Consider the following 65,349-nt stretch of genomic DNA (forward strand, 5'->3'; position numbering starts at 1 on the left):
GTGTTTTTCTTTTAGAAAGGAAAGGGGCTTCCTCTCTGCCCAGTGCCCACCCATCCAATCACCTCCCCTCTTGCCCCTCCCTCAGGTCAGTTTCACCTATCCTAAGCATGATTGCACAGGAATAAATCCCACTGAACTCAAAAAGCATGCAAATGATCAAACCTGCCCTCCCCTCCTCCTCTCTCCGATCTCTTGCCCCTACCTTCCACCTTCCTTCACCCCTCCCTTCCCCTCCTCCCTCCCTTTCCAATCTCCTTCCCCCTCCTCCTTCCCCATGGTCAGTTTTACCTATCTTAAGCATGATTGCATGGGAGTAAATCCCATTGAACTCAATAAGCATGCAAATGATCAAACCTGCCCTCCCCTCCTCCTTCTTCCCATCACCTCCCTTTTGCCCCTTCTCTCTCCCTTCCTTCACCCCTCCCCTTCCAATTCCCTCCTTCATCCTCCCCCTTCATCAGCTCCCCCCTTCCTCCTTCCCTCTACTGTCCCCTCCTCCCCCATGGTCAGTTTTACCTATCAGAGCCATGATTGCATGGGAGTAAATCCCCCTGAACTCAATAAGCATGCAAATGATCGGACATGCCTTTCCCCTCCTTTCCCTCTCCTCTCCCTTCCTCCTCTCTTCTTCCTCACCTCCTCTCTTCCTCCTACCCTGCCCACTCCAGGTCTCCCTCCCCATGGTCAGTTTTACCTGTCCTAAGCATGATTGCATGGGAGTAAATCCCACTGAACTCAATAAACATGCAAATGATCAAACCTGCTCTCCCCCTGCTCCCCTCCCCATCCCCTGTGGTCAGCTTCACCTATCCTAAACATGATTTCAGGGGAGTAGATCCCACTGAACTCAGTAAGCATGCAAAGGATCAATCCATTCTCAGCAAACATGCACAGGATCTTATTTCTTACCTCCTGGATTGAAAAGCAGAGAAATTCACTAATAGGCAAAGAACCTTACAGTTTAAGAACATACCTATAGCCCACAGATATTTCTATCAAACTTTAAAAAGCAGAGAAATTGGGCAGCTGTAATGAATGCACATCAATGATATCTGGGTAACAAAAATGAGTATTCAGAATGTTCAGCCTTTATTTTTATTTTTTGAAAGTAGTTAATACTGTATGACTGAAATGCTCAGTCTCTCAAGGGCTTATTGAGGTGATGCTTAATTATTCTCTTTGCTCTTCTACTCCCCCTAGTGTAGCTCTCACAGAGCCTGCGACTGGAAGACAAAGAGGCATGCCTTCAGCTTATTCTGAACAGCCCAGAGCTGATTCCATCATGGTATCATCCCACATTCACTCAGAATCAAAGGTGCCAAATCAAAACCAAGACTCTTTTGATGTTCCCAAAGTCAACCAGTCAGGTGGGGTAGCAGTTAGTTTATGGCCATACGAGATGATGGGGGGAAGCCTCAGAATGCCACAGAATCGGAAAGTTCTACGACGTAGCAGTAGCATCACAGAATCTACAGGCGTGGAGATGTTTCTTGACGAGAAAAAAGTCACCATCAGTGTGTTATGTACAGACATTGCTGAAGCAGGTGGCTCAAAATCAGGAAAAAGAGAACTCCCTCTGAGCAAAACATTATCAAAAAGTTATTCCCAAAGCTCTGTGAATGTCAACAGTGTGGGCTATAAGATATCTCCCATCTTGAATGCTATCCAGGAGTCCAAGCAGTACAGAACATTGCCCTTACGAAAACTAGATGCCAGCAACTGGAAATGCCATGGTCCCTTTAGCTATTGTTTCTTAAAGAGAGGAAATGCTGAAGAGGATGATGATGAAGATGAACATAAAAACAGCACCCAGCTCTCGTGCCTCTATCGTCCTGAGATACAAGACAAGGTAGCAGAACCACCCACTCAGTCTCCTTCCATTGGAAGTGAGGAAAATGGGAAGGAAGGTGCGGAGGCCCCTGGAGATGAAGAAAACAGTCCAAACAGCAAGAGCAATCCTGGAGAGCAGGGTGGTCAAGCTGATACGAATCTCAGCGACATGTCCTTTGAGGCACGAATTGCAAGACTCATCGTAATGAAGGAGAAGAATTATGCAGTGCCTGATGGATTTCTTGCAGCACAAAAAGATGCCAATGAGCTCCTCTGTTTGGTCCGATCAAGTGTGGGGAAGAGGGAGGATCATTCAGAAACATATGACCTTAAACTTTCTCAGTACAAACAACTGTTGTCTGTAGAATCAAGACAGTTGGGAAGTGCCTGCAGGAAAATGGCCATGGCTGAAAAAAGCCCTGAAGAAATGCTTGTAGCTATGACTTCCAGCTTTCAAGTACTCTGTTGCTTAACAGAGGCCTGCATGCGTTTAGTTAAAATCATGAACTCTGAAACACAGCAGGAGGAAATTGTAGCTAAAATAGATGAGGTTGTAATAAACTACATTTGTCTTCTAAAAGCTGCAGAAGCAGCATCTGGCAAGACCTCCAAGGACTCTAGCATTAAACTCTTGGCTCGTAATTCAGCTACCATGGCCACTATCGTAAGCACACTAACACGTTCTCTTAAAATGCTTTTAAATAAATAAACAGAAGTCACATCATAATATACCTTTGCAAAGCCATACATTAAAAACAACTTTTATTTACTTGTACATGTATGAACTAATGTGTTATATATATATATATATATATATATATATATATATAAACCTGGTGCGCTCTCTCTGTGTATATTTTGTTATTTTATATAAAATAGTTAGAGATTTTTTAAAAATCTATGAAACTTCTGGCCAGTTCTATCTTCCTGTGTTTTTTTCTTTTTTTAAAAAGATGAAAGGTACAAGAGCATTTGGACATTTGACTTTTTCATAGTCAAATCTACAGGGGTTTGATCTTAATTTCTTAAGACTGCATTGCTAGCGGAATTACTTCCTTTTTCCCTCCAGGTTTATACTTGGAAATTAGACCATTAATGGTTCGAACTAAGAAATTGAATTATAATGTATATAACAATATTTAATGTTTGAATTATAATTTTTAAAGCATTGAAAATAGCAAAAATACATTTTAAACCCCAGAGACTATTATGACTTAATAGAGATTATATATACACATATGTGTGTGTGTGTGTGTGTATATATGCACACAATAAATTAATCTTTTGTTCATATTGCTTGCTTGATGCATCTGTTACATTATAGTTTATTTCTGTACCACTGTTTAGCCAAAAAGGGCAGCTCCCAAATTTTTAGGGCAAATACCAAATTCAAGCAAAAAAACAACTTTCAGAAGTTTAAGATGGCAAAATGTCAAAAGGGACCCCCCCCCCTGCACACACATGTGTGCATGCATCTACCCAACACCAGCTACCTTCCAGGCAACAACTCCTTTATAAAGATCCCTGTACAGAGGGCTGATGCACAACAGGTGGAAAAGCTCACTCCGCATACTCTCCTCTCTCTGTCTTTGGGCAACAATTCCTCCTGCGAAAACAAAGGGAAGTCTGGCTTTATACCCACAGCTACACATAGCTGCTCACTGGGTCTTTTTTTTTTTTTTTAATGCTGTGACTTGAAGCACTTGCCCAAAATTATGTTGTTTAGGAGGCTATGTTACAACAGTGGGCATGAAAGCTGGTATGGGAACACTGCTTCAGTTGAGTCAAGAGAATCCAAGACATCTAGCTCTTTGGAAACGGAAGCAAAAGCATTCTTGCCCCAAACAGCTCTGTGCATTACATGAAATAATTTCCTGGACAGTTTGAACAAAGTGACCTGGCTTCTTTAGAGGCTTTTGTGGCCTAGTTTTTTAACTCATTTTCTGCTATTTTATGCACTTTGTGATTTGTGCTCTCTGTTTTCCTGCTCTGCTCTTTTCCAAAATGGGGCAACACGTAGAGCTTTAACAGGAAGCCATATAATAGGCTTGTAATTTCAAATTAGGAGTAATCAGTGATTGCTACTGATAAAGCTTGAGAACATATCCGAGTATATCTAAACCTGTTAGGGAGAGCCTGTGGCCCTCCAGTTGTTGCAGGAATACAAATTCCATTAGCCTTGAACATTGTCCATGCTGGCTGAGCCTGATGGGAGTTGGGAGTCTAACAAAATCTGGAGAGGCACAGATTTCCCCACCCCGATCTAAACAATATGCAGAACAATATGACAAATGGTCACAAATGTTTCACCAGGTCATGATCAACAAACAGTGCTTCACAGTATTAATTGACTACAGAATTCCTGTGTTCTCCATTTACTTTACACATTTTATCTCAGCTTGATAACTCTGGACAATTTATAGCATTAACTAATATGCCTTCTTAGATGGCAAGTGGTCATTTTTCTTTGTATAAGGTGCTGGTACACTACTGTGTGGAGACACAAATGAGAATGGAGGATGAAAGCACATTGCTACAGAGAAACAGCTGCAGCTGATTCACTTGAACCTGGTGAACTTGTAACAGCCAGCAGAGATTGTGTCAACAAAGTTATTTGAGGAACAAGTGAGATATTTATTGAGAAGACTTAGTTGTTGTCTAAAGGCTGTCTGCACTCTTAGGGTATATGCCAGCTATTGCTTTCAAACATTTCTTAACAGCTGAAATCTGTTTTCACTATTTTCAGTTTCTCAGGCTAACATCTAAAATAGGACTGCTCGACTTTTAGCCACAGCCTTCCACATCAATCTTGCTTATGTTTTCCCTTTTAAGAATGTTCCAAAGACCCAGCCTACTGCATTTCATTGTGCTTTCATGACTAAAAGCCCTATGAAACCAGCAAGACCAGCCCCCTTTCTAGGGAATGCACAGGATCAAGGGTCCTTACTTTCTCCCCTTGCCCATTAGCTATTCAGAGTCCTTATATGTTAGATGTCATATTCATTTAAGGTAACACAGTTTCACAACAGCAGTCATCTGAACAGGCAGGCTGTTGGCTGCAGACCCTGCCCACATGTCTTTGGGTGTTGAGAGGTACCAGGAAAATTGTTGTTGTTGTTGTTGTTATTTAATTACATTTGTATACCGCCCCATAGCCGAAGCTCTCTGGACAGTTTACAACAATTAAAAACAAATATACAAATATACAAATTTTAAAATACTTTTTTAAAAAACCATTTAAAAACACATGCTAAAATGCCTGGGAGAAGAGGAAAGTCTTGACCTGGCACTGAAAAGATAACAGTGTTGGCGCCAGGCATACCTCGTCAGGGAGATCATTCCATAATTTGGGGGCCACCACTGAGAAAGCCCTCTCCCTTGTTGCCATCCTCCGAGCTTCCCTCAGAGTAGGCACCTGGAGGAGGGCCTTGGATGTTGAGCGTAGTGTATGGGTGGGTTCATGTCAGGAGAGGAGTTCCATCAGGTATTGTGGTCCCAAGCCATGTAAGTCTTTATAGGTTAAAACCAGCACTTTGAATCGAGCTCAGAAACATACAGGCAGCCAATGCAAGCAGGCCAGAATCGGTTTTATATGTTGGAACCGTCTGGTCCCTGTTACCAATCTGGCCACTGATTTTGCACATGCTGCAGTTTCCGAACCGTCTTCAAAGGCAGCCCCACGTAGAGTGCATTGCAGTAAACTAACTTGGAGGTTACCAGAGCACAGACAACTGAAGCCAGGTTATCCCTGTCCAGATAGGGGGTAGCTGGGCCACCAACCGAAGTTGGTAGAAGGTACTCCATGCCACCAAGGCTACCTGAGGCTCAAGTGACAGAGATGGTTCTAGGAGAACCCCTAAGCTATGAACCTGCTCCTTCAGGGGGAGTGCAACCCCATCCAGGACAGGTTGAACATCCACTATCTGGACAGAAGAACCACCCACTAGCAGCATCTCAGTCTTCTGTATTGAGCCTCACTCAGTTTATTCGCTCTCATCCAGTCCATTGACGCAGCCAGACACTGGTTCAGCACATTGACAGCCTCACCTGATGAAGATGAAAAGGAGAAATAGAGCTGCGTGTCATCAGCATACTGATGGCAGCACACTCCAAAGCTCTGGATGACCGCACCAAATGGTTTCATGTAGATGTTGAACAGCATGGGGGACAGAACTGACTCCTGCAGAACCCCATACTGGAGAGTCCAGGGTGCCAAGCAATGCTCCCCAAGCACCATCTTCTGGAACTGACCCGCCAAGCCGGAGCAGAACCACTGCCATGCAGTCCCTCCCACTCCCAACTCAGCCAGTCATCCCAGAAGGATACCTTAGTCAATGGTATCAAAAGCCCCTGAGAGATTGAGGAGAATCAACAGAGTCACACTCCTCCTGTCTCTCCCAACAGAGGTCATCATATAGGGCAACCAAGGCTGTTTGCGGGTGACCAAGGCTGTTTGCGTGCCAGAACCAGGCCTGAAACCCAACTGAAATGGATCCAGATAATCAGTCTCATCCAAGAGTGTCTGCAGCTGGCCTGCCACCACTCGTTCCAGGACCTTGCCCAGGAATGGAACATTTGCCACCGGCCTAAAATTATTAAGATTTTCTGGGTCCAGAGAGGGTCTCTTCAGGAGTGGTCTCACTACTGCCTCTTTCAGGCAGCCATGGACCACCCCCTCTCACAGAGAGGCATTAATCACTTCCCTGGCCCAGCCGGCTGTTCCGTCCCTGCTAGCTTTTATTAGCCAAGAAGGGCAAGGATCCAGCACAGAAGTGGTTGCACGAACCTGTCCAAGCACCTTGTCAATGTCCTCAAGCTACACCAACTGAAACTCATCCAAGAAATCGGGACAAGGCTGTACTCTGGATACCTTGCTTGATTCACCTGCTATAACACTGGAGTCTAAGTCCTGGCGGATGCTAAAGATTTTATCCTGGAAGTGCCTACCAAATTCATTACAGCGGGCCTCAGATGGATCTACCATGTCCTTGGGGCCAGTGTGTAATAGTCCCTGGACAATTCTGAAGAGCTCCACTGGGCGGCAGATTGAGGATTTGATAGTGGCAGCAAAAAAAATTAATTTTTTTGCTGCCCTCACTGCCCCTAAATACAGCTTACCATAGGAACTTACCAGTGTGTAACTGCATCCATCAGGAGTTCGTCTCCATCTGCACTCAAGCTGTCTCCTATATTGTTTCATTGCTCTCAGCTCTAGGGTATACCATGGAGCTGTACGAGCTCTACACAGGAGAGGGCACTCGGGAGCAATCGTGTCAATCACCTGGGTCATTTCTGTATTCCACAGTTCAACTAGGGTTTCGACAGGAGCACCAGCCCTATCAGCTGGAAAACTCCCCAGAGCCCTTTGGAAACCATCCGGCTCCATTCGTCTCTGGGGGAGGACCAACTTAATAGGCCCCCCACCCTTGCAGAGGGGAAAAGCCACTGTAAGTCTAAACTTCAGTAAGCAGTGATCTGTCCCTGACAGAGGGACTGATATAAGGCCCCCCACATTTAGATCACCATCTCATGTCCAGTTGCAAAAACCAAGTCTAGAGTATGCCCTGCTACATGTGTTGAGCCAATGGCATATTGAGACAGTCCCATGGTTGTCATGGAGACCATGAAATCCTGAGCCACCCCGGATAAGGTGGCCTCAGCATGGATGTTGACATCCCCACAGAACCAACAGTCGGGGGGATCTCAACAGTACAATCAAGACCACCTCTGTCACCTCAGCTAGGGAGTCTGTTGGGCAGCGGGGTGGGCGGTATACCAGCAGAATCCCCAGTCTGTCCCGCTGACCCAACACAAGGTGCAAACACTCCAGACTAGTAGTCACACGGACAGAGTGCTTGCAGAGAGAGACGGAGCTCCTATAGACCACAGCAACATCCCTCCTCAACCCTCAGGTCTACCCTGATGCTAAACCAGGTACCCTGGCAGACATAGCTGGGAGAGACTGACTCCTCCATGCTCACCCACCCAGGTCTCAGTTATACATGCCAGATCAGCTGCCTCATCCACAATTAAATCGTGAATGAGGGATACCTTATTGTGCACTGATCTGGCGTTATTGGAATAAATGGGAAACTGACAGCAGAATATCCTTATAATGTTCTTTTTATTCATGTCTTACACATTACCACTATTAAATACACTCTAACCAACCTCGGCTAACGTATGAGAATCAGAAATCAGAAATACATATCAGAAGCAGGTATATTGCAGTATACAATCAATATGTAAAGTATAGTAACCATAAATTTGAAAGTATAAAACCTTCAAGTTAAGATTCTATTAGGTTACACAAGACTGAGTTCAAACTCAAAGTCTTACTAAGACTGAGTTACAAAGTAGCTGGAAAAACATAAACATTACCATAATTTTTCTCACCATCAGATGGAATGAATGGGATACATGCTTCTTGCTTTGACCAGGCTTCTAGCACTGGTGGTAAAAACTGGATGTTAACCTTTTTATGTTGTCTTATCAAAAGGTGTGCTTCCTAGAGCCTGGCCACTCAATCTCGTCTTGCTGAATCCTTTCAATAAGGCACCTAAACAATTAACTACCCTTTAAGGAGTTCCTTCTTTACAAGCAGATGTGTTAGCTCTCTTCCCAGACTTGTAATCTGTATGCATCTCATTCAGACTGAGCAGACAGGCTGTAGGATCTGAAGGAGGTTTGTGGGGGTGGGGGACAGCTTTGTAAGAGAGAGCTTAACAGAAAAACAGGATGGGGAGTGTGACCCTGTTATTCTTACTTGATCTCTCAGCGGCTTTTGATACCATTGACCATGGTATCCTTCTGGGCCGACTTGCTGAGATGGATATTGGAGGCACTGTTTTACAGTGGTTCCGATCCTATCTTCAGGGTCGTTTTCAGAGAATAGCATTAGGTGATTGTCTTTTGGCCCCCTGGCAGTTGTGCTGTGAGGTACCACAGGGTACCATGTTGTCCCCCATGCTGTTTAACATCTATGTAAAGCTCTTGGGAGCGGTCATCAGGAGATTTGGGGTGAGGTGTCAGTAGCATGCTGACGATACCCAGCTCTATTTCTCTGTAACATCTGAATCGGGAGAGGCCATGCAAGCCCTGGACCACTGCCTGGACTCGGTGGTGGGCTGGATGAGAGCCAGTAAATTGAGTCTGAATCCTAGCAAGACAGAGATGCTATGGGTTGGTGGTTCCCAAGTTTGGATAATTGGTTAGTTCTCTGCTTTGGATGAGGGTCATACTCCCTCTGAAAGAGCAGGTCTATAGTCTGGGGGTGTTCCTGGATCCATCTTTGTCACTAGAGGCCCAGGTGACCTCAGTGGTTAGGAGTGCTTTCTACCAGCTTCAGCTGGTAAGACAGCTGCTGCCATTTCTGGACCGGGATAGCCTGATCACTGTTGTCCATGCACTGGTGACCTCCAGGCTGGATTACTATAATGTGCTCTATGTGGGGCTACCCTTGAGGTTCATCCGGAAGCTGCAGCTGGTGCAAAATGCGGTGGCGAGATTGCTCACTGGGGCAGGGTATCGCCAACATATCATCCCGCTGCTGAAAGAATTGCACTGGCTACCTATTAGCTACCAGACTAAGTTCAAGATTCTAGTTTTGGTGTACAAAGCCCTATACAGCTTGGGACTAGGATACCTGAAAGTCCATCTTATCCCTTATATACCCAGTTGATCACTGCACTCTGCAGGTGAGGGCCTCCTGCAGCTACCATCTTATCAGGAGGTCCGTTCCTCACAACATAGGAAGCAGACCTTTAGTGTAGTGGCACCTACCTTTTGGAATTCCCTTCCCTTAAATATTAGACAGGCACCATCTCTGTTACCTTTTCAGCGCCTACTGAAGACCTTCCTCTTTCAACAAGCCTTTTAAGTTGAGACCTTATCCCAGTCTGTGTCTTTGTTGGAATTGCTTTTTAATATGTTTTTAAACTTTTTCTTTCTTTTTTAAGATGTTTTTAAAGCTTTTTTAAAAATGTTTTTAAAGTTGTTTTATTTTAATATAATTTAAAGACTGTTTTTATTCTGTTTTAAAGTGTTTTTAGTGTTTTTGTTTGCCGTCCTGGGCTCCTACTGGGAGAAAGGGCAGGATATAAATCTGATAATAAAGAAATAAAATAAATAAAAGTGAGAAACAAATGAAAACAATGAAAAAGGGCTCGGCCCATAACACCTAGTACTATAAAATGCTTGAAAATAAAAGGGAGGAATTAGGATGCTTTCTGTTTTGTGAATGCTCATGTTTTTGAAATTCTCTGCAGCTAATAAGACCTATGAACATGTATTACAAGTTGGCAAGCAAAAACAATTCATAGTTAAGATGGGTGCTCTGTGTGTGTGTCTTTCAGTGTGTGTAGATGTAGGTCTTTATTGCAAGGATGTTGATTAAAGATAAACCATACCCATGGTTGATCAACTGGTATTTATGGGCCAGATCTAGTCTTCAAATAACTTGTATTAGGCCCCTAGAATCTACGAGAAGCCTCCCACAGAGCTGCAACCTTTTAACCTTATAACAAGCTGGTAAGGTAGTGATTGGTGCAATGTCCCCCAGTAACCTTTATGATTGAATCAGGTAATGGTCTAGTTAACAGCCATTACAGAGCTTGACAACCCATGAGGAAGGTGGGATATCCCACAACATACACTTTTTTTGGCTCCCTAAACATTATATGGAGAGTTGAATGGCCCCTGGTATGTCCACCTCTGATTTACCCTAACTCTTAGGCCTAATAATCTGCAATCTGTAGTTTGATATGGAACCAATCAGATACAAACACTGTAATACATTTTTGAATCAGTATTCAAGACCTATTAATGGCTATGGTCTATGACCAAACACAACTGTGTGTGTACATGTAACCCAATCAGAAAAATTATATTTGTGGCCATCAATGGTTTGTCAGGAAGCAGGAACTGTGAACGACAAAATCCCAGCCCCTCTTCCTTCCAAATAGCTGATTTGCACAGTTAACCATGTATTTCATAGTTCCAGCATCTGGATCAGCCTAGAAAACTTCACACAGCACTCATTTGAATGTGCAGTTCCATCTTCTGCTAAGGATAAATTTACACTGATTCCATGCAGATGACCTCTAGAGGGATCAGGATAACTGTGTGGAAGAGATTGTTGACTTCAGTTGTTTCAAAATATATCTTCTAAAGATGGCAAGCCAGGAATGCAAGAGTTTCACATGGATATGTTTCCTTGAAAAGCTGCAGATTACCAAATATGATGAAAGTGGGTGGAAGGTGAGATTAAAGTGCTAACTTTTAATGATGGGATTTGGGAGTCCAACAACATCTGAAGGTCCACAGGGTCCTTACCTTGTACTAGTCCAATGCAACTAGGGTGGTGCTAAAGGGTATTCTTAAGAGTCTTCTTTAGGAAGCAATCCTAGAGAGACTATCATAGCATCTAGGAAAAACCTGGAGAGGAACCTGGAAAACATCTCCAATCAGTGGTAACCCTTAGAAAAAGAGGTGGTCAACACCTGCTTCAGTAAATGGGCAAAGATCAATTAGAGCCCCCACTACTGCTGCTTCAGCCACTATCAGAGATGGACTGGGTGAACAACCACAGTAAAAGACCTACTTGCAGATGAAAGAACCCTTCTGCCTGGCCCAGTAGACCTTGTGCTCTATGGACCGATTGGGAAAAGCATGTTTTTGAGTGAGAATATTTTTGCTCTGTTCCCATGCTCTGTTCAAAGGTGCTTTCACAGGACAACCTCGTGGTAGATATTGCCCATATTTCGTATAAGAAAGTCTGATTCCATCTGTGGACAATATGGGTGTTCTGGTGTACATATGGAGGTCCGCAAGATCAGAATCTATCCCTTGGTGCATGGTTTCCTTGTGCAGTGAAAACACCCAGACAGAGTACTGCACAGCACTGAATTAATTAGCTTCTACTTACACAGATCACAGCATGTGCTTTGGAACCCACTAAATCAGGGAAACGGAACTTGACAGGCCCCAGGTTGTTGCTGACCTATTTTTATTTTATTAAATTTATATCCTGCCATTCCTCCTAAAGGACCCCCGGCCTACAGTTCCCATCATCCCTGGCTGTTGGCCATGCTAGCTAAGGCTGATGGGAGCTGGGAGTCCAACAACATCTGGAGGGCCACAGGTTAGCCACCCCTGCATTAAACCTTTTAGGATAGGAAATGAGTCCATAAACATGTAGATGCTTTCTTAGACATAAGCCCCATCAATTTAAAGGAAGTTACTCGATAAGATAGATATGTACACACTTATTCATAAACTTCAGCAATTCTATCTCATTGACAATTAAAATAGGGGGAGAGTTAATTCATAATTCAGGTGTGTTAATTCACTACTCAGAACTCATTAAACCCAAATCATTTAAATATCATGTTAGATCCTTATTCTGAAACAGATTCAAGCTGCAGATCTTCCATGAAGGATAACTGGTGGCAATCATAATAATAATTGCATTATACAGATTGGCAATTTTCACATGGTAATGTAAACAAGAACTTGTTTTTCTAATCTTGTATGACCCATTAACATAAACATAAAAGCTAGATTAACTACTTTTCATGGAAATATTTTCATTATATATTTCAGTTCACCTGTGAATAGGAGAGAGTTCTTTATGTGACTTCATGCTTGCACAGAAATTTGGATATTGATTGACATTTTTCTTAATGTTGGATTGGCATTATTTCAATACAGAAGAAAAATTAAATGAGAGATCTCTGTGGACTGTGCTGAAATGCTCTATTTGTGTGAATGTGTTTGTAGGTATGCATAGATTGTCTTTAAAATGAAATGCAAGTATTCCCAGGCTACAGGTTCATTCACATGGATTATACACAGTATCTTAAGCCTTGTTTCATTCTTAAAAAATGGTGACGCTCATGATTGCTTGGGTGCTGTATGCTAAATATCAGTTGCTGGAGACCAGCTCAGCACTATAGCCCTCATGTCTTGCTTGTGAGTTTCCCATGGGCATCTTGTTGGCCACTGTGGGAAACAGGATACTGGACTAGATAGGCCTTTGGTCTAATCTGGCAGGGCTGTTCTTAGGATTTTATGGCAGCTGTGTCCCGTCATCCCAGATGGAAAGGGTGTGTTGTGATTATTCACTGCTAAGTGAGAGGCATTGAAAATTAAGATGCCAATATTGTAATAGCTTTATACAAGTATATAGTCAGCTGCATTAGGGATATTATGTATAGTTTTTGTCATTCCATCTCCAAAACAGGATATTGTAGAGCTTGAAAGGATTAATGATTATTATCTTTATTTGCCGCATACTACAATTTTTTTTGTCTCAAAGCAACTTACCATTTTTAACAGATGCTGAAAAGGACAAGCAAAATAAGTAGGAGAGTTGAGCACATTCCCTATTAGGAAAGGCTAAAGTCAGGGGTGGCTAACCTTAGACTCTCCAGAGGTTTTTTATGGTCATGCTGGGAGTTTGCATCCAACAATATCTGGATGGCCACAGGTTAGACACCTCTGCTTTAGCTGAAGTGTTTGGGGCTTTTTAATTCAGGAAAAAAAACTGTCTGAGCTTCATAAAATTAAATTATGCATGGTGTGGAGGAAATGGATATGTTTTTCTCCTCTCATCATACTAGAACTTGGGATCATCCAATGAAATTGATCAGCTGATTCAGGACAGACCAAAAGAAAGTGCTACTTCACATAATGCTAAATTAATTTATGAAATTCCACAAGATAATAGTGATGGCACTAGTGGAGATGGTTCTAAACGTGGAATAGAGAATTCATGGATCATAGGGCTACCATGGAACCTCCAGATGCAGAGGCAGCATACTGAATACCAGTTGCTAGGGAGTAGCAATGGCAGAGGACTATTGCTTTCAAGCCCTCCTTGTAGGCTTCCCAGTCATTGACCACTGTGAGAAGTAGGATGCTCGACTAGATGGACCTTTGGTCTGATCCAGCAGGGTCCTATAATATGCTTAATAACTCTTACAAATCATGCAGGGAGAAGCTAAAAACATGTTCCAAAACTCAGATAAGTCTATCAGGGAAAGTAGATGGGACAACATAATGACTTAGTTCACACACAACACTAAATCATGGTTAATATTAACCACAGTTAATAACCTGTAGTTAAAACCGAGACATCTGAAAGAGGATCATTTAACCTTAGTGCATTGAATCACATAATATTTAATTGAAAGCAACTGAGCCTTGAGAAAAATGTGATGATTTTTTTTTGCCATTTTTCACTCATGGCTCAGTCACTTTTTGGTGGTGACAGCTCAACCAAAGTTAATAAAAAAGTTTGGATTCACACATAACGCTAACCTAAGTTTTATAAACAACCACAAACCTTGGTTAATGAGTGATCTCTAACCATAGTAAATAAGACATAATAAGCCATAAAATAAACCATGGTTTATCGTTTTGTGCAAACCAGAACATTCAATGGGAAGTGGTTAAAAGCTACAGGCCACTCTCCTCCCACATGTTTACAGGTGCCATGTGGAAGCAGCTATATCGTATCTCCTGATTGTCTTATTCCATTGTGAATCTATATCTGTTAGACATATTTTATTCTCGTCATGTTGACTCAACTGTTATGTCAAAAAGAGTACTATTTATTCATTCTGAAATGTTAATAAACACTCTACTATTTCAGCAGTTTCTTCCAGGCTTTAGGGGAAAGATTACAGAAACATTTCATAGCAATACTGTAGATTTAGCGCAGTCATTCAAAATAACGGTCTCAAAACTTGATCCTCATTTATGTCTCCTTTTTCAGTACACCAAGTACATGAGAACCCAGAATTTTAAAAGTTAAGAAGCTTGGATCCATAGGTGCCCTTCCTATCATGGAAGCAGCCCTTTTGTGAACACAGGGCCTTAAATGCTATGGAGGCTCTCACGAAGAGAAAGCTGGGGCGGAGTGGGATAGCATATTTCACTTCAAAATGTTTTCTGGCAATCAGTTTATTCAAAACCATCTTTCTCAAGGTTTCATTGCACATCAAGTTATTTATAATGTAGATTAGAAATTATTTTGTAATGCATGGAGAGAATGCATGTTGTAAGACTTAGGTTGTTGATGTAGCAAGCAACATTGCTTTGGCCTGTAAAGCCCTCAACATTCTTCACTCTGGGTATCTCAACGAGCATATGAACATCCCTGCTATTTAAAACCAGTGGAAGAGACTCATCTTTTTTCCCAATTGGTTTTCAAGTTCCATCATATTCAGAGATGAAATACATCTCCATAAGAAGCAAGACCTTCTCAGTTACTGCTCCAGAACTGCATAATTCCCTTTCACAGGCTGAGCATCTGGCTCTGCTCCTACTGATGTTCCACCAGCAGGTTAAGGTCATTTTGTTTCATTGTATTTTTTGGTTGTTTGTTATGTTTAGGATTTGCTGATGCTGCTTTCTGTTCATTGTAAGTTTTTAAAATTGATACAGATTGCTTTAATTGTATTTTTCATATTTTATGTTTTTGAATTTTATTTTATTGTGAACCACTTGGTGAAACGTGGTTTACAAAAATAAATAAATCTTACAATTTAGCTTTATCTGTGATAATACCAATAGGGGGTCAAAGACCAAGATGCTGGAAAATAGGAACTTTTATTATAGATAAAACCCAACGCGTTTCAGCCTATTATCTGCAGGCTTTCATCAGGGGATAATGGCTTATAAGATTATAAGACCAGCAAATCGCTTTCTGTACTGTGTCAAAGTCAAATGTCTCAATCAAAGATCTTTGAGCATGAGAAAGCCTCTAACACGGCACGCTAGATCTTTGCTTGTCATGAGCTTGTGTTTAAAGTGCATTAATAGATCAACCCAGATGTGAAGGCGATCTGGCTGCAACATCTGTCACCCACTGATCTCCAGGGTTGATTCAGCTGATCTGGCTGGCTAGGCAGGTCTCCCCTTCTGTTTGGTATTTTAAAAATATGTGTGAAATAGGAATAGTTTTGTGGTCCTATTTCCTAGCAGAGATATAAATGCAAGCAGCGGGATGACAATCAACCAGTCCACCCTTTCCCTCAGAGACAAATAGTAACAGACACAATCTTAAGTAAAAGATAAATAATGTTTACTCACGACCTTTCATATGTTCAGGAAACATAGGCTCTAGCTTAAATAGAAAAGTAGAAGTCTCAGTCCATGATAATGGTCATCATGGAGAGGAACATGTGCATGCTTCACTTTCCTCAGGATTAATGGAGAATATGCAAGAATCCCAGGCAAAGGAGGAGGAAGAGAAAGCCAGGTAACCCCACCCTTTAGGAAGTTACATCACTAGTAAACAGGTACATGGGATATTTCCCAAATATCCCTTAAAGGGAACATGCAAGTTTGCTTATTCTAACACCTTCCTCCCTCACTGCTCCATGAGTGTCCCTCCCGAAGCTCTGCGCTCGGTGGAAAAGGAAGACTATCCCAGATAGGAGTGTACCATTCTTCAGTCAAGGGTATATGATAGCTGCACTCCCCTGCTAGAACCTCCAAATAGGTCAACCCAATAATGTGGTCACTCAGATATAAGTCCCAATGAGTTCAGTGTCACTTATTTCTAGGATAAGCATGCTTCGGATAACAGCCATACAAGGAGTTCAAATTGTAGCATTTCTCCACAAATCCATTGGTTGGCAGTGCATGATTAACTGTGCAGATCAGCTTACAACAGGTAAGAAGGCAGCAAGGAGCTAGCTCATGCAACAATTTTGAGTGGCCATCATGTGCCCACTAGTTGTGGGAACTGGTTCTTATTTGTGTTGCTTCAGCTTGAAGGAGCCCTAAGAAAGTACTTAAGTATCTTTATCTGTGACCCTTAAAGCCTCTAAGAGTAGACTATGGGGGTCAAGAGCAACCAACTAAGAGAGGCACAGGAGGCAGCAACCTTACTGAGGGTCTAGTCAGTGGCTGAATGGGACACTTCCTGGAAACCCTACATGTGGTTCCTTGAATGGCATGATGAAAAACAGGCAGGATTAAAATATGATAAAATAGCTCCCCCTTGGATTATGAAGTTCTGTGTGGCAGAAGCTGTTACAGGCAGATGGGCCAGTAATCTCTCTGTTAGGAGTTTTGGGACTGGCAGGTGATATTGTGGGCTTTATTCAACTAACATGTCCCATCAGTGCAAGGATTTCCACTTGCGCAACAGAACCTCCCCTTGCTCTCCCAAAATCTGCTCTGAGGGTTGGGGGAACATCCAGAACAGATTTAGGGGTGCCCAGGGGAGGAAGTTCCATTGCTACATTGGATACAACCCAACGATCTCTCACGGTGAGAGGCTTGAAGCTTAATGTTATGGGCCCCTCTAGACTGACGTTGTATTTATTGTGGGTGTATTCTATGCACCCACAATATGCTATAACACAACAAAAGGGGGGCAGAACATTCGTGGTATGAAAAGTTATGGAAGTTCAGCAGGAAGTTGCAGGATATGCACTGATTGGAAATGAAGCAGTATGTTCATCCCCAAATTTTTGCAGGCACAAATAGTGTTGGATTACATATGACTGTCCAAATAGCATCATGAACACAAATAATCATGAATGTGCATTAAAAAGGATGTCTGGAGGCCCCTATATGTTTATTCAGAAGTAAGTCCCACTAAAAGAATGTGGCCTAAAGCTGCAATCCTTAGTATGCTTACCATGATGAAATAAGTCCTAGTGGGACTTGCCTCTGGGAGTTAGAGTGTTAATTAAAATACCCAGTTATGCTGTGGGAGTTAAATACATTCATCTGGGTGACTATAATGCATCAACTAACACAACAATGCCAGTCTTCTGTGATATTATTTCCCCTGTGCATTTTACTCTTCCCTGTGAGATCAGCTCCTAATTAATCATTTGTTCAGGGCTATGTGGTCTCTCCTGGGAGAACCTGACAGCAGAGATGTACTGGCAAGCACCTGTTATTTTCCCTGGCTTAAAAGCACAGCATCTTTGACCCTGTCTTGAGATAATTGCTTGCTTGTCTAATATAAGAACAATTTGGGAGAGCAATCTAGGGAGGGTGGAGCTGGTAACAGTTTGTCATATACCCATTGCAAAGAACAATGCCACGGTCCATGCCACGATGCACAGGATGTTAGTGGGATTATAAAACCTGGAGGTGCTTGAGAATTTTTTTGGGAGAAAGCTTGGTGGATTATCCTAACTTCTTTTGCTGTGAGGAAAAGAGGAAACCTCTACATTCTAAAATTACTCCTTCCCTGCTTTCCCGTGATGAACAGTAGAAGACACAGCTTATGAGAGAATGCGGCAGGGATTTAAAAGGTGGTGTTGCTGTTTATATACTGTTGCTATAAATTAAGGGCCTTGCCAAATGCCCTTATGCAATGTGAATAATACCATTGTTTTTCAGGGTTTCTCCCACCTGTTTATTCTATAGCAGGCTCATGTAGTCTCCCACCCAAATTTAAATCAAAGCTGTCTCTGGCCACATCCACACCAGACCTTTATTTCACTTTACATAATCATGGCTTCCCCCAAAGAATCCTGGGAAGTGTAGTTTGTGAAGGGTGCTGAGAGTTGCCAGGAGAGGCCCTATTCCCTCACAGAGGTACAATCCTCAGAAGAAGGGCTGACTGTTCAACTACCCTCGCCACTGGAGCTCTGTCAGGGGAATGGGTATCTTCTAACAACTCTCAGCTCCCTTCACAAACTACACTTCCCAGGATTCTTTAGGGGAAGCCATGACTGTTTAAAGTGAAATAAAGGTCTGGATGGGTGTGGCCCCCTGATTAGCTGAGCCAAACAGCTGTTAGCCTGGCTTTTAGAACACTGACAGTTGGTTCTTACTAAGCATGCCCGATATTATAATAGATTTCAATGTTACATTTCTTAAATTAATTAAAAATCAGTCAGGCATTTTTTAAACTTTTAAACTGCAGAAGATGGCCAGAGTATGGGACAAGGTCAGTAATAGGATTACAGGTACTCTGTGAACATGGCTGATATTTAATTAATTTCAACAAATTATGAGACCACTGACAAAATGTCCAACAGGGGTCTCACGTTTTGCACTTTGAATTCTCAATTCTCTCTGACTGTTGTGTGTATTGCCATAACAACTTAGAGGGTTTTTAAGCAAGCATTTCTGAGTTCAGGAGTATAGGTTTTGTAAGGTTTTGTTTTGAAATGTGGTTATGGGAAGCAGAATGGCATGGGGAGTATGCTGACTATAGTATACAGCCACTTTCCTTGCAAACATTTTAAATTATGAGAACTCTGGGGAAAAATAGATAACATTACCCAAAAGTATTTTTTCTGTTTAATTCACTTTCACAAAATTTGTTATAAGAATAAAGATGTTAATTCATCTGTGAATTAGTTTACAAGCATGAGTTTCTCTCTTACAATATGCGTTTTGAAAATTTGCAGAACAAAATTCACATGAGAAGCATAAGACTCTGAACTGACTTTGAGCAGGATAGAGAGGCCTAGCAGAGGAGCATCAAGTCCCTGACATCTATTAAACTAATCATTTTGGAATTTTCTTGTCTTGAAGGCTCTTAATGTTAAGCTGCATCCACTCATTTGTTCTGTAGAATTAAGATCTAAGTTATATATGGCATCTATAACTTTTTTTTGGTCAGTTCTGGCTTCAGATAAAAAATATAGTTTGAGATTTATGCTTTATTAAAGTTTTCAGATTCTTGTTGATTTATATTCTTCTATAGTTTAACAAGAGTCTGAAAACTTTAATAAAACATTAAAAGGTATTTGAGGAGAAATGTCTTGAACAGAGAATTAAATAATTGTACTCTACTGTAAATTCATTTAAACACTGCATACCTGGTGAACATTGTCATACAGTACATATAACTGACATTATTTTATGTTTATTTAAAATATTTGTATGACACCTTTTTGGGGGGGGGGCTCAGGTAGCATACAATTACAATAAAATATGGGTCTATCTATCATGGCACTCCTAGTGTCCTTTGACATTTTTGTTTCTCTTGATTATTTTTCATAACATTTTTGCAGCTAATATGGAACATGATTCTGGTTAAACCTACAATCGTATGCATACTTATTTTGGGAGTAAACCCCATTGATTTCTGTGGGACTTACTTTGAGCAAAATATGTACGGATCAGGCTGCATGGCTGAAGGGAAGTATGGCTGCAGTATGGTTAGAAGGGAAGAATTGTTGTATGCCCTACCCAAGTTTGATGCAAGCTCTATTTAATGTGTTACCCAATTTATAATAAAGCAGTGGTCCCCAAATGTTTTCCCCACAGACCACGTGAAAACTGCTGAGGGTCTTGGTAGATCACTTTTGATTTTTCTGCCTGTTGCTGCAATGCTAGAAGCCGTATGATTTTTAAAAAATTGTATTTTGGTTGCTTCGTTGGTTTAATTTGCATTGTATTTTACTGCATTACAATTTGAATTCAACAGAACTCAAATTGTAATACAATAAAATACAATCTAAGAAACAAAAGTAGCAATCAAAGTACAATTAAAAAGCAATATGAATATTTAATTCATATTCCAAGGCATATCCAAGGTATGCCATGGACCATCTCAGTGGAGCTTGTGGGCTACAGTTTGAGACCCTAGCATTGGGGAGGAGGCAGAGCTGGAAGTAATTCTTTACAATTAACAAATTACTTGTAATTCATTACTTTTTTGAGGAACGAGTGGGTAATTCCTTTACATTTTGATTGTAATCAAACTAGGAGTAATTTTACTACTTTTGTGGAGTAATTGTAATGTTTCCAGCATTACTTTTGGGCATTACTTGGGGGAACAGCAGGGGAAGTCTTCTGCTCCTCTGATTTGTAGATGAAAATCTTGCCTCAAATTGGACTTCTGTGCAGCATCGCTCTTCCCTCATGCTCTGTGGGTGGGTAGGAGGCGATGAGGGAGAAGGTGGAGAGCGAGATGGGGTGCAGTGGAGAAAACAATTGTTTAAAGAAATGGACGGTGGTGGTGAAGAATGGAGTGGAGGGGGAAAGGAGCTGGAGGGCAAGAAGATGGATGAAAGAGGAGGCGGCAGCAGCAAAATGGAGATAAAGAACTGTGGAGGTGAAAGATGACACTGTGTGTGTGTGAGGGAGAGAGAAAGAGAGAGAGATAATACTATGTTTGCACTTGGCACAGAAAGTGGCCTCCACCACCCTCTCTGGCTACTGTGCTGCATTTGCAGCATTTTAACTTGTTTGCATCTCGGGGGAAAATATTTGCTTGGGTGAGTGTCCCTTAGTGGGTGGCAGGGCAGGGTCCAGGAGGTGGTTGAGAGAGATTATGCTTGCTGGCTGAGTGGGGGGGGGAGGGGATTGCACTTGATTTGACATGCAAAGATCTGAGTAGTGGCCTCTGCCTCCCTCCCCACCTCCCTTACCAGCGGAGAGACCACCAGTGCTATCTTATGGATAAAAAGAATTATTCTACTACCTCTGTATGTGTGTGTTTATTTTTAATGTTGTTTTAGGCTACTTAGATGTGCAGCAGCCAAGGCCAGTACCCTCTAGGTGTTTTTTTTTTTAAAGTAACTGAAATGTAAATGTAGTTATTCCTTTTGAGAAAAAATAATCAGTTACTTTCAGAGCAATTGCAACAGTAATTACTACTTTTGGGGCCATGTAATGGTAACTGTAATTTATTACTTTTTTAAAGTAATCTTCCAAGCTCTGGGAAGAGGGACTATAGCATAGCACATTTGTTCCATACAGAAGATACTATGCTTAATCCCTGGTATCTTCAGTTTAAAAAGATCAGGTAGGATATGGGAAAAACCTCAGCCTGATACCCTGACAGTCAGAACTGACAATATTAAACTAGATGGACAAATTGTTTGACCAGGTGTAAGACAGCTTCCTGTGTAGGTTGCCTATAATTAGGTAATCTGGTGTGTGCTATGTTGCAATATTTAGCAGTTAGGCACCTGATCTGTGCATAACTTAAGGTCTGTGCCACATATTGGCTTCCGTTTTATAGAATCAATTTATACCTCAGTTATGCATATCACGATGGTAGAAAAATAAATGAAATAAATTCTGAGAGGGATTTTCAACATTACTCTCATTCTGTCTTGCTTTTAAAGAATAAATAAAAAAAGAATGAGCTATGACAGTTGTTTGTTTGAAGTCATATGAAGATTCAGATCCATCTGAACTTATGACAGCCACAATCCATCCATGCTGAATATCTCATTTCCAAGTAGCACTGATTCTCTGTAGTGTGTTTCTTTGAGTATTTAGGCAATGTTTTATGAATAACAAAGAGAACCAAGATACTAAAATAAAGGTGAGGCATTCTTGAAGTCATAATACTAATATACTTAAGCAGCTGATAAAGCATTAAATTTAAAGGATACAGTGATCTTAGGTATACCCTACAGTTATATGTCTGAATGGTCATTGGTAGCTCAACACAATCAATGACCAGACCTCTTATTTTCACCTATTGTAACACTGAAGGGGAATCTTATGACTGGCACATCTACCACCCTAATTTATCAAGTGACATTTCTCTGCCATCTAGGAAACACATTTTTACATTTAACATTTACAAATCTGTGTATTTTAAAGCTTATCATACAAAACAAGTTCCCACTGGAATGATCTGTGCAGTCCAAATCTATGTATACTCCCAAGTGTGTGTGGAATTGCAACCTAAAAAAAATCTATATTATGATTCTCAGTATACTGAATTTGTGATGTTGTTTAGATCGTGCACCAAAGTACAAAATTCTGTATTTCACAAGCAGGACCTGCAACAAAATGTTGCAGTGTATCTTCATGTCACAGGAGTACTTTTGTTCAGGATTCCAGCCCGCCCGCCATGCCTTTCTCCAAAATATGTAAGCTGCAAATGGCTCCAGCAGGCCATTTCATTTTCACCAACCCTACTCTTACTTTTCGAATTGATGCTCAACATTCAGTAGCTACTGAGCATGCTTCATTGGACTGTGTTTTTTGGTAGGAGGAGGGTGCCTCGTTTTTTTAAAAAAACATCTTCAAACCTCAGGGTTCTGTCAATATTAACCTTCCTCTTCTTTTTCAGAGACTTTTTTTTTTTGGCTTTCAGCACCTGAGTTCGGTGGTAGGGGGAGTAACGCTGTCCTCAAGAATGGACTTCAAAAAATAATACCTAGAACAGATTTTGCTCAACTCCTGTGCGTGTTAGCCTCTGCCCTGCCTTTTGACGAGGCAGGATCAGATTGTGGCCTGCAGCAATCTTCGTTTGTGGCTTGAGTGCTGAATTTGTGCATGTTAAACACCAAAAGCTAGCTAAAATGGGTACAGAGAGAGAACTAATTGTTGTCATGCCGCTATACTCTATAGCCTAGAGAAGAGTTCCAAATAACTGGAAAGCTGGGTCGCCCCTTTGTATCATTTTATGTGCTCCTAATAATGGCCTCCTACGCACCACAGGTAGAGTTCCTGTGATGTGAACATTTATGTGATGAGATGTTTTAAATGTTAATATTCTGATTTTGGGGTTGGGTTTAATTTGTTTTACACTGTTCTGTTACTGATTTGGCAGCCGGCTGGAGTTTCTTGGAAAATTAGGAGGGATAGAAATTTAAATAAATACAGCTTTACACCCCACACACTTACGTGGGTGTAAATCCGCTGCAATTCAGAGGGGCTTGCCTCCGAGAGACTGGGTTAGAATCAGTCTGCCTATTTTCCTTTACTCCCTTCCCGACAACCCCCGACAGCTTCTTTCCATCCCATCCCTACACTCATGGTTGCCAACCTGCCTAGTCCCTCCCTCCTTCCCATTCTCCATCGCAACTCCGTGCCCTTCTCCCCACAATGCTCTGCTCCACCCACAGAGATAGAAAAGTTTAAAGTAATCAATAACCGGTGAAGGCTGGAACAGCGCTTCTTCCGATCTGAAATTCGACTACCTTTCTGACCTAAATTCCAATGCAAAGCACACAAAGCCCTTTTATCCCTTCCTTAAAGGAGAGAGAGCTGCGCAGCTCGCCCCTGGAAGAGAACAGTAACCGCTGGGGGGCTTTCATTTTTTACCGGAAGTTAAGGTGTGATGACGTTCTCCAATTTTTTTATCTCGATGGCGCCTCACTCTCAAGCTGGTTCCTCCACCAATCATCTCACAGCGTTCCATTCTCTCCCCTTAATAACGTCATTCTCATCTCGTGGCTCCGCCCACTTCGTCCCTGACCCCATCCCTTCTGAGTTACGGTCCCTTGAAGTTGTTAGAGAGAGACCGGGGCTGTGTGGCGCGCGCGGCTCTGGGGGGCGTGGCGGCGGTTATTTGATCCTCTTGCGGCGCGCGCCCGCTTCTTCTCTTTTCCTTGTTCTCTGTATCCCCCCCCTCCTTTTCTCCCCAGCTCCAGCTCGACTCGGTCTTCCGCCGCTGCTCTTGTTGCGGTTCCTGCGTGCCCAGCCATGCCCAACATCGTGCTCTTCAGCGGCAGCTCGCATCAGGATCTGTCCCAGCGCGTGGCGGATCGGCTGGGGCTGGATCTGGGGAAAGTGGTGACGAAGAAATTCAGCAACCAGGAGACCAGGTAAAGTGAAACGGGGTTGGGGGAAGGAAGGAGAGACCAGCAGGTAGGCTGCAGAGCGTCATCTTCCCATTGCAAGGTACTTCCGCTTTTTCCAAATCTCCCCCTCCCGCCAAAAAACCCCCTCCCTCAACAACACAGATATTCTCTGTTATCTTGATCGTGTAACGGGTTAGCGAGGGAGGACAGGTCTGTCTTGAGAAGGCAAAAGGCCGGCCATGGTTACCGTGTAAAAACTCCTGGAAAATGTCCCTGCCCAGCTCGCAAATGCGTGCTTACCTGTATCTTCGGTGTTTGGAAAGCATGTAAGAGTTGTCCTTTCCCCCCTTCTCGCTCATGTAGACTGGACTCTCCCGTTTGCTGATAAACATGCGCGGAAAGGAGCGTGTGGACAGCAGGGAAAGTTGCCTTTCGTGGCACGGTGTTTTTAAATTTGTATATTTGTTTTTAATGTTTTTAATTGTTGTAAACCGCCCAGAGAGCTTCAGGTATGGGGCGGTATACAAATGCAATAAATAAATAAATCTGATCTGCCTCGACAGCATGTGAAGGTGGTTAAAAAATAGCCAGGAGTATCTATATTATGCCAGCCTCTGGCGTATGCTTAATTCTGGCCACCCATTCTTTACCCTGTTTTAGAAAAAGTGGGGTTTGGGGCATTGTTTTTATCCCTTTGGTCTCTGTGTATACTTTATTTTACCATTGTCTCTGGGCATTTAGTCTGAAGGCTGCTCTACACCTTAGAGAGCCGCAAACCGGGATTTGGCCCAAATTGTAGATTTAGTGGCCAGCTGTGGCCAGTTTCATCTCCTGAAAAGTATCTCTATGGTACATATCTCTTTAAGGAATTTTTTCTTTTCATGTTCTACATCTTGAGGTTTGCACTGGAGTTGTGACAGTCCTGGGATGATGAGGAGGGGGGTGGGTGGGTTCCAGGCCTTCACATCTCTAGCTTACACATAACATGTCTTATATATACATTTAAAAGCATGATGTGTGAATTAGGTCTTAATCTAGAATGATTGCACCAATTACTGGCTCTCTCAAGGTACTCTTTGTACAGAATCCCCAAGGTGTATACCCCTGTACACCATTTACAAATTTTGAGTAACTACCATGTTCACCTCATCTCAAAAAGGATATTATAGAGTTGGAAAAGGTTCAGAAGAGGGCAACCAGAATGATCAAGGGGATGGAGCGACTCCCTTACGGGGAAAGGTTGCAGCATTGGGGGCTTTTTAGTTTAGAGAAAAGGCGGGTCAGAGGAGACATGATAGAAGTCTATAAAATTATGCATGGCATTGAGAAAGTGGATAGAGAAAAGTTCTTCTCCCTCTCTCATAATACTAGAACTCGTGGACATTCAAAGAAGCTGAATGTTGGAAGATTCAGGACAGACAAAAGGAAGTACTTCTTTACTCAGTGCATAGTTAAACTATGGAATTTGCTCCCACAAGACGCAGTAATGGCCACCAGCTTGGATGGCTTTAAAGGAAGATTAGACAAATTCATGGAGGACAGGGCTATCAATGGCTACTAGCCGTGATGGCTGTGCTGTGCCACCCTAGTCAGAGGCAGTATGTTTCTGAAAACCAGTTGCTGGAAGCCTCAGGAGGGGAGAGTGTTCTTGCACTCGGGTCCTGCTTGCGGGCTTCCCCCAGGCACCTGGTTGCCCACTGTGAGAACAGGATGCTGGACTAGATGGGCCACTGGCCTGATCCAGCAGGCTCTTCTTATGTTCTTATATCCTAATAAGAATAAAGTTAGTCACTACTCTAGATGTGAGTTGGTACTTCGTCCAAAGCCAAAAGCTTACAGCTGCCTCTTTTCTCCACTCTGACAACCTTGGTCATGAGAAGGACAAAAGTGTTTAAAAGGCACTACTGATTTCAAGAGATGAACAACAAGTAGCTGCTATTCAGTAGTACAGTCACATTGTGTGTGGTGCTGGAAAAGTTCCTTTCAGTATGATCTGAATCAACAACTTTGGTTCTTGAATATGAATATTAAGGTCAGGATTGTTATCCAAAGTTGTGTCATTTAGCAGTAGTGTGGTGGCAATTTCAGAAGTGTAGTGTTCATAGTAATGCCATGCCCCCTTCTAAAACTATACAACCTTTTAAGATTATAGAATAATCGGGCCAGGTTTGAATACTGCTTTCTTCTCTCTTATTGTCACCATTTGACTGCCCTTTCTTACTGTCAAGAGTTATTGCTTGAATTACTGAATTCAGTGTCTAAACGTTTATCTCCTGCTACTAACAATCTGCTTGATGATGTAGATGGGATGCTATCATCAGGATTCACTCTCTCTTCTGTAATAAATTACAGGATTCTCACTCTCCACAACTTGGCTTTTGAAGTAAATAAGAACTAATAGGAACACCTTTTACTCGGGATTGGGTCCAGTCAGCAGGACATGCTAAGGAAGCAAGTTAGAAGACTCTTCTCAGTGGCTAACACACTCCCCTTTCATGCTGATTGGCTCATAGGGCGCTGGAGACAGAGGGACTCTGCTGGGACCTGGCTCCCAAAAAGTAAAATCTCCCCCAAGACCCTGGACGACTCCACCTTTGGTCATTAGATTGATCAGGCTGCAAAGTTTGATTGTGCCTACAGGCTAGTTTGTAGGAAATTGGTTTTCCTGTTCCTTTTTCTCGTATCCCTTCCTCTTTTCCCTAATTATGTTCTAAGGCGGAATAGAGTGTGCTTATTTGAGAGGGAAATAATTACTTCTATGGCCTTTCCTGATTATCTTCTGTTGTGGAGCATTCAAGTGTCTCTGCCCAAGTAGCTGTTTTTGCTTGTGCTATTTCATATTCCCAGCACCTACACTGTAATATTTAGCACCCGGGAAGATGTACTTTTTCCCATCAGATAGCTCTTCCAATTTCAAACATGACTACCATGTAGTTGTGACTGGGAGCGTGTGACAGGCACAGAAAAAATGCTGTGCTGCGATTATTCCTTGCTTGTCAAGATCTCAGTTCCTTTTTTTTCCCTGATGGGCTGTGCCAGTAACCCTTTTGACTGACCATGTCTTAATAATACATGGATGTGTGCCTGTTGTTGCACTTTCCATGCCAATCAATAGGTACTACCTATGCACTTGGTTTTTTACCATAAGACAAAATGGTTGTTTGTGTGAGCAAGATTGACCATTCACTTACCTGTTGTCTAATGCTACTTGCTGTGTTGCAAAGGAAGCATGTGGTCAAAGGATACTTAACAGAAAAGAGCACCTTGTGGGAATAGAATTGAATTTGATATGCTTTCTACCTATAGTTGTTGGACAGCTGAAGCAACATACTGTTAATTCTCTCTATTTTGAAAATATCTGGTTGCTTGGCATTGCAATTCCACTTTCAGCTTTTCCTTGACAGCCCTTTCTATTTTCTGCCTCACATCATCAGTTCAATTATCTGTTTACTTTGAGTTGCATGCTTGTAAATTCTGCTTTGCTTTCATAGTAGATTAATATTGTATATGGTATTTTAGTCCTTGGCTTGTCTTTTTAACCATGTTCATATTCTTTTCAGTCAGAATTAAACCTAAATTATCTTTGAGAATGATCAAACAGTTGTTTCGGGGAGGGTGCAATCTCATTGACTGTTTGTGGCCAATCCTTCCCTCAGGGTGCTCAAAGTCTTTTTTTTAGCCTCAGAACAAGCCTGTGATATAGGTTAGGGGAACAGATAGTAACTTAGTAAATTTCACAGTCGACTAGCTGTTTGTACTGGGGTTTTCCACATCTGAGCACAACACTCAAGCACTGCATCATCATCATCACTGATTTAACTTTAGATATTTGAAGAGCCCAAGAACAAAGACTTAACTGTTTAAAAAGGAATCAAATGGGGAGAGGGATTTGCCATTGTACATTAAAGTACCTTCCATATAATCAAAAACACATTTTCCTGCCACAATACACGTGGCAGAGAGTTGCATCGAGCCCCTGCTAGTTACCCTGTGCACCTAGATGATGTATGTAGTGGCACAGATGCATTGTTACCTTTGTCACCCCCATATAGCATTTAAATGCTAGTGTCCACTTGTTTAAATGTGTATAAAGCAGTCTGTGTTTTCTATTAAGGATGTTTAGAGCTGTGACCATGAATTGTGACTGGAAAAATAAATACTCTTGTGTATTTTAAAGGGAATTATGTTCTTTCTTGCGCAAGCAAAATATGAATTTGACCACCTGGATTAATATCCCTAGAGGCCTCATTTGTTCAGCTCTTATTGCAACACTGTTGATGGAGTTCGCAAGTGTGTTCAGCATTACGCATTTATTGAAGTGAACAATTAACCAATTGGCTCAGTATTAAAATATGGCAATCCTCTCCCAGAAAAGTGAGGCAAATGCCTGTGTACAATGATAAGCCTTGGCCTGAGGGTCAACAAACTCTTGTTCTGTTGGACCAGGTTAGGGGGCAAGTTCCAGAGTCAATAGCCTGCCAGTGTATCCAAGCCTCTTGGGTTAGTCTGCCAAAAGTGCACAAGATTGTGTTCATGCTGTTACCTGTGGGTACACTAATACAATACCTACAAACTGAGTGGTGTGATGTACATCCCTAAATGGGGTGGGTGGGTGTTGGGGTACCATTTCAGTGAAAAAACTAACCTGATATATCAGTAGTACAGCATTAAAAAAAGTTTACACTAGAATAAAATTGATTGGAACTATAACTATTGGTTTCCATATGTGACAACTGACATTTTCAATTGTGTATTGAAACTAGCTTATCTAGCATACATGTTCTAAAAGAAACTCTTCTAAGACCTCATTTAGACAATGGCCTCCTTGTTCACACAATGCAGTAAGCCCAGCTGGTTTACTGAGATAGCACAAACGTGTGGGCTTCTGGAGAGGAGTAGATGACACACTTAGCTGAGCATGGCATAGGAGTAAAAAAATTTGAGGAGGAGCAAAGTGGGTGCAAACTCTTCTCTGGGAATGTGCATGCTTGTGCAGCTCCAGTAAACCATAGTTTGGCTTACCATGTTGTGCAAGCCAGACCAACATGTTTTGCAATGTACAACCTCAAGGTTTTTCAGCCAGGGGTTTCAACAAGCTGGTGAGATATCTCAGATAAAAGGGGAGAAGGGTTGATGGAAGTAAATATAGTTTTGTAGCTTTAGCACCTTGCCTGGATCTTTCCTGTTTTTGTTGCTTGTGTTCAGACAACAATAAATTGTGATTGACCATGAAGGGAATGAGCTACAGTGACCCTTGGGCTCACTAGCTGCTAGTTATTGGGTGAATTCTGAGCATGAGTTTATGATAAACATCTTACAAAATGTCCATGTGTTATTATTTCAGTTACTGTAGGAATAACTTGTTTAGCTCCCTTAGTAGTTCCACCTTCCTTTGTTTTGTCAATTTTCAGTAATTTTTGCTTCTTCCCTCTCACCCCAGTCAGCGTTCCAGTAAAATGAGTAGATTAATGTGAAGTATAAGTGTATTTTCAGTGGCTGGAAAATCCCCCAGAGCATTCATGGATCCATCAGATTCCCTAAGTCTTCATGGGTGGACCATCTCAATGGGTCCCTTACCCTGCAGCATGAAGTAGCCCGGTTTAACCCAAACCTTACCATGGAGTGATCCCTCCATGACAGTGGGCTCTCAGCGAGTCCCCCAATCAACAGAGTGTTACCAGTCTCCTCCGTGGTAAAAACCCAATCAAGGATGTGATGGGTCCAGTCACATATGTCAAACTAATACAGCCCTGTGCTTTTCATGGAGGCCGTGATGTCCTGAGCTAGCCTGTTGGAGGCAGCCTTGGCATGGGTATTGAAATTCCCCAGCACCACCAGCATGCGTTTCTCCAACACCACATCTGAATCTACTTCCACCATCTCAGCTAGGGAAGTTGTATTGCAGCAGGATGGATGGTAACCTAACAACACCCTTGTTCAGTATTTCTGATCCACTACCACAGAAAATGCCTTCAACACAAAGTACAAATTGGTCTTCTGGAGAGGGAGATGGAATTTTGATGGCTAGTGACCACCCGCCCCCAACTTGGACTATGTGTTGCACCAAGTGTCCAGGCAGAGACAGCTGGGTTAGGACAAGACCACCCATCACATTCGGCCAGGTCTCAGTTACACATGCCAAACTGGCCCCTGGTCTGGTGGTGGTGTTGCTGTGAAATGCCAAGTTTGACCAGAATAAAACCTCTATCATCCACAATTTCTAGGACTTAGAATCAGTTCCTTCTTCTGGATCATGTAGATTAAAGGTTAAGGCCGTTTCCACAGTTGAAACTTGCATTGGCTGTTGGATTTCATATCTGTAAATCACACAAAAATAGTTAGGTTGATCCCATTCAGAATGTTATACTTTATTGTGTGTGTGTGGGAAGGGGATTGTTATAACAATTATGCTAAAGTTTCTGTCAGAAATTATATAAAATGATGCAAATTTAAAGTGAACTTAGTAAGTTTAAAACTGCACATTTGAGTATATATGCATAAAATCTCCTTGGTTATCTAATGACTTGGGCACTTTTCCCCCCTGCGAACTTGAAATGAGCAAAGTTCCAAATGGCTGCGTTTGATAAATTGCATAAAGCAAACATAGATGTTCTGCTGGGTGAAGATCTGGCTTGATTGCCCTTTTATCTGTATTATTGCAGAATATTGTTTATACTTTGGGGGATGGGGAAATCTTATTGGTTAATTAGTAATTTGTCCTTGATACATCTGGAATAAAGTGGATTTTTGTAAAAAGGTAACTGATGCAAACTCTTGGCATGGTCAAGTCAACACTGAGTCTTTTTATGTTGATTTCAGTGGCAGAAGAATGAAACAAGTGCTTAACTCCCTCAGCTTGAAATCAATGGGACTTGTGCACTTAACTCTGGCTATGTCATGGCTTGTATGTTCTGCCAGGTTACTTTTAACCGGGCCACTTCTCATATTACATTTGTAGGTATACACCTCTGGGTCACACAATATAGTAAGCCAAAGTATGGCTACAGTTCATGGTTTGTGAGGAAAGAGCTTAACCACAAACCCGGGTTTGGACCACACACTAAGGCCACATCTGCAATATACATGTAAAGCACTGTTATGCAGCTTTAATAGTCATGGCCTTTCACAAAAAATCCTGGGAACTGCAGTTTGTTAAGGATCCTGAGAATTGTTGGGAGACCCCTGTTCCCCACATAGAGCTGCAGTTCTCAGTGGGGTGTAACGATCATTCCCCAGGGAACTCTGGGTATTTTAACCCTGTGAAGTAGAATAGGGATCGCCTAACAACTCTCAGGACACTTAATAAACTACACTTCTCAGGATGCTTTGTGGGAAGCCATGACTGTTAGTGGCATAATAGTGCTTTAAATGTATGCTGTGGATATGGCTTAAGTCCGACCTTGGCTTAGCTCAGTATAAAGGACCAAGGGAGGAGCAAAGCAGCTGTGAACTCCCTCTGGACTCAGTAAGCCATAATTAGCTTGTCATGTCGCACAAACCAGGCCAATGTGGCAAACATATGCTAGTGCATAAGATGTAAAAGGGCCTTAGGTAGACGTTGACCTATGTGGGTTATGTCCAGTGCTTTGTTTGGTACTCATACCATGATAAAAATATCATGATGCCAGCATAAAATGGTTGCTATAGGCAGCAAAAAAAAAAAAAAAAGAGGTGACAGTACTCCATGCCGGTTAGTACCATTTTTTTAAAAAACATGGTTGTGGTATTAATTTCAATGGGTCTACTTTGACTAATATTGGATACAATCCAGTGAGTTCTCTACTCACTTAACCGTAAGCTGAAACTGCAGAGAGCTATACAAAGGTGACATAACGTTCCTATAATTTGAAATTCTTATAAGCTGTCTATTGCATGGCAATTGCTACTGAATGTTCTGTATTTCATAGCGACTGTGCCTGAAAACCACATGCTTGTATTTGTCTTGTGAGACCTTATTAGACCTTAATCTTCCTGAAAGGTTTGTATACATCAAAGCAGAGTAATACATGACCATTTCCACTCCTCTTGAACCTTCCAAGGTGCATCATGGCCATGGGCTGATAATGATTACCTTTTGCACTTTCTAGCCTCTGAATATAAATTTTCCTTTGGACAGTAAAATAACAGGATGAAATACTATCGTTCTGTGGGACGCTGCAGCTGTCTGGATATGCTTCCTTGTTTGTTCTATTGATGGTGTTACTTGTGGTCCCGCTGACTGTGGCATCTGGGTCCCAACTCATATGTTGGTAATCAGATTTTGAAGAGGTATACAGCTTTTTGTTGGAACACTCAGAGCTTGGAAAAGTTACTTTTTTGAACTACAACTCCCGTCAGCCCACTCCAGTGGCCATGCTGGCTGGGGCTGATGGGAGCTGTTGAGTTCAAAAAAGTAACTTTTCCAAGCTCTGGGAACACTAACAGTTGGCAAGTTCTCAAGTTTCTGAAGCAGAATCATGAAGCTGTAAGGTGGTCTGAGAAGTGAAATGACAAATTATGTAATGTCAAGTACTTGGTCTTGCTTTATTAAGGGTTTATAAACTTATCAACTGTATATAACAGTTCTTGACAAGAGAAGGTGACTTTAAAGGCAGTGGCATGTATTTTCTCAGTGAAATACTAGAGAATGTTATGCACATCTTGTGTCAGTTTTGCCTGTGTGTTATATTACAGTTCTAAGACACAACTAAGGCAGTATTTTTGTGTGAAGTTTATTTATTTATTTATTTAAGATTTGTTTCCCACCCTTCACGATATGGTCCCAGGGCGGGTTACAACATCACCATGTACATTATACAACAATCATATAACATTAAAGTCCAATAAAACCATTTAAAACAAACCAAAGAAAGTACGTCAAACAACAAAGAAGGTCCCACACAAATCCTAACTGTCCAGAACAAAGAGGTGCATCTTCAGCAAACAATGGAAACTATATAATGAGGATGCTCAACACACCTCTGTGAGAAGGGACGTCCACAGCTTAGGTGCTGTTGCAGAGAATGCCATCCTCTATGCTTCCAAGGATGGTGGAACTGCTGAGAAGGCCCCCTCTGCTGATCTTAACACCTGAGAGAGTCTGTAGGAAAGGTGGTGGCCCTTCAAGTATTTGGGTCCTTAGCCATTTAGGGCTTTAAACATCAGTGTGAATTGGTTGAGACTTTGTGAGTTATACCAAACAGTGCAGGTGTATAAGATTCCTGGAATTCCCGAAAATGGGCACCTACCCCATAAGCATAGAAATAAATATATTTAGTTAGTCTGTGATACATATGAAGCCTCTGTTCACATTCCCACAACATGCTGACTTCTAAGGCGCCACCTTGCCTGAAAAGCCATTTTTGGCTTTTTGGGGTAAGCCTGTACTTGATAACACCTGCAGAGAGCTAAGCTGGTTAGTGGAAACCTGAAGTAGCCAATTACTATTCAGGTACAGAATTAAAGTGTTACTTGTTTCCTTTACCTACTTAACATGCCTAATCATGTCATCTTTATGTCTCCATCTTTCTTCCAGTGTAGAGATTGGTGAAAGCGTAAGAGGGGAAGATGTTTACATCATCCAGAGTGGTTGTGGAGAAATAAATGACAATCTGATGGAGCTTCTCATCATGATCAATGCTTGCAAGATTGCATCATCCTCCCGCGTTACAGCAGTAATTCCATGTTTTCCTTATGCAAGGCAAGATAAGAAAGATAAGGTAGGAGAGAGGCAGTGACTTTATTATGAAGGCTCTTATCAAAATAAAAGTAATTTTTCTTCTGCATTTGTCCTGATTTGCCAAGTTATGAAATGTGTTTAGACTGTTATAAGCAACTTCGTGTAGCTCAAGCTGCGCTATGAAAAATGCTTAGTTGGAAGCAACCTTGATAGTTGATAGACCTTGCTCCCAAGTAAATTTTGACCTGAAACAGTGAGAGAATTTGTCCCCCCTAACCTGCCACGGTGCCCCTGCATATTTGGTATTTCACATGACAGTTACGGTGGCAGACAAGAGCTGAACAAGCGCTACCACAAATGCAGTTGAAAAATCCAACTGTAAGCATCTGTGTATGTGCGATTGGCATAAAAATAATGTGACATGGTATACAACAAAAAGTATACTCTTGTATGCAGTATAGATCACTTTTGTTTTAACATCAAAGTATTGAAAAACAATTGTATATATTCATGTCAGTGTTCTACCTTTGCTTCAAAAAAAATTAGGATTCCATATTCTAGCAAATCTTTCTGTGCTGTGCCTTCTGTCTTAGTGTAATTATTTCACTCAATTATGTTAATTGTGCTGTTTTCCATACTGCAGTCATCCTTTTAATTATAGGCATTCTTGGGGTTCAGTGTTTAGCTACCACAATTTTTGCAGTTGTGAACAAATCAGTTAAGAGCATAACTCAAAATTAGTGCTTAGACAACCAAGTAAAATTAGTTTGGGGACTTCGTTATACATTTTAATTAATTCTATTTTTAACTAAACTTCGAATGACAGGACAGGGAGTGTCATAGGAAATTGCATCTCCAATCATTATTATGATAATAAATCATACCCAACTTGGGTATACCCAATACAACCTTACACTGATTTTCTCTCAAATTGTACAAATATTTCACTATTCCATTTTGGAATATTTTAATCCAGTCAGATTCTAATTATAGAGAGCTTCTGATTTCCCCCCAATATTGAAATTTATTTTCACTTAAGATCTCTTATAATAAGATGATAAACTTTTGATAATGACCCCTTTGCTGCCTTTAAAGTAGAAATTATTTTTAAAAAATGCTGATCCAGATTATCTTAAAGTCCCTTTTCTGATTTGCGTAGATAACATTGTGGGAACTCACTGAGGATGCAATCTCCTCTTTAATTGAAATCTTATGCAACATCCATCTTTCAATATATCAATAAATCAGTATGCAATATTTATGCAATATTTAACCCATATATACCATCTCTTTGCAATACTAAATTTTTCATTGTATGTGAAAGAGGTCAATGGGGATTCTGATTAATTGAAATTATTTTTAAATTTATCCTATTCTTGCAGATGAGAGGATTTGCATGTTTCATTAATTTACTTTTGTTGTGTTTTCCTATATAGGACCAAGGTAGATGGGTAAGTGGTACTTTGCAGCTATCTTGTTTTAAAATGTACCATGGATTATTAGCATCTGAGCTGATCCATTTTGATTTCCACTTCAGTTTAATTGAATAATATTTAACAATATTTGGGCAAGCAAGCTTTACCTCTCTTATCAAGAAAGAGGGCCTGGGGTTATTGCCATTCCAGATGCACTAGCTTTTTTTTGCAAATGTAATGAAGCTCATACTAAATTCATGTCAGACCTTTTCCTATATAAATCAAAATTTAGATAACTCCCTCAAACAAGGAAAACTTTAAATCTAAGCTACTGTTTAAGATCTCATATATAGCAAAAAAATATAGCAAATTCACCACAAATGCAGAGCAAGTGCCTGTATTGCTGGAGAAGCAGGAGAAGTTAAACTCATCACAGCTTTTAAGAGAGCTTGCCTCCAGTCCCATCCAGAGGTTCTCCCAACCCTGAGGAGCAGATTTTTGGGACATACAGGAGAGAAGTGATCGATTGTGCAAGTGGGCTGACACCATTGGATGTCCCCCAAGTACTTAATATTTGGTGGTGTCAATAAGCTATTTTTTGAAGTAAACCTTACACTGGTATGGATGTGGTTTTCTGGATATACCCACAATATCAACATATTAATGGCTTCAGACTCCTTAGCTTGTAGAAAGTGTTGATGACTAATTTTCCTCCTTACTAATGAAGATCAGATAAGAAGCGTAGATGTAACCTATTGAAGTCACCTTGCAGCCTTTCCCACATTTGGGCTGTGAGAGGCCAGAGCATCCCAATGAGCCAAAATAACTACTTCGTACTACTTTTCAGATATGTCCTCTCTGGAGTTATCACACTGATGCTTTAACAATATGTAGATTTTTAAGTGGTAACTCTTAGTTCTGGCATCTACTATTGCTGCTTTAGAAGGTTTTCGGAGGTTTTAGTCCTAAGATCAGTAGCATTAAGCAGTATGTTCAACTTTGCCTCGTGGGTGCTGATGTATCAACAGAGCCACTGAACAGAGATGTGTCTGCTCTTCATGTTTATTGTCCAAAATGAAATTCTTCACATGTAATTTTTTTTAATTTAGCCATATTTTCAAAAGTTAAATATGCCTGAATATCTTGGGCTCCGCTAATTTCACTGTTTGGCTTTTTCTGCTGTGTGAATTTATTCTTGAAAGAGCAGGCAGTTTGGTCTCTCTGGGTGTGCAGAACCCCAAGCGGTATTGCTATCCAATCACCTGTTCAATCATTGTGAGAGCTGTATTGTAATGGATGAGTATTATATGGCAGAAATAGCTGGTGGGTTGTGTAATACATGTAACTCTCAATTATAGATAAGGAGAAGCAGCTTGCCGCATCGCATCTATATCTGATATAGATTTGATCTGATTTGGCTTGATTTAATATTTGTATTCTGCTTTTCCAACAACAGTGTTGAGCTCAAAGCAGCTCAGTCACAATAACAGCAGCATCAGAAATTAGCAAACCTTCTATCAATATAATCATATCAAACAACCATAACAGTGTATAAATAAGGCAAAAACAAATTTCACAAACAATACAGTTCAATGCAAATTATTAATAATTTAAAATATCAGAAATGGGACATTAAAAGCAGTTCACAACTCATTAATTAACAATGATAATGAATAAACAACAAAACCCAGAAATCAACTGAACCCCAAACCACAATGGGTTACATGCCAGCTGTGACAGTTAACAGTTGCTAGCCGACTAGTGCTTTCTGTCACAGTGCTTTCCTTCTCTGTTGTTCTGCAACTACTTTTCTGTTTTTCCTATTTTCTCTATTTTCTCTTTCTTTCTTCCATGGTGTCTCTTTTTCAGCTTCTTCTTTACAGCAGCCCTTCCTTCCCCTCGGACTGTCTTTTTCTGTTCCTGTTCTTTCCATACATTCTGTCACTTCCTAGGAGTATGCAACATTTTAGCAAGAGTCCTGATTGCAAGAGTAATTCCTGTAGTAACAACATGCACTCTTCTGCCATAGCATGCATTGACCTGAATGTGAAGTAATAGTAACCTTGTAGCTAATCTCAAATTAATATTGGGTTGGTCAGGAAAACATTTACAGAGGAATCAACTTTTATGGCTCTGTTTTACATCAAAGACTGGGATGAATGAGGATGCGTTTGATTTTTCTGATGCTTTCAAAGCAGCTTAATGTCAGCAGCTAAAGCAGTTAAATCCGGTTCCCCATATCTCTGAGCTAAACTCCATCACATGGGGAAATTATGTCAGTGAGTACTACTTGCTCACTGTTCCAGTTCCAAACTGCACATAACCTCAGTAACCAAATGTGTCAGAGCACACATTTATTGACACAATGCTAATGTAACGTGTGGTGGGGGCAGGAGTTGGTTGGGGTGCTCAGCACCAATAGCACTCCTTGAAAGTCCTGCTCTGATGATTTTACCCCCTAGTTGGACTTGTTTCTGAACTCGGGAGGGGGGGTTGTATGTGGGGGGACAACCGTTTTAAAACAAGGGTGGCGAACCTTTGGCCTTCCAGATGTTGTTGGACTGCAACTCCTCTCAGCCCCAGACAGCATGGTCAATGGACAGGGATTAGGGGAGTTGTAGTCCAATAACATCAGGAGGGCCACAAATTTCCCACCCTAATTTAAAAACTGCCAAGAAGGTGTTTGTAGGAGACCCTCCTCTGATCCACATTATCTTTGGAAAGTGAGGCAAAGCAGGTCTTTGGCATCACTTCATCATCACTTTGGCAGAGCAAGTCTTTGGCAAATTATCTTTGGCAAGTGAGGCAAAACCTCACTTGGCAAAGCAGATGAGGTTTGAGCTCCAAGGGCAGGAGATGGGGTTCTCTGTAAACAGAGAAAACCGGTTAATTGTGCATGTTCTCATGTGTTCTCTGGTGCAAATTGCTCTGTCTCTAAGCTGTTTTTCCTTATAAGAAGCCATGGTTTGGTTTTTGTTGCATTTGTGTATAAAACGTAGTTTGGCCCAGAATATATGAAACTGGTTTGGACAGCTGGAGATTGCAAGTGGCTTAAAATATTTGAAGAAGTCTAAAATAAATGTCAGTGCTTTTCTGAAAGTTAAATGATTTTGTCCAACCAAAGTACTGGGCTGGAACTGAAATTTAGAGTGAAGACAGGTAATTTCTAAGTGTGGGGAAGGTGATTTGAACACTTGTTGGATTTCCCTTGGCCTCACCCCTAACAGTCTGCCTGGTCCTCCTGCCCCCTGAATTGGTTTGTTTTCACTTACTGCTGTATTGCCCATTCCCTTGGTTTGTTCAGTCAAACTGGAAATTGGGATCTACATTACAACTTAAGGTTCCTCCTCCCCCTCATTTGGTACCCGCTTCTTCTGTGTTCTGTTACCCATTCTGTGACCCATTGCTGACGGCTACAAAAATGAGGCTTTATTATTAGATACTAATTTCTCTCTCTGACCTATCGGAGAAACCCTCTTCTCCCTATTCTAATCTGAACCCTATTTCCCTCACCTCAGAGAGTAACTAGAGGTGGTCACTCTACATTACCTCTCAAAACTAACCCTGTGGCCTACATATCCTGTTCAAACCTTTCTGGTGGTCTCTGCCGAGAAGTTGCAATTGGGACAGCGTTGTGTTTCCAACCCCCTTGGGCTTCAACCTGCTAACACAGCCAGGATTTTAGTAGCATCCTGCTATCAAGCCACATGCTCCTTTTTACTGGTTTTCACTAGGAGTCCCCTGAGCCCACCCATGGCCCCAGAGTGTCATTCCTCTCACATACCTGAAGCCTGTCCCTCCAGTGCTCTGAGGTAACTTTGCTTACAGTTTCATATTGCCTATTGTTTCTTTACCAGTTGTCTTTTGAGTGACTTAGAGTGTTTTTGAGAACTTGGCAACAGGACATCAGTTGTCCACCATTTCTGTTACCCTTCACCAATTGAGCTATTAATTATACCGTGAGACGTTTGACAGTTGCCAGCTCCAATGAATGCTTTAAATTGAGGCACCCACTGGTTTTAAGACACAGAAGATGGTTTAAAATGCTTTATTCGTGCCTTATATTGCCTTAATATCCCATGTAAGTAAAGTAATGCTCAAGATTCTACAACAAAGGCTCTTACCATACATGGAGTGTGAAATGCCAGATGTCCAAGCTGGATTTAGAAAGGGAAGAGGCACCAGAGATCATATCGCAAACGTACTTTGGATAATGGAACGGACCAAGGAATTTCAGAAGGAAATCACCCTGTGATTACAGCAAAGCCTTTGACTGTGTAGATTATGAAAAACTATGGAATGCTTTAAAAGAAATGGGGGTGCGACCTCATCTGATTGTCCTGATGCACAACCTATACTCTGGACAAGAGGCTACTGTAAGGACACAATATGGAGAAACCGATTGGTTCCCCATCGGAAAGGGTGTGAGACGGGTGTATTTTATCACCCTATTTATTTAATCTATACACAGAACATATCATACGGAAAGTGGGATTGGACCAAGAGGTAGGAGATGTGAAAATTGGAGGGAGAAATATCAATATGCAGACGATACCATACTACTAGCAGAAACCAGTAATGATTTGAAACAAATGCTGATGAAAGTTAAAGAGAAAAGCACAAAAGCAGGACTACAGCTGAACATCAAGAAGACTAAAGTAATGACAACAGAAGAGTTATGTAACTTTAAAGTTGACAACGAGGGCATTGAACTTGTCAAGGATTATCAATACCTTGGCAAAGTCATTAACCAAAATGGAAACAATACTCAAAAAATCAGAAGAAGGCTAGGACTGGGGGAGGGCAGCTATGAGAGAAGTAGAAAAGGTCCTCAAATGCAAAGATGTCTTACCGAACACTAAAGTCAGGATCATTCAGACCATGGTGTTCCCGATCTCTGTGTATGGATGTAAAAGTTGGACAATGAAAAAAGCGGATAAGAGAAAAATCAACTCATTTGAAAGGTGGTGTTGGAGGAGAACTTTGTGCATACCATGGATTGTGAAAAATACGAATAATTGGGTGTTAGAACAAATTAAACCAGAACTATCATTAGAAGCTAAAATGATGAAACTGAGGCTATCATACTTTGGACACATAATGAGAAGACATGATTCACTAGAAAAGACAACAATGGTGGGGAAAACAGAAGGGAGTAGAAAAAGAGGAAGACCAAGCAAGAGATGGATTGATTCCATAAAGGAAGCCACAGACCTGAACTTACAAGATCTGAACAGGGTGGTTCATGATAGATGCTATTGGAGGTCACTGATTCATAGGTTCGTAATCGACTTGAAGGCACATAACAACAAATAATGAATATAATTCCTAACAGGCAACATTTCATATCCACACAGCAATGCAAACACAACCTTATATGTAATAACCTAATATAAAGCAGATAGCAGATTCACTATCTCAAACACAGTGCTGCTTCTTTCTTGCTAGTTGATCAGGCTAGCAAGATGGAAGGATTCTTACCAAACGTGGGTTAACGTTGGTCAATCATGGCACAGCCCCTTCTTTGTTGAGTTGTGGTGTTATGTCTCCATTACTACTATTTGTCGCTTCTGTAGGCCTTGCCCCAGGCTACATCTGTACCACCCCAGGCATTCCCTTTGGTATTCTTTGGGTTTTTTACCTTATCCTTGTCACCTTGTCTGTAATTTCTCATCACACATCTATGTTCACTAACTTATAAAACTAATGATATCACTTATTTGTCACTTCCACATGTTTTTCTACATGTTTTCTAAATCTACACATTCATAACATGTTTCATTCATTGGCGATCACTCGTGGCCGAGTAAGATTGTCTTCCAAGATAAGGCTTTAACGGTGGGTCCGTAAGTGACTGTGGAGGCCAATTCTGGATCCCCACAGCCTCCCACAGTGAGGACATAGGTTTCCAGATGGAAGATGGTCACAGTGAGGATTTGCTTCCACTTAGCTCGTTTGTCCCTTTCACCTTGTACTCGTGCTTCTTCAAAGCCCATAGCACCTTTGATAATGGCCGACCTCCATTTGGGACGCTCATGGGCCAAGGCTTCCCAGTTCTTCATGCTTATGTTACTAGCTATTGCTAGTCGGGCGGTATATAAATTTAATAAATAAATAAATAAAATAAAATAAAATTTTTTTAGATTAGCTTTGAGAACATCTTTAAACCTCTTTTGCTGTCCACCGATATTCCGTTTTCCATCCTTAAGTTGGGAGTAAAGTAGCTGCTTTGGAAGATGGTGATCAGGCATTCTAACAACATGGCCGGTCCAGCGAAGTTGATGTTGGAGGATCATTGTTTCAACACTGGTGGTCTTTGCTTCTTCCAATACACTAACATTAGTCAGCCTATCTTCCCAGGTAATTTGCACAATTTTCCGGAAGCAGCGTTGGTGGAATCTTTCAAGAAGTTGGGAGTGGCGTTTATAGATGGTCCATGTTTCACAGGCATATAGTAAGGTCAGTAGTACAATGGCTTTGCAAATAAGCATTTTGGTCTCCCTGCGAATATCCTGATCCTCGAACACTCTACGCTTCATTCGGGAGAATGCGGCACTCGCAGAGCTCAGACAATGCTGAATTTCAGCATCGGTCAGCTTTTACAGAGAGATGGCTGCCAAGATAAGATAAGAAAAGTGATCAACATTCTCCAGCGTTGCACCATTAAGCTGGATTGATAGTGCTACAGAGGAATTGGTTCGCACTTGCTGATGAAGAACTTTGGTTTTTCTGATGTTAAGTGAGAGGCCAAGCTTTTCATATGCTTCTGCAAAGACATTTAGGAGAGTTTGAAGATCTTCCTCTGAATGTGCGGAGACTACATTATCATTGGCATATTGAAGTTCTATGACAGAGGTCGTAATTACCTTATTTTTTGCTTGCACCTACTGAGATTAAAAAGTTTACCATCTGTTCGATATGTGATTTCCACGCCAGTGGGAAGTTTCCCCTCAACAAGGTGTAGAATCATGGTGATAAAAATAGCAAATAAGGTCGGAGCAATGACACATCCCTGTTCGACGCCTGATCCCACTTTGAACAGATCACTTTGAGAGCCATTGTTATCCAAAATTGTTGCCGTCATGTTGTCATGGAGGAGTCGCAAAATATTCACAAATTTATCAGGGCATCCAATTTTCAGAAGGATGGTCCAGAGAGCAGTTCGATTTACAGTATCAAAGGCCTTAGTCAGATCAATAAACACCATATACAGAGGTCGGTTTTGCTCCCGGCATTTTCTTGAAGCTGTCGTGCAGTGAAGATCATGTCCACTGTCCCCCTGGAAGGGCGGAAACCATTTTGGGATTCAGGGAGGATGTCTTCTGAGATCAGTAGAAGGTGATTTGTGAGGATCCTTGCAAGGATTTTACCTGCAGTAGCAAGAAGAGAGATGCCTCTGTAGGTCCCACAGTCTGTTCCATCACCCTTCTTGAAAAGAGTGATAATTATGGTATCCCTAAAGTCTTCCGGGATCTCCTTCCTCATCCAGATTTTTTCGATGAGCTTATGAAGTTGTTGTGTAAGTTCAGGCCCACCTTCTTTAAAAACTTCAGCAGGAATCCCATCAGGTCCACTAGCTTTGTTATTCTTCATTTGATTAATGGCTTTACTGACTTCATCCAAATTAGGGGATACTGCAAGCTCATCTCTAATTTGTTGTGGGATTTGCGAGAAGACCTCATCAGCCATAATAGAGTTACAATTAAGGAGGTCATGGTAATGCTCTTTCCAACGCAGTGCAATAGACTCTTTGTCCTTTAGAAGTTTGGTTCCATCTATTGAACGTAAGGGATTTGTACCATAATTTGTTGGTCCGTAGATGGCCTTTGTGGCATTAAAAAAGCCCCGTGCATCGTGAACATCTGCAAAATGCTGGATTTCTTAAGCTTTCGGCTTATCAACTAAGCATTCTACTCTCACCCTTGAGTATCACTTGTCCTCAGCTCTCTCCAACATTCCTTCTTCTGCTATCAGGGTTCTTGACTATTTCACCAACCTAATTCAGTGCCCTTCTACAACCATTGTATTTCATCCAATATCTTTATATTTAGATGTCTCCACATAGTATTTTCTGTGATTCCAGGCTCTTCCCAATTCCATACATATGAAATATTGAAAGGTAACTGCCAGATTTTCCATCTTCTAGGCTGCAATCCTGTGCCCACTTTCCTAGGAGTAAATCAGTAGACATGTACCAGATTGCACTAGCTTTCAGTTATCATTTAGCTACAAATGGCTTTTTTAAAAAAAATAAAAAATTGCATATTGTAATTTGCCTTGAGAATATTTTCTTGAAGGGTGAGATGTTTTAAATAAAAATAGTAAACCTCAAGGCACTTGTTTTCAGGGCAGAGAATGCATGTTCACGCTAGTTCTACCATACTTCGAATGTTCTGTTGGTCTTCACACTTTAATCTTCTGTCTTAGCAACAGGCTGGAGCATATTTGCCTCTCTCCTTTACAAATTGCTTCTCCCCCACTTTCCTTGTTTGTTTTGCAAGGATAATTTGGGGCAGGGGAGGGCCCAGTTTCAGCTTTAATGGAATGTGTTCCAGTGTGATACCATACTTTGTAACAGTAAAAACAAGCAACATTCAGGGAGTGTGAGAAATAACCCTGTCATGCCTAATTCTCTCTGACTTGTGGGACCTGCAACAAAATGTAGTGTGAAGTGCTCCTGTTCAGAGTGCCAGCCTACCTACCAAAGCCCCTTTGATGATGCTCCATTTCATCCTCACCTGCTGCCCAACATTCAGTCAATATTCTGTGCCCACTGAGCATTCTCAGCCCTCATTGGGCTGTAGTTGGTTCCCCCCCCCATTTTTAGGTTGTTTTCCCCTAACTGTTTTTTTCCTTCTGCAAGTCTTTGGACTCTTTCAAGCCTGCTGATGCTGCCTCCTTGTGTGTGGATGGTGCTGTTTTCCCTTCATAAGGATCCATGCTTGGATAATGAGTTCTCCATTGGTATGAAATGGAAATGGACTGCCTGCCAGTCAATTCCGACTTATGGCGACCCTATGAATAGGGTTTCATGGTAAGCGGTATTCAGAGGGGGTTTACCATTGCCTTCCTCTGAGGCTGAGAGGCAGTGACTGGGCCAAGGTCACCCAGTGAGCTTCTTGGCTGTGTGGGGATTCGAACCCTGGCCTCCCAGGTCATAGTCCAACACCTTAACTACTACACCACACTGGCTGTCTCTCCATTGGTATATGGGGTATTAAAAACTACTGCCTCTAATAGCAAACTCAGCACCTGTCCATCAACAGAAATGGAGCCAGTGAGAAACAAAAGGGGAAGATATCAGCATAAATAAAAAGTTTACGTGTTTTTTTAAAAAAAAAAACAAAAATCAACAAAGCCCCCCCTCCCCCATGCAAACAGCAATAACCAAACAGCTTATTGAGGACTGAGAACAGAGAGCAGGAGCTGCAGGATGTAGATTGCCAGTAGGAAAAAAAACTTGAAGTAAGGGAGGAAAGGAATTGGCTTGGTAGAGCCCTAATGGCATATTGTATCCCAGATGACGGCATGGCTGGTGGAGTGTAATCCGCACTACAATATTTTATTGCAGGTCTCTCTTGCAGTATATAGATAAGATAGGGAGTGTGGAAGAGTTTCTCTGTCCATTCATATCATTTTAACTGAGAGATCATATGAGGTTCCCCCAGAAAAGTTCATAAAATCCATGTTTTGTTTCCTCAGAGCCGTGCTCCCATATCTGCAAAGCTTGTTGCCAATATGTTATCAGTTGCTGGCGCAGATCACATTATCACCATGGATTTGCATGCCTCCCAGATACAGGTAATTAGAATTCCCTTTTCTTCATGTACACTAGCTCACTTTCTGTGTCGGCACTGCTGCCATGAAAATGGTTTTGGTTGGGTCCAACACTGACCGTGCATGAGTACAACAGACTTGCACTTGTGTACTTTACCTTCTTCTCCTCTTTGCCTGCAGCTGCCCACCAATCTGTTTTGGAGGGTTGGAGAACCTCTGGAGCAGAATTGGTGGAATGTAGGGGCTGCAGAGGGGAGGGGAGGAAGGTGTGGGTAGAAGCTTGACTCCACCCTTTGTTTTTCATATATCCTAAAATGTGTCTCCCATCTTTCTAAGCAAAAGCTAGCTTGATCACAGAAGCTGTAAACAGATCATTCAGAGATTCATAGAGGAAAAATAGTTCCTTCAGAGCCCACTTAGAAGGTAGGCAGTGTGAGCCAGATGTCCCCCTCTAGGGAGGTTGTTCTATAATCTGAGTAGCACAACAGACAAAGGCCCTTTCCTTCACCCCCACCAGGTGAACTTCCATCATCAGAAGGCAAGTGCCATTCTTGAGCAGGCTCACATGGGCAAGCAGTTCCTAAGATCCTTGTCCCAGGCTGGTTAGGGCTTTAAAGATGAAAGCCAGCAACCTGAAGAGAGCCTGGAAACAAATCTGCAGCCAGTGAAGCTGATATAAATGTTATCATATGATCTGTCCTGCTAGCCCCTGATAACAATCTGGCAGCGTGGTTCTTGACCATCCGGAATCTCTAGACTGCATTCCAGTAATCCAGAACCTGGAGTTGACTGCTGAATGAAGCCAGGTGCAGCAATTTTGTTTGGGAAATCGTGTGATCTCCAGGGCTCTGTTACTGTATTGCTCCTTTTAAATTCCAAATTGGGCCATTTTCAATATACAGTTCCTTGTAAAGGTAATCGGACCCCTGACCAATGCTCTCATATTACTGGTACATTACAAATGGTACAATGGAATTTCATTCTGTATGATGTTTTATTTTGGAACACTGAAACTGAAAATCAATTATTGTAAGGTGACATTGGTTTCATGTTGGGAGATGTTTGTAAGAAACATAAAAAACTGAAACCACTTGCTTGCATAAGTATTCAACCCCTACACATTAATATTTGGTAGAGCCACGTTTTGCTTCAATAACAGCTTTAAGTCTTTTGGGATAGGTATGTACCAGCTCTGCACACAGTGTCGGAGGGATTTGGGCCCATTCTTCTTGGCAGATTCGCTGGAGGTTGTTCAGGCTGGTTGGACGTCGCTTGTGGACCGCAATTTTGAAAGAGCGCCACAGATTCTCAGTGGGATTGAGATCAGGACTTTGTCTGGGCCACTGTAGGACATTCACCTTTTTGTTCTTCAGCCACTCCAGTGTTGCTTTGGCCTTGTGCTTGGGATCATTGCCCTGCCGAAAAGTGCATTTCCTCCCAAGCCTCAGTTTTTTAGTGGACTGAAGTAGGTTCTCTGGCGGTATTTCCCTGTATTTTGGTCCATCCATTCTTCCTTCAATTTTAGCAAGATGTGCAGCCCCTGCTGATGAGAAGCATCCCACAGAATGATGCTGCCACCACCACATTTCACTGTGGGGATGGTGTGTCTTGAGGCATGGGTAGTGTTAAGTTTGTGCCACACATAGCACTTTGAGTTTTGGCCAAAAAGCTCTATCTTGGTCTCATCTGACCACAAAACCTTTTCCTACATTGCAGCTGGGGCACTCTCCTGCTTTCTGGCCAACTCCAGACGTGCTTTCAGATGGTACTTTTTGAGTAATGGCTTCTTTCTTTCCACCCTCCAATACAGGCCAGTGTTATGCAGAGTTCTTGATATCATTACTCTACTCCCAGCCACTGAACTCTGTAGCTCTGTGATTGTTGGCCTCTCTGTGGCTTCTGTCACAAGTCTCCTTTTTGTTGGAGCACTGAGTTTTGAGGGACAGCCTTTTCTTGGCAGTGCCTGGGTGGAGTGATGCAGCTTCCACTTCCTGATTATTGATCCAACTGTGCTTACTGGGATAGCCAGACACTTGGATATTACTTTGTACCCTTTTCCTAATCTATGCATTTGTATTATGTTCTCTCACTTCTGTAGAATGCTCTTTGGTCTTCATTTTCCTTCAGATTCACAGCCTCACCAATGATCATTCAACAATGGGGTTTATATCCTGACAATGTGACAGCAACTTTAATGGTTCACAGGTGGAGGCCAATGGTATGGGAATTGTGCCATCAGTAGGGCAATTTCGTTCATCTGTGTAAACTGGGAGCTTCCAAAGCACAGGGGTTTAATACTTATGCAAGCAGATTGTTTCAGTTTTGTATGTTTCTTACAAACATTTCCCAACATGAAACCAGTGTCACCTTACAATAATTGATTTTCACTTTCAGTGTTTCAAAATAAAATATCATACAGAATGAAATTCCAATGTACCATTTGTAATTCAGTAATATGAGAGCATTGGTCAGGGGTCTGATTACTTTTTGCAAGGCATTGTATAACAGACAACTGCTATCTCCCCGGCTCTCATAAAGCTTCGGGTTATTGGCTGTCAGCTGTAGACAACATGCAGTCTTGGAGGTTTTGTCAAGGCCAAGTAAGACATCTGCTTTTTGCTCCCACGGATTCAAAAATCTGAGTTTGCAATGCATGTGGTGGAAACTTAATTGTGCAAGAAAATCCAAGGTAGCTTGTGTCCTTCCAAAAAGTTGGCAACTATTTTCAGTGTGAAGGAGGAAACAAAGAGCAGCACCATTAAATGGCAGAAACAAGAAAGGCAGAGGACTTTGGGCCCTAATGGGAATTGGGAAATAGTTTATTAAAATGAATATCATCCCCCTTCTGGAGTCATAAAGCAGCAGCTCTTGTGTGGTCACCTAGATGCCGGCTGAAGTGCATTCAGTAAGCTTTTCCCTTACACCTTTGGAGGTCCTTGACTCACTACATGCACAGCATCTTATTTAAAATAGTCATGCACAGCAATTTAGATATTGCACTTTGACAGGTGTTGGAGCAAGGGCTTCACGTGCTGTGTTTAGCAGGTGTTTTTCTAGATTTGCCTTCAAGTTTTTAGGTATTCTGTATGTATCTAAGCTAGGAATTAGGAAGCATGCAGCCCTTGAGGCCTCTCTGTCGGTACTTGCCTTAGATCACATGCCTTGCCAGCCCTGCTCTGCACCCTCCTCAAGTGCTTTGCCTGGTTAGAATGTGCTGTTGAACTATGACAGCAGCTCTTGCTTGCCTGGAAAGAGAGAGATGTGGGAGGGGGTGCATGTGTAGAAATCGCCAACTTTTGCATTGCTGAAATGTAACATACTGAACAAAGGTAAGAGAAGCATCCATTGCTGTGCCCAGTTCTGCTTCTGGCCCTGTTCATTTTTGCATCTGGGCCCACCCCGCACTGGCTTGCAGTCCCCAGAAAGTTGCCTATTAGGCAGTGCAGCTCCTAGGCTGAAAAAGGCTGACCCCGATCTAAGCAATGGCCATGGCAGAAAGCTCATCATTTGCTGCTTTTGCATGACTTTTGGCAGTTAGTAGTCCATGCCTGCAGCTTTTTAGTGGTATGAAAATCATTGTCTCCATTCTTTAATGTATGACTTCTACTTTTCTTACAATCTCCAGGGTTTCTTTGATATCCCGGTGGACAACTTGTATGCAGAACCAGCTGTGTTGCAATGGATCAAAGAAAATATTGTTGACTGGAGAAACTGTGTCATTGTCTCACCTGATGCAGGTGGAGCAAAAAGGTAGCACACCATCTTCAGCTAATTTAATTTTATTGCGTGTATATCCCACCCTTGTTCTGTAACAGAACCCAAAGCAGCATACTTGTGGTTCTCCACATGGTCTCCCTTGTCCAGGCGCTGACCAGACACCAGCCTGCTTAACTTCAGAAAGGTGGTGAAGCCCATGTGCCTTCAGGCCATATGCTGGAACCAACCTTCTTACTGGCATTCCTTTTACAGAGCAGAAGCCATCTTGGCAATTGATGTTTACCTAAGTGATAGGAACCTGTGTGTAGAAGGAACATTTTTAAGAACCAATCAGTCTCAAGCACTACACTGGCAGTCTTGAAAAGCTGTGTGCTCTTGTGTTCTTAAAATAAGTTTCTTTGGGAGAGCCCTGCTGGATCAAGCCAAAGGCCCATCTTGTCCTGCTCTCACAATAACTAACCAGATGCTTATGGGAAGTCCGCAAGCAGGACCTGAGTGCAGCATCCCCTCTCCCTACTTGTGATTCCCAGCAACTGGTATCCAGAGGTGTACTACCTCCAATAGTGGAGGTGTAACATAATATCTGCACTGTTCTCTATTCCATATTATTGGCCTCATTAACTGAGTCCCTTGGCAGAAAGGGATCATTTTTTCAAGAGCAATTGATTTTTTTCCCCTACAAAATGAACCCACTGAGGTTTGTCTCTGTACAGACTGATGTGAACAATTTATTACATCTTTGGAATAACCTTTTTCTTGGGATTAGTCTATGTTGCGCTTCTGCTGCTACTTTATTGTGATTATATCTCAGAACAAAGGTGTGTTCTGTAAGAAGCCATTGTAGTCTGGCCACATTCAGGTATGGGAACAAGCTGCAGTGAAAGTAGCCACATTTAAGATTAAGCGCAACTTTGCTGGATATGGATGGCACAACAAGCTCTGGTTAATTTAAAAAACAGAAGTGAATGCTTCCAAATTCTTCTTCTTAACTGTGCTTGATGTATGGATGAGTTGTGGGAGAGTGTGCAATCCAGAAGCTCACTCTTAATTATTGCAGTGATCAAACACAGCTTCTGGATTTTATAATTTCATTATATTAGGGTATTTCTGAATCAGTGCCCCTTGTTGCATTTCAGTTGTCATAGCACTAATCTTTTCCTTTCCCACCCTTGTGGCATTTTCCCATGCTTCCTCTTTTTAGGATTATATCCTAGTTTGGATTAAAAAATCAAGATGAATATGGCAATCATATCCATACACACCTAATTTTGATGTAAAAAATAAAAATGGGAAGAAATGTAACCAGGCATGTCTGTTGCCCACATGCATGGAAATTCCCCCTTGTATACTCACTCGATCACTACACTGCAGGTGAGGGCCTCCTGCAGATACCATCTTATTAGAAGGCCTGTTCGGCACAACATAGGAAGCGGCCATTTAGTGTCATGGCACCTATCCTTTGGAATTTCTTCCCTGGCGGACACCATGGATGCGCAACCTATACTCTGGACAAGAAGCTACTGTAAGGACACAATATGGAGAAACCGACTGGTTCCCAGTCGGAAAGGGTGTGAGACAGGGGTGTATTTTATCACCCTATTTGTTTAATCTATACACAGAACATATCATACAGAAAGCGGAATTGGACCAAGATATGAAGGAGATGTGAAAATTGGAGGGAGAAATATCAATAATTTGAGATGTGCAGACGATTCCATACTACTAGCAGAAGCTAGTAATGATTTGAAACAAATGCTGATGAAAGTTAAAGAGGAAAGCACAAAAGCAGGACTGCAGCTGAACATCAGAAAAACTAAAGTAATGACAACAGAAGATTTATGTAACTTTAAAGTTGACAATGAGGACATTGAACTTGTCAAGGACTATCAGTACCTTGGCACAGTTATTAACCAAAATGGAGATAATAGTCAAGAAATCAGAAGAAGGCTAGGACTGGAAAGGGCAGCTATGAGAGAACAAGAAAAGGTCCTCAAATACAAAGATGTATCACTGAACACTAAAGTCAGGATCATTCAGACCATGGTATTCCCAATCTCTATGTATGGATGGATGTGAAAGTTGGACAGTAAAAAAAGCGGATAAGAGAAAAATCAACTCATGTGAAATGTAGTTTTGGAGGAGAGCTTTGCACATTTCATGGAGAGTGGGGGGGGGAAGAATTGGGTGTCAGAACAAATTAGACCAGAACTGTCACTAGAAGCTAAAATGATGAAACTGAGGTTATCATACTTTGAACACATAATGAGAAGACATGATTCACTAGAAGAGACAATGATGCTGGGAAAAACAGAAGGGAGTAGAAAAAGAGGAAGGCCAAACAAGAGATGGATTGATTCCGTAAAGGAAGCCACAGACCTGAACTTACAAGATCTGAACAGGGTGGTTCATGACATGCTACTGGAGGTCGCTGATTCATAGGGTCGCCATAAGTCATAATCGACTTGAAGGCATATAACAACAAGATATTAGACAGGTGCTATGTCTTATCTTTTCAGTGCCTACTGAAGACCTTCCTCTTTCAATAAGCCTTTTAAATAGAGACTGTATCCCAGTCTGCATCTGTGTTGGACTTGCTTTTTAAGATGTTTTCAAAGCTTTTTTTTTTTTTAAAAAGATGTTTTTAAAGATGTTTTGTTTTATTACATTTTATATAAGTCGGTTTTTATGGTGTTTTAGAGTGTTTTTGTTTTCTGCCCTGGGCTCCTACTGGAAGGGCAGGATATAAATTTAATAAATAGTAAATGAATTCTGCAGTGTCAATCAAGTTCAAGCAGCAGTTTCATAAACAAATTTCAACTTAAATTGTGTGCCCTTTAAAAACTCACCCTCTTACACATTTTTATTAAGCCACATACAGTTTGTATAATGAAATTACACATCAGACTGCAAGCAGAAAAGGGTATTTGAAACTTGGGATCTTGCAGAAATCTGAGCTAATGCTGAGTAATTGTAGATGCTGAATTTTCACCCTTGTCTTGGCCAGTAAGAATTACTCCTTTTCACAGTGTAATAATAATAGTAAGCTGGAGGTGGGTGAATCAAAGCAAAGTATGATCTCCTTATGTCAGTAACCATTTCCAAAAAAGCCTAATACCTTTTGTCCAAATGGTAATACCCAGTTGTGTTAAATTATAGTCTAGTGTGTTTGGGGAATATGGAGTCAGGGCCTTGGGTGCAGAATGTCTAGGAGTACTTGTAAGGGCTAAATGTAATCTAAAATGGAAAATGCAGATTGCCAGTGGCCCTCTGTCGCAGTGTGTATTTCAGTAATGCTCTTATTAATAAACAGGGTTTTTCATCTCTAGTCTGTATAATATTAAAATATAGCTATTAATGAAAAGAAGAATCATCCACTATGCTTGCACAGCTTTTTAGAACATCAGCTCCTTTTATTGTGTAGTTGAAGTATTTTATAGTACAGTAAACCACTAGAGGGCACTCTGTGTTTGTGTGTGAAATATTCTGCTAAAATGTTCGTAAATTAATGCCCAGGTAAAAATGAATTAAATGTTTCCTACTCATTTTAATTGAGGATTGTACAGTTACTGGATAAATATAATTTGTCTTCACATGAAACCCCAAAAGTGAGGCTATATTTTTTCAACATTTTAACAGGGCTGAGCTTGATGCGTGGGAATTTGAGCATTTTATGCACATGTTAAGCATTCCAGTTAGAACTTTGACAAGTTTCATTTCTACTGTGCCAGTCATATTCTTGACAAACTTTATTTAAAAATTTGCTACCTTTAATTCAGCATTTCATATAACAGTCTAGAGCTGAGGCACTAATGCAGTCTTCCCCAACCTGGTGGATATGGAGGGCAACCTGACCCTCCAGATGCTGTTAGATTCCAACTGCCTCACCATTGGCCATGGTGGCTGAGGCTGATGGGAGTTGAAATCCAACAAGATCTGGAGGGCACCCAGCTGGGAAAGGTTGCACGAATACTTCAGCTGATGACATGGCTTGAATTCATTCATTATTGGTAACTGCTGCAGAACAACAACTGTGTGGTCAGGGCTGACATCACAGCAGTAACGTATGTATGTGCTAATTGTGTGTGTTACGTAGTTATTTCCATGGCATCCAACCTAGAAGAGGAGGTGCTAATGCTGTGGGAATTAAGCCAAGAGGTACGACTGAGCCACATGACTGGCACTTGTGTATGTTACCACTGTGACATATGGAGATACTGTTTTCAGCTGCCGAATCTCCCCAGCTTTTGCACAAGAAGCATGGTTGTCTGTAGTAATGGTGCTTTTGCATGTAAGAAGGCGTCTACATGGCATGGAATCCTGCATGGTTGGGGATTCTGGGCCATAAGGAAGCTTTCACATGTACAGCCGTGCGCACAATGGCTCTGTTGTGACTGACAGGTGAGAGCTGCCAATCGTGTGGATCCTGTTGCCAGAATGCCAAGGGAATGGCATTAGAGAATGTTTTACTCTAAATTCTGCACTAAGGAGCAAATATTCTTTCTTATTTCAAGCCATATATTAAAACTACATTGAGACAGCTAATGTAATAGAATGCAGCTAGCATTTAAATACTCCTTAGTAAATAAGTAAATCCACATCACTTAGCTCCAGTTTTTAAACACTTTTTCTTCAGTGGGTAAGGGGACTGGATTTTGCTTTTTGTAAGCCCTTCATGTGACTCATCTAGTGTTTAGCCATGAACTTGTTCAAATTACCTAAAATTTGGTCCTGATGTGTACATTTGCTTTGTTTTTAAAAAGCTTGCTGACTATGTTCTCCTCTCACTCAATATAGAGTCACTTCAATTGCCGACAGACTGAATGTTGAATTTGCCCTGATTCACAAAGAAAGGAAGAAAGCCAATGAGGTGGATCGAATGGTCTTGGTTGGGGACGTGACTGATCGCGTAGCCATCCTTGTGGATGATATGGCAGACACATGTGGCACGATATGTCATGCTGCAGACAAGTGAGTAAAGAACTGAGGCAGACTTTTTTTATAAGGATGATAAGAAAGTTAATCAGATAGCAGAGACATGCCTCATATAGGGGAAATGGGTTTCATTTTAATTAAGGAAAAAGAGATCTTGGACGTCCAAATCTTTAACTTCAGGTGTGGCTTTCTCTACAGTTTATGAGTTAATCCATTTTTATGGGTATCTCCAATCTTAATTGAAATGCATCGTTTTAGGCAATATACTGTTGGAGTAAATAAAATATGAAATGTTTGTAAACTGAAACCTTCCTAGGTATATAGATTAACTTTCCTGTTAAGTCACCATTTACATGCATCAGTTTACAAATATGTAGGATCATTGCACAGTATGATCCATATACAGAAGCCTTCAAATGTCCAACATGAAAGCGTCCATGTAGCAAATTTGGTAACATCTAGTACTTTTGAAAGTGCTTCAGTATATAAGCATTGCTGTTTAGAGGGGTGCTCTTAGTTGACACCAGAGCCTGAGATGGAATATAGAAGAGAAATATTAATCTTTAAGACTGGGGAGGTTATGGGGTAGTTAATCTTCATCTCTGAGCTGCTGTACTAATGCTTGCTTCCATGGCATGAGACAGACACCTTGGAAACTTTATGTAGGCTGCCTTTAGGTGCTTCAAAGGAGACACAGATCATGAAAGTGTTCCATCTGGTTAGCTGCCTGCTGAAGCCACTGAATGCCTTTTGTATTACCTTGACAAAAGGTTTTTTCTATTCTCATAGGAGCTTGGGGGTACTCCTGCCATTTTCTGAAACTTTCCTATCTAGATTTGTGCTCATGTTCATACAATTCGCCCTCTTTTATTTTATAGGCTAGTGTCTGCAGGAGCAACTAAAGTTTATGCTATTCTCACTCATGGGATCTTCTCTGGCCCTGCTATTTCTCGGATCAATAATGCTGCTTTTGAAGCGGTAGTTGTCACCAACACAATCCCACAGGAAGAAAAAATGAAGCATTGTCCCAAGATTCAGGTACTGTGTGCTGTCTTACTATGGCAACTCATTTTTATGAGCTGTATGTTGGAACATCAGTTTCATTTGGGCTTTGCAGACTGAAGGAATAAGTGGCCGTTTTGGGAGCAGGTTATGCTTCCAAGACTATGTTGCTGTCTTAAAGCAATGCAAAACAGAGAATGTGAAATGCATTCTTGTGTCCCAAGCCCTCACCCACCCCTCTGTCTCTTGCAAGTGAACATAATCTACCAGGCTTTACAGTGCAGTCTGATGAGCAGCTGTGTTGGCACAGCGGCAGACAGATCTGGGAATAAGTCTCACTCCTTTGGTACAATATGACAATTAGTCGTATTGCACTATGAGCCAAATCCAGTCCTGTTTGCACTGCTGGCTGAGCTGCAGCCATTTTGACATCTTATTCCTGATTTATAAGCAGCAGGAAAACAAACAAAGAATAGGTTATATCAGAAAAGGACATCCCTTTACCACACAATTTTAGAAGCCTTTCAGGCATGTCAGAACTGTTTTGGTTAGCTGTGTGTGTATATTTTTCCAAATTAAATAAAATCTGCTGCTGTATTCTTCCATAGAAATGTTTTCATGTTTTGAATTTATTCTTTCATAAAGATTCTAACAATGTTTTTACATATTATTGTGATTTTAGCTCCCCTTCTTTCACCCAAGGGAGCCCAATGTGTCCATTTTTGTTATGTGCCTTCAAGTCGATTACGACTTACGACGATCCTATGAATCAGTGACCTCCAATAGCATCTGTCATGAACCACCCTATAAAATAATAAACAATATAATTGATTGATATAATAGGTGATATATAATGAAGTCATACTGAGAGTAGACTCAATGAAATCAATGGACTTGAGTTACTTGGGTCTATTCTGAGTATAATCACCCAGTATCAGTCAAATTGGGCAGTTTCAAAATTGTAATGAACTTTTTTCAGGTGACTGCCCCCAAGAAACATGCATGAATGTATACTAAATGCATCACACTTTGGAACATTAATTAAATGAAAGCAATTAAATTTTAACAGCATTCAGTGTTTTTGTGGATTTTCATTTATTTATTTATTTTATTTTAAATATATCTATCCCGCCCTTCTACCCTACAGTAGGGCACTCAGAGCAGCTACGTTGTTAAAGGTTTAAAGGTTTTCAATTGAAGTGTATTCAATTAAACAATCCTGTCTTAAAATATTTAAAGTATTATAATAAAAATATTGCATTGAAATTTATGATGATGCTAATTAAGTTTTGAAAAAATTAAAGTTAAAAATAATTTCCAAATACAGCTTTGAATTTGTTTTGTAATATAACCATATTTGGAAATACAGCCATTTTAAACCACAATAAAGAGATTTATAGTGAAATAAATCCTAAGATGTTTTGGTTATTGGAAAAACTTGTGAGATATTTATATAGCATGTAGAATTATCTTGATATACTTTTTTAGTTTGCTCAATATAAGGCAAACATGCTATATTGGCTCCTAATTGATTTGAAATATCAGAGACATTTGTTAGACAACTCACATTGTGTCTGACCCAGCCTCAGTTAAAAGTGAAAGCCACTACAGTGCCATATTTAGAAAATAATTGCTTAGGGCACAGACTGCAATTATGTTCTGAGCTGTTCCTGTGCAGTTTATGTATAGAAACATGCTCTTCCCACTTTAAAATGTATCTATATCAAAAGCAACAAAGAGTATGGTAAAGTGCAACCAGCTTCCTAGATATTTGCTTGTCTTTAGGCAACCTAGTCCCAGAGGTGTGAAGGCACATGGGGCCACCACCTTGCTGAATGAAGTGAAACAGGTCTGGTCAATGCCTGGATGGGTGACTGCCTGGAAACCTCATATATGCTGTCAGTTGGGTGCAGGATGAGAGAGAGGTGGCATAGTAAACATAAGCAAACAAATAACTTAATGCTTGACCACTTAAAGGGAGAGGTGGGAGAGCTACTGCATGAAATGAATGCTACAAGACTTGTTAGTGAAATAATAGGACTTTGGAGGTGGGGGAGGGGAAGTGTTGTAAAAATGGATTATCACTCTCCTCTAGTGGCAAGTGCTGTTACTGCGTTTATGTACAGTTTCTGCCTCTATCCGTTTTTAGACAGAAGGCTCACATTCTTAAATAGGTTGTGTCCAAAGGTGTCTTCTGCTCACAAAATGGCTGTTTTATCCCTCCTACTGGAACCTTGCATGCAGCTTCTGAAAACTGCATTAGGATGTTCTTGAATATCTGTGAGATCTTATACAGAGAGCTCGCTTAAACTTTTGTTACAAGAACTGTGATTGGCTACTTTCCAGTTGCTCATAGCTGTTTGACCTTAGTCAAATGATTGTTTCCTTTTCACATGAAGATTCCTTTTTGATACAGTATTGACATGTTGAATAAGAGTCACTTTGACATGTCTGAATGATGGTGTTACCCTGTCTTTTCCTTTCAGGTTATTGATATTTCCATGATTCTGGCTGAGGCAATCCGAAGAACACACAATGGTGAATCTGTGTCCTACCTGTTCAGCCACGTCCCACTATAACTGCAAACAAGCTTTGGCATGCTGTGTTCAGCAGTGTGATGACAAATAATGCAGCTCAATGCTGAGATAACAAATATCTTTGAAAGCTTCGACTACGCCTGCATTCCCTCTTTTAGTATGGACAATAACTGAAATGGGCAACATATATATATATATATATTGGTTACAACTTTTATCAATTTTCTTTGGATTTTAAAAAGAGAACTATACTATTGCCTGTGATTTTAGATGGCCAAATACATGAAAAATGGCAAGACAATATTTTTTCTAAGGCCTAAGTTAGCTCAGGCGTTTATACCTAAAAGGAGTGCACTTGCTGAGAGTTACTGAGCCAGAATAGAAACTTATTCTAGTGTACAGATTTTAAAGATTTAGATAAATGGCCTGTGATGTTCCCTTCTGAGGAAATCAGTCTCTGTCTTAATCATTATTCCAGGCTTAAGCTTAACTACTTTGCCCTCTCATCCTGAGAAATTTCTGCTTCAGATGTTTGTTCTAAAAAGCTATGACCTGGGATACCACAGTACAGTGTTTCATGGATTGCTGTGTTAATTGCAAATCATAGGGAGCTGCCTTATACTGAGTCCAAACATTGGGTCTCCAGGGGTTCAGATGGGGGACATTCCCACTCCTAGCTGGAGGTTCCGGGGACTGGACCTGGCACCTTCTGCATATAAAGCAGTTGCTCTACCACTGAGCTATGGGCCTTCCCATCTTTGTGTCTCAACTGATGTGGTATCCCAGCCTGGAACCTCTAATACATTGATGTTCTTGGGAACAAAGCATATGCAGTTCTTGCAACATGCACCCACGCACAAAACATCTGTAGTTACCAATACCCAGTAGTATATTTAGTTATTCTATTTTGCTCCACGTTAGTGAGCCTCTTCCCATGTTAATTTTGTGGCATGGAAGCCATTGCAGTACAGCTTCTTTCTGCACCATGGACTGTAAAATCACAGGTTCCAGCTCAAGCCCCAAGTAAACTGGAAGGAGCCCACTATGCCTCTCCTAGAAACTGGGGCAACACTGGCATGGAAAGGCGCTTCAAATGCGAAGCTGCCATCTAGCCTGAACATTACCTGAATGGTGTGGGCAGCCACTACAGCAGTTCCCATCCTGTGAAGGGACCCTGGGTCTCTAAATATCCAGCCAATATATCATTTTCAGTGCTGGTCTGTGCTATGAAAAAAACCAATCATAAACTTTCATAATAATCCCCATTTAAATTTTTAATAGTAACTATATATTGGAAAGTCTGATATGTAAGTATTAGCATGAGCTTTCTTCTAGTCAGCTGGACATTCTTCTTACGCACAAGGCAAAAAGAAACATTTCAAAGCATCTGCCTTCCTGCATTTTCACTGTATTAAAATATTGGCATTTGTTGATTTTTAAAACCAAGGACCATGCGTATGCTCAGTCTCCCATCTGCAGGGGAACTGAAACAGTCCTTTAAAAAACTTTGTTGTACAAATTGTGAACAGTGAACAGGTTTTTAACAACTGATTGCTAAACAGTCATTGAGACAGTTGCCTAACTAACTCTTTCTCAAAACGGAGAGTGGAATCCATGTAAGTCAGTGGCAAAAAGTTGCTTTTAATGGATGCAGGTTGCATCACTGGATCACACTGCACAAACAATGCCTTTTGAATTTTTTTGGTAATAGTCAAAAAACAATACAGTAATGATGAAAAACTGCATATAATTTTAAAATGGCTTCCACTTTCTTAAGCATTTAGATATATTCTGTACAGCTTTTTGCAGTAAGAGAAAAGAGGAGATTTAGAAAATGCAGAGTTTTAAACCAAAAAGCATTTTAGTCTGTCTGCTTACCAAAACAATTTACCTTGCTTTAAATTCAGAGTCTTGGTAGTTTTTGTCACTTATGAAAAAGAAAAAGGGGGGTTCAAAACCCAAAATGACCAAATGGTGTAAAAATGATTTATTTTATCTTCTTAAAAATGCCCAACGCGTTTCGGCTTTTTACTTCCAAATAAAAAACACAAAGAAAGGAAAAACAAGAAAGGAAGGTAAAGAAAGCGCTGTAAGCAACTAGAAAAAAAAGTCCCCTGACGAAGGCTGATATGCAGTAAAGCCGAAACGCGTTGGGCATTTTTAAGAAGATAAAATAAATCATTTTTACACCATTTGGTCATTTTGGGTTTTGAACCCCCCTTTTTCTTTTTCTTTTTGATTATTAACCACCACTACTCCAGTTTTTGTCACTTAACCTACTAAAAAATGTTTGATTCCTTAATTCTTTGTATTGTTTTTACAACTTCTCTCTTTGTCCACCATGACCAAAGCTGGAATAAATGAAGCCCATTTTTTTCCTTATGTGATAAATTATAGATTACGTTTGTTTCAAATGATATCAGGAAAGGTTTGCCCATTATTGTGTTGACGTTTCTCAATAAATCTTGAAACAGCATTATACTTACAGACTGGTAGTGGTGTGTAGCTCTCTTACCATGCAGGAACAGAAAATAATTCCCCAGAAGATTTATCTCATAATACAAACCTAACGGGTTATAAATCAATGCATTTACATGTAAAGTGACTCTGATCACATTATTGATACAAATAATAATCAAAAGGGTGTGAAACCAGGCCCTGGGTGCTTGGTGATATCTTACTTGTATACTTTGCTTTGCTCATTGTAAATAATATGATAAGCTACTCGAGCAGACTGTGCAAACTGTACTTGCCATCCTCCCTTTGTGGTTACAAGCATCAAAACAGTTTTGCTATCTGAAAGTACTTGTGCATCAGATTAGTGAGCTTGGAAATTTTCATGACCTTGTTAGGGGTTTTTGCATGGGATGCTTTATATTCTCATTCTGAGATTTAATTCAGTTTAAACATCTGTTTAATTCTTTTTAAAGCATATGCACATCCTGTCATGCCAGACAGCAGATGCGCATACTTGAAATTTGACAATGCTATACACATGGTGGGTCGTGCAGTTTGTGTGCATATACATCTCTGCACACACATGATGTTGCAAGTGATGTACATGTGTTACGTGTGTGGCACCAGCCTTCTGCAAATTTGGTGTACATTGGTGCACCTGCGTTGTATACTCAACCAAGTACACAGTGCAGCATGCAATTCTGCTAGCCCCTAAAACTAATGCTGAATTTCTGGATTTTAAATTTATGAAGGTGTTCTGAGCTGTCATCCATCAGATGTGAGCAGTCTGTATATAGCTTTTTTCATGCCGGAACTGACATGCATTTCCTAGTCAGCTGTCCCATGCTACTTCCATATCTGCCAGTACTTTTGACGTCCTAGTGGATCTGAGTTGTATGTTACAGACAGTTGAGGCATGTTACAAGTCTTGCGCTTTTTGAGTTCAGATCTGTTTCAAAAGAAAATGGGATTTAGGAAAACAAGTAGCTCCATCAGTTTTGTTCAATTTGTTACAGAACAGTCTCTGTTTACAAAAGTGTTTATTAATAGAGCAATCCAAAAAGTGGTGGGTGGGGAGGAAGAACCAGAGGTGGATAGACTCCCCTTTCCAATGTCTTGTTTGGCTTGCAAGAGAGAAGCGGGAAAGAGGGAGAGAGAAACGGGCTGACAGCCTAGTTTTAGCTCTGGACCCTCCCCCTGCTGGCATATCGCCCCTGACCAATTGCTCCCCAAGAAAATACGACACTTGACAGAAAAAAGGTTGTCCACCCTAGTGTATTCAGACATGCCAGGATTGTAAACTATGATTTTAAGTTGGCTTATCTGGACAAACCATTGCTAAAACTAACCACAGTTCATTCCAGTTCAGACATGACACCAGTGGGGGAGGGAAGCCCCTTGTCCACCATAAATAAATGCTGCTCTGGGCTCCTGCTTGGGAGGAAGGGTGGGATATAAATTAAATAATAAATAAAATAAATAATGACCTTGGACATATGGCAACAAACCATTGACCAGAGGCGAGGACACTTTTTTAGCTTGATGGCCAACTTTTTCTTATCTTTTGGGGGTTACATGCCACAGTGGCAAACAATGAATGAAGTGACAGATGCGACTCTTGCATTTGCACATTAAAAGTCACTGGTTTCTACATACAGCCACACCCAACTCATCTCTATCCTCCATCGCGGCAAGCAAAAACCTTAGCACAGTTCAAGGATGCATTCCAGCCAGGCAAAAGGAGGAAGCCTAGGACAATAACATCCACACAGTGCTTTTCCTTTCTTATATCCTAGAATCCATTGTATGGAGACGGTGTAGCAGGGTTTTTTTTAATTGTCCTCAGAACAAGAGTTCCCATGCAGTTTAATACCTATTACATTGCAAGTCTGAATTCAAATGACTGGATTCTCCCACTGTTGCCGTATATATTCACTAACAGGCAAAAAAACTTGCAGCTTAAGAATGTACCTATAGCCCACAGATATTTCTATCAAACTTTAAAAAGCAGGGAAATTGGACAGCTATAGTGAATACACCAGGGGAGCAGAAGACCTGACCTGCTCTCTGAGAAATTGGACTGTCCTACAAAGTTGTCAAAATGCAAACACAATTTGGGTTGGTCTTTCACAGACCAATCCACTTCCTGTGTAGCTTGGAAGAATTAGGTGACATATGCCTCTGAGCATATGGTGAGTGGTGGCAACACCTTCCATCTCCAAAGATGAATTACATTTTTATATGTATGTTGGTGTTCTTACTTTGCTTCTTTTCTGTTACTACTGTTTCTACAGAGAATCTAACAAAATTATATCTCTCTCATTATTCATCCTAGAAATCTGTGCCAATTTATTTTTATTAATTGCAAAGCCTTTTTATTGGTCAATGTCATATGATGGTGAAGACAGCGTTTTGTGTTTCAACTGGAGGTTATGCTCTATTTCTATTTTGGGCACACTAACAGCTGAATCTGAAACTGCAGTTTGATGTAAAATCAGACTAATTACAATATGTTGCTACTTAAGCAATGACTCTAGCTGTTGGAAAAAACAAGGTTGGTCTGCCTAAGATGCATGTTTTAAGCCTGCTATGCTTAAACTACTCCACTTAAGGAAAGGTGGGCATGGTCTATTAAAAACATGGAGCACACCTAGAATTTTGCTAGAATCCCGTTCCGTGCCCGGTACTTCCGGGCAAAGGGGCGAGTTTGTGGCCACAGCCGAAGCTCAGGCCGCCATCGGGTGTGCACGCGGCACGCCGGCGCGCCATCGTGACACACAGGAAGGAGGCGGGGTGGCTGAAGGCCATTTAAGGCCACTCCACCAGCCTCCCGCCCTCCTTTGAATTTTGGCGGCGGCTGCTGCGCGGCGCGGGGAGCCTTCAGGCGCAGGCGAGGCATGGGAGGCCTTCCGGCCGCGGCAGGGCCTTTCGGCCGCGGCGGAACCTTTGGTGCGCCGGCCTTGCGGGGGCAGCGGCGGCGGCAGGACGCAGGGGGCCTTCTGGCCCCGGTGAGGCACGGGAGGCATTCGGGCCACGGCGAGGCCTTTGATGGGCCGGCCTTGCGGCTGCGACGACACACATGAGGACTTCCGGCGGCGGCGAGGCGCGGGAGAACTTTCAGCCGCGGCAAGGTGGTGTAAGGAAGATTTATGGTTGCGTGCCTAAGCACACTTAGAGAATAAATAAGGCCCACTGAATGTGGTGAGAATTACTTCTAAGTAGCATACAAAGGATCAGCCTGCTTATGCTATTCTTCCCAGTTGCCATCAGGAGGTCTTTTTCAGCCCTTGCACTCGGTAAATAAGATCTAAACTAGTGCTTTGTTGTTTGATTGTTAATCATGCAATGAGTGCCAGCCAAGGACCTTTACCAGCTTCCTTTTAATTACTTGGTTGGTTTCTTGGTTTATCTTGAAAGCACCATCCTGTGCATCAGTGAGAATTGCAAGCATGGCAATGAGGTTAAGAAAGATTTTGGTCCCCAAACTACTTGATTAGTCCTGTTGATTCTCTGTGGCTGTTCATAAAAAGGCAGCTGATTCATTATCTCGATCTACCCATGGAACTATAAAGAGCAAGCTAGCATTTAATCCATGTTTTTCAAAGTATCCTAGCAGGAGGATATGTTAATATGCAGTGGAGATGGAAAATGCATCTGAAGTTTAAATGAGTCAGAACTGCAGATCCCTGGATAGTGGGAAATTCAGGTGGTTGATTTTTGTTTGAACATCAAAACCATTCAGTACAATTTAGTTGAGTGTTTTTGTTTAAAAAACAGCTGCTTATTTTTGTTGTCAATCATTTAATTCCTGTGGGATATATATAATTATTTTAATTCCTGATGTTCACTTCCCTGAGAACTGAAAATGCAACAGAAGGGTGGGATATCAGTGTTGGCTGTAATGTATGTATGTGCAGGGAAGGAGGGAGTGCCATTTGGGCTTGTCTTTAGGCAGCAAAAAGTTTTGGGCCCTCACTGCACAGAATGGTGAATCAATGTGATACAATGTGTGACAATACTGTTTAAAAAGGGATTCAGTTGAAGAACCAAACTGAGGTACCACAACAGTTTATGAAAATGAAAAGCTAGGTGATCTTATGATTATAAGTCAGCCTTCCCTAACCTGGTTTCCTCCAGAGCTTAGCAGCCATGGGTTAAGAACATAAGAAGAACCTGCTGGATCAGGCCAGTGGCCCATCTGGTCCAGCATCCTGTTCTCGCAGTGGCCAACCAGGTGCCTGGGGGAAGCCCGCAAGCAGGACCCGAGTGCAAGAACACTCTCCCCTCCTGAGGCTTCCGGCAACTGGTTTTCAGAAGCATACTGCCTCTGACTAGGGTGGCAGAGCACAGCCATCATGGCTAGTAGCCATTGATAGCCCTGTCCTAATCCTCTTTTAAATTTAATCCTCTTTTAAATTTCACCCTCCTGCTGCCTGTGGCCGCCACTTCTTTTGCAGAATAACCCAGAAAGATGCTCTGTCATAGCGTAGCGGCCATTTGGATTGGAGCAATGCAATGTAATTACAAAGAGCAGAGGCTTTTTGAGGAGGGTGGGGGGCAGCTGGAGACAGAAAGGAGACGGCAGGAGCCAGTAGGGACCCCAGTTAGTGCTGCAACCTCACCTCCAAAACTACCTCTACTCCAAAATGCAAAGGGAACTCATCCCCCCCTTCCCCCCCCCCCACTGTCAAGCTTCTCCCCCCCCCAAATACGTTCTTCAAAACCCAGGTAGAAATATATGAACCTTTCCATCAGTTAAGTCCCATAAACCTCTGTCCTAAAACCCATTTAATCTGTGATATTCTGAGTAAAAACACATAGGATTCTGCTGTATGCGTGCAATCACATGCACCCTTCCAGGGGAAGAAGTAACGATACACTCGGGGATTTTCTCATAAGTAAGTATGCATAGAATTGGTCCAATTCATATTTTTCTGAGTAAATTATTTAAACATAATGGAATTAATCACGTGCAGGCTGCACATTTGCTTGCATCTTCTCTTTAGCTAGTTTACAAACTGGTCTGTAGATAAGGTGCCCACCTTTTTTACAGGCCTCTAGTCCTGTGCCTTTAAGAGGCATTTGATCTGCAGACATTAGAAGATGACATTGCTTAACTCCATGCCATCTAATAACTGCTGAATACGAACCTGCTATTAAAGGCAGACTGCCCAGTTATGGGGAGACTCATTTTATGATGTGGTTTTTCTTTATTATGTGGTTTTCCGGATCCTATGGACGCACTGGTCCAGGGGACAATTGATGAAGACATACAGTTGGGCAGGGTTATTGGCCCCTTCCCATCATCCCCTACCTCAAAGTCTACCTGATTCACCATCCGTCATACAAGTGGGGTCAGTCAATGATCCCTTATGGGCAAGTGTGGCAGCTAATCTGCCTGCATTGCCGGCTGTTACGGTGGATTTTGAGCTGCTGAGTTTTGCCTGTTAAGTCAACTATGCAGCAGAGCATTACCTAGGGGCTGCTGTATTCTTGCATGGAGCACTTCAGCCCCTTCTTGGAAGGGACAGTCAGGAGAC

At 41.4% G+C, this 65,349-nt stretch overlaps 2 protein-coding genes across 12 annotated transcripts in view; both read left to right on the plus strand.

Moving 5' to 3' along the window:
* FRMPD4 (FERM and PDZ domain containing 4) overlaps positions 1–2,569 on the plus strand; it is a 404,750-nt gene extending 402,181 nt beyond the window's left edge. For 7 of the 8 annotated variants that reach the window (XM_061627112.1, XM_061627111.1, XM_061627116.1 and 4 more), the window contains one exon: positions 1,201–1,284. In XM_061627112.1, coding sequence (XP_061483096.1) covers positions 1,201–1,205 — 5 coding nt within the window. In that variant the 3' untranslated portion in view covers positions 1,206–1,284. Of the gene's footprint in view, positions 1–1,200 lie in introns of all 8 variants that reach the window. The other variant, XM_061627118.1, reaches the window with a different exon arrangement.
* Positions 2,570–24,126: 21,557 nt separating this feature from the next.
* Positions 24,127–59,839, plus strand: PRPS2 (phosphoribosyl pyrophosphate synthetase 2). 4 transcript variants are annotated; one of them, XM_061627119.1, is made up of 8 exons: positions 24,127–24,338; positions 33,829–34,012; positions 35,409–35,423; positions 45,090–45,188; positions 48,790–48,914; positions 53,676–53,849; positions 54,692–54,851; positions 57,302–59,839. In XM_061627119.1, exons 1-8 carry the CDS (start codon positions 24,217–24,219, stop codon positions 57,392–57,394), a joined length of 972 nt encoding a protein of 323 aa, XP_061483103.1. In that variant the 5' UTR covers positions 24,127–24,216; the 3' UTR covers positions 57,395–59,839. The 4 variants fall into 4 exon arrangements, with proteins under 4 accessions (XP_061483103.1, XP_061483104.1, XP_061483105.1 ...); XM_061627121.1 differs by lacking the exon at positions 24,127–24,338 and adding an exon at positions 24,346–24,414; XM_061627120.1 differs by lacking the exon at positions 35,409–35,423 and having other exon boundaries at positions 24,129–24,338.
* Positions 59,840–65,349: the final 5,510 nt, after the last annotated feature.

The sequence above is a fragment of the Rhineura floridana genome, chromosome 5 (genome assembly GCF_030035675.1).
Source record: "Rhineura floridana isolate rRhiFlo1 chromosome 5, rRhiFlo1.hap2, whole genome shotgun sequence".
In the NCBI taxonomy this organism is placed as follows: Eukaryota; Metazoa; Chordata; class Lepidosauria; order Squamata; family Rhineuridae; genus Rhineura; species Rhineura floridana.

Bases quoted from the DNA above. Each gene is read 5' to 3' on its own strand.
- PRPS2 (XM_061627119.1), top strand. From the start codon at position 24,217: ATGCCCAACATCGTGCTCTTCAGCGGCAGCTCGCATCAGGATCTGTCC. The intron at 45,189-48,789 runs GTAATTAGAATT...TACAATCTCCAG, and splicing joins TGCATGCCTCCCAGATACAG to GGTTTCTTTGATATCCCGGT. The intron at 53,850-54,691 runs GTGAGTAAAGAA...TTTATTTTATAG, and splicing joins ATATGTCATGCTGCAGACAA to GCTAGTGTCTGCAGGAGCAA.